The 62,500-nt window shown below is 42.1% G+C and overlaps 1 protein-coding gene across 2 annotated transcripts; it reads right to left on the bottom strand.

Annotated features, from left to right (window-relative positions):
* Positions 1 to 9,365: 9,365 nt before the first annotated feature.
* Positions 9,366 to 15,060, bottom strand: LOC102077915 (SLAM family member 7). 2 transcript variants are annotated; one of them, XM_005466476.4, is made up of 6 exons: positions 14,894 to 15,060; positions 14,681 to 14,795; positions 12,157 to 12,459; positions 10,977 to 11,267; positions 10,806 to 10,900; positions 9,366 to 10,507 (listed from the first exon to the last, which is right to left on the bottom strand). In XM_005466476.4, exons 2-6 carry the CDS (start codon positions 14,715 to 14,717, stop codon positions 10,472 to 10,474), a joined length of 762 nt encoding a protein of 253 aa, XP_005466533.2. In that variant the 5' UTR covers positions 14,718 to 14,795; positions 14,894 to 15,060; the 3' UTR covers positions 9,366 to 10,471. The 2 variants fall into 2 exon arrangements, with proteins under 2 accessions (XP_005466533.2, XP_025760463.1); XM_025904678.1 differs by lacking the exon at positions 14,894 to 15,060 and having other exon boundaries at positions 9,367 to 10,507; positions 14,681 to 14,886.
* Between the last annotated feature and the right edge of the window lie 47,440 nt (positions 15,061 to 62,500).

Genomic DNA, 62,500 nt, shown 5'->3' with positions numbered 1-62,500 from the left:
TCCTAAACACTTTCTGGGAGATGCATTTGGCCCTTGACACTTTGTCAAATTCTCAGCCCATTCATTTCAATGGGGATACTTCACCGCCACATATCTCCGGAACGGAAGGTCGTAGAGACTTGAAACCAAATTCCGCCTGCCATAATTCGACCCTTCTGAGCGTCCCTGAGGTGGTTGCATCTCTCTACGACCTTCCGTTCCCGAGATACAGACCACCGGAAGTCAAAAAGTGGGCGTATCTCCCGACCGGAAGCTCCTACCGCAAATCTGACACCACCAGCAGAAAGCCAGACCCGTTAGACCGGGGGTAGAGCACGGTCCCATGTCTCTACCACCTTCCTATCAAAAGTTATGAAGCTTCAAAGTTTACGAGACAGGTGTCTCAACCCCCCGAAAACCCTTATACCTAACCCTAACCCTAACCCTAACCCTAACCCCTACCCTAACCCTCCCCCTAACCCTAACCCTAACCCTAACCCCTAACCCTAACCCTAACCCTAACCCTAACCCCTAACCCTAACCCTAACCCCCCTAACCCTAACCCTAACCCCTAACCCTAACCCTAACCCTAACCCTAACCCCTAACCCTAAACATCACCAAACACTAGGGGAAACAAGTGGAAGTCACTTCCTTTGACTTGACAAAACATGTCAGAAAAGTTAGCAAAAATGCTAATGCTAAGCTAGCCCAATGCTAAGCTAGCACCACAGGAAACAGTAGGGAGTCAAGTGGGAAACACTAGGGGAAACAAGTGCCAAACCCTGACCATAACACTAGGGGAAACAAGTGTCAAACCCTGACCATAACACTAGGGGAAACAAGTGCCAAACCCTAACCATAACACTAGGGGAAACAAGTGGGAAAACCTAAGAAAACATCACCAAACACTAGGGGAAACAAGTGGAAGTCACTTCCTTTGACTTGACAAAACATGTCAGAAAAGTTAGCAAAAATGCTAATGCTAAGCTAGCCCAATGCTAAGCTAGCAACAGCAAAGCATCATGGGAACCAGGAAGTAGGCTCCCTTCCCTAATTTGCATATATTTCCCATCATGCCTCTCAAAAACCTACAACACAACACCGTGATAGTGAAGGGCATGTCCAATGGTGACCTCTGCTGGCAGCCAGCAGCCAGTCATACCCTGACTGACCACCAGGGTTGGCTTTTCCCATGTGGGACAAAGCAAGAAAGGCAGCCCCCTGCACTCACTGCCTTTCTGGTTACACCTACCGTATCTGCCCTCACCCGTCGCTAGGACAGATACGGATCGGATATTCGGGATCCCGGTTCGATGCATACTTACCTTCAAAAATTTCATCCTCAGAAACCTATACCAAACCACTCCAAATGCTCTGAAACGTGCTCCTAAACACTTTCTGGGAGATGCATTTGGCCCTTGACACTTTGTCAAATTCTCAGCCCATTCATTTCAATGGGGATACTTCACCGCCACATATCTCCGGAACGGAAGGTCGTAGAGACTTGAAACCAAATTCCGCCTGCCATAATTCGACCCTTCTGAGCGTCCCTGAGGTGGTTGCATCTCTCTACGACCTTCCGTTCCCGAGATACAGACCACCGGAAGTCAAAAAGTGGGCGTATCTCCCGACCGGAAGCTCCTACCGCAAATCTGACACCACCAGCAGAAAGCCAGACCCGTTAGACCGGGGGGTAGAGCACGGTCCCATGTCTCTACCACCTTCCTATCAAAAGTTATGAAGCTTCAAAGTTTACGAGACAGGTGTCTCAACCCCCCGAAAACCCTTATACCTAACCTTAACCCTTATGGTTTTATTTAACCCCACCCCCATACTTTGCCCTAACCTTAACCACTATGACTTTAGCCCCACCCCAATCACTTGCCCTAACCCTAACCAATTTTTGGGGGGGTTACTTTCTTTTAATACATAAATAAATAAATAATTATCTGATTACAATAAATACCAATAATGTACAACAAACAACACATGGGGAATTGGGACATATTGGGGATCAAAACTTTATTAAAACCATTAAAACCATTAAAACCACAACATTTTGCTTTATGCCCCTTTTAATCACTTCATAATTTACAGTTAAAACACAACAACAGTCATTAAAATCACAAACTTTATTAAAACCCTTAAAAACACAATATTGCCTAAAAATATACAAACCCAAAAATCATAACAACATAATTCGGTGACAAAACATACTCATCCAAGTTTAAAATTATAAATATATTTCTCTGGAAACCTACACAATTCATAAAAACCTAATTGGATTACAAACATACAAATACAATTTATAAATCTTATATACATCACTCCAGAAAAAATATAATTCTTAAAAATTCACATAATTTACAAAATACATTTCAAAAAACATATTTCATACATCTCATTACAAAGGTTAAAAAACACACATTCATTGTAGTCTAAAACCATCACACATATTGGAAAACACATTGCCTAACCTAAAACTCAAAAAGTCACGTACACGAAACCAAGCCTATAAAAGGCTGCACAGCAGAGAGGAGCTCATTTGGGAGCTGACCGTGGAAGAGGCAACATCTCTCTCTCTCTGTGCATTCCCAGCTCACAATTCATTGTGCCCCAGCCTGAGGAAGACCTATCTTGGGTCGAAACGTCGCGGCAGTGGGCACAGTAATTCATTGATTTTCACATATTAAAAATTTAAAAACTTTATTAATTTCATTTATTTTTTATTTTTATTTTTATTTAAAAACACAAATTTCATTTACGTTTTTTCTTTTCTCTCGCCTTTGTGATTGTAAATTCATATACACATATTTTTCATATCTAACTGAAATAAATAGCACAGCAAAACAATTATTAAATAAAGATAACAAAGGCGACATCAAGAGACACACAAAACAAAAAATTAAAATATTCAAAACATGGGGTCCCGGATGGACTCGGAGGGCTGGACGGTGGTGCGTCACGGGAGAGGGCGGCTGCCTTCCCGTAGACGTGTCCAGCAGGGGACAAGCGGCAGAGGCGGAGGGATGGACAGAGCACCGTCTGGACCCTTCAGGGACCGGACTCAATTCCACACCCCTAACCCTGACCGGAACACTTTTCCTCTCCCTAACCCCCCTAACCCTAACCCCCTAACCCTAACCCTAACCCTAACCCTACCCCCTACCCAATGCTAAGCTAGCACCACAGGAAACAGTAGGGAGTCAAGTGGGAAACACTAGGGGAAACAAGTGCCAAACCCTGACCATAACACTAGGGGAAACAAGTGTCAAACCCTGACCATAACACTAGGGGAAACAAGTGCCAAACCCTAACCATAACACTAGGGGAAACAAGTGGGAAAACCTAAGAAAACATCACCAAACACTAGGGGAAACAAGTGGAAGTCACTTCCTTTGACTTGACAAAACATGTCAGAAAAGTTAGCAAAAATGCTAATGCTAAGCTAGCCCAATGCTAAGCTAGCAACAGCAAAGCATCATGGGAACCAGGAAGTAGGCTCCCTTCCCTAATTTGCATATATTTCCCATCATGCCTCTCAAAAACCTACAACACAACACCGTGATAGTGAAGGGCATGTCCAATGGTGACCTCTGCTGGCAGCCAGCAGCCAGTCATACCCTGACTGACCACCAGGGTTGGCTTTTCCCATTTGGGACAAAGCAAGAAAGGCAGCCCCCTGCACTCACTGCCTTTCTGGTTACACCTACCGTATCTGCCCTCACCCGTCGCTAGGACAGATACGGATCGGATGTTCGGGATCCCGGTTCGATGCATACTTACCTTCAAAAATTTCATCCTCAGAAACCTATACCAAACCACTCCAAATGCTCTGAAACGTGCTCCTAAACACTTTCTGGGAGATGCATTTGGCCCTTGACACTTTGTCAAATTCTCAGCCCATTCATTTCAATGGGGATACTTCACCGCCACATATCTCCGGAACGGAAGGTCGTAGAGACTTGAAACCAAATTCCGCCTGCCATAATTCGACCCTTCTGAGCGTCCCTGAGGTGGTTGCATCTCTCTACGACCTTCCGTTCCCGAGATACAGACCACCGGAAGTCAAAAAGTGGGCGTATCTCCCGACCGGAAGCTCCTACCGCAAATCTGACACCACCAGCAGAAAGCCAGACCCGTTAGACCGGGGGGTAGAGCACGGTCCCATGTCTCTACCACCTTCCTATCAAAAGTTATGAAGCTTCAAAGTTTACGAGACAGGTGTCTCAACCCCCCGAAAACCCTTATCCCTAACCCTAACCCTAACCCTAACCCTAACCCCCTAACCCCCTAACCCCTAACCCTAACCCCTAACCCTAACCCTACCCCCTAACCCTAACCCTAACCCCTAACCCTAACCCTTGCCCTAACCTTAACCCTTATGGTTTTATTTAACCCCACCCCCATACTTTGCCCTAACCTTAACCACTATGACTTTAGCCCCACCCCAATCACTTGCCCTAACCCTAACCAATTTTTGGGGGGGTTACTTTCTTTTAATACATAAATAAATAAATAATTATCTGATTACAATAAATACCAATAATGTACAACAAACAACACATGGGGAATTGGGACATATTGGGGATCAAAACTTTATTAAAACCATTAAAACCATTAAAACCACAACATTTTGCTTTATGCCCCTTTTAATCACTTCATAATTTACAGTTAAAACACAACAACAGTCATTAAAATCACAAACTTTATTAAAACCCTTAAAAACACAATATTGCCTAAAAATATACAAACCCAAAAATCATAACAACATAATTCGGTGACAAAACATACTCATCCAAGTTTAAAATTATAAATATATTTCTCTGGAAACCTACACAATTCATAAAAACCTAATTGGATTACAAACATACAAATACAATTTATAAATCTTATATACATCACTCCAGAAAAAAATATAATTCTTAAAAATTCACATAATTTACAAAATACATTTCAAAAAACATATTTCATACATCTCATTACAAAGGTTAAAAAACACACATTCATTGTAGTCTAAAACCATCACACATATTGGAAAACACATTGCCTAACCTAAAACTCAAAAGTCACGTACACGAAACCAAGCCTATAAAAGGCTGCACAGCAGAGAGGAGCTCATTTGGGAGCTGACCGTGGAAGAGGCAACATCTCTCTCTCTCTGTGCATTCCCAGCTCACAATTCATTGTGCCCCAGCCTGAGGAAGACCTATCTTGGGTCGAAACGTCGCGGCAGTGGGCACAGTAATTCATTGATTTTCACATATTAAAAATTTAAAAACTTTATTAATTTCATTTATTTTTTGTTTTTATTTAAAAACACAAATTTCATTTACGTTTTTTCTTTTCTCTCGCCTTTGTGATTGTAAATTCATATACACATATTTTTCATATCTAACTGAAATAAATAGCACAGCAAAACAATTATTAAATAAAGATAACAAAGGCGACATCAAGAGACACACAAAACAAAAATTAAAATATTCAAAACATGGGGTCCCGGATGGACTCGGAGGGCTGGACGGTGGTGCGTCACGGGAGAGGGCGGCTGCCTTCCCGTAGACGTGTCCAGCAGGGGACAAGCGGCAGAGGCGGAGGGATGGACAGAGCACCGTCTGGACCCTTCAGGGACCGGACTCAATTCCACACCCCTAACCCTGACCGGAACACTTTTCCTCTCCCTAACCCCCCTAACCCTAACCCCCTAACCCTAACCCTAACCCTAACCCTACCCCCTACCCAATGCTAAGCTAGCACCACAGGAAACAGTAGGGAGTCAAGTGGGAAACACTAGGGGAAACAAGTGCCAAACCCTGACCATAACACTAGGGGAAACAAGTGTCAAACCCTGACCATAACACTAGGGGAAACAAGTGCCAAACCCTAACCATAACACTAGGGGAAACAAGTGGGAAAACCTAAGAAAACATCACCAAACACTAGGGGAAACAAGTGGAAGTCACTTCCTTTGACTTGACAAAACATGTCAGAAAAGTTAGCAAAAATGCTAATGCTAAGCTAGCCCAATGCTAAGCTAGCAACAGCAAAGCATCATGGGAACCAGGAAGTAGGCTCCCTTCCCTAATTTGCATATATTTCCCATCATGCCTCTCAAAAACCTACAACACAACACCGTGATAGTGAAGGGCATGTCCAATGGTGACCTCTGCTGGCAGCCAGCAGCCAGTCATACCCTGACTGACCACCAGGGTTGGCTTTTCCCATTTGGGACAAAGCAAGAAAGGCAGCCCCCTGCACTCACTGCCTTTCTGGTTACACCTACCGTATCTGCCCTCACCCGTCGCTAGGACAGATACGGATCGGATGTTCGGGATCCCGGTTCGATGCATACTTACCTTCAAAAATTTCATCCTCAGAAACCTATACCAAACCACTCCAAATGCTCTGAAACGTGCTCCTAAACACTTTCTGGGAGATGCATTTGGCCCTTGACACTTTGTCAAATTCTCAGCCCATTCATTTCAATGGGGATACTTCACCGCCACATATCTCCGGAACGGAAGGTCGTAGAGACTTGAAACCAAATTCCGCCTGCCATAATTCGACCCTTCTGAGCGTCCCTGAGGTGGTTGCATCTCTCTACGACCTTCCGTTCCCGAGATACAGACCACCGGAAGTCAAAAAGTGGGCGTATCTCCCGACCGGAAGCTCCTACCGCAAATCTGACACCACCAGCAGAAAGCCAGACCCGTTAGACCGGGGGGTAGAGCACGGTCCCATGTCTCTACCACCTTCCTATCAAAAGTTATGAAGCTTCAAAGTTTACGAGACAGGTGTCTCAACCCCCCGAAAACCCTTATCCCTAACCCTAACCCTAACCCTAACCCCCTAACCCTAACCCTAACCCTAACCCTAACCCTAACCCCTAACCCTAACCCTTGCCCTAACCTTAACCCTTATGGTTTTATTTAACCCCACCCCCATACTTTGCCCTAACCTTAACCACTATGACTTTAGCCCCACCCCAATCACTTGCCCTAACCCTAACCAATTTTTGGGGGGGTTACTTTCTTTTAATACATAAATAAATAAATAATTATCTGATTACAATAAATACCAATAATGTACAACAAACAACACATGGGGAATTGGGACATATTGGGGATCAAAACTTTATTAAAACCATTAAAACCATTAAAACCACAACATTTTGCTTTATGCCCCTTTTAATCACTTCATAATTTACAGTTAAAACACAACAACAGTCATTAAAATCACAAACTTTATTAAAACCCTTAAAAACACAATATTGCCTAAAAATATACAAACCCAAAAATCATAACAACATAATTCGGTGACAAAACATACTCATCCAAGTTTAAAATTATAAATATATTTCTCTGGAAACCTACACAATTCATAAAAACCTAATTGGATTACAAACATACAAATACAATTTATAAATCTTATATACATCACTCCAGAAAAAAATATAATTCTTAAAAATTCACATAATTTACAAAATACATTTCAAAAAACATATTTCATACATCTCATTACAAAGGTTAAAAAACACACATTCATTGTAGTCTAAAACCATCACACATATTGGAAAACACATTGCCTAACCTAAAACTCAAAAAGTCACGTACACGAAACCAAGCCTATAAAAGGCTGCACAGCAGAGAGGAGCTCATTTGGGAGCTGACCGTGGAAGAGGCAACATCTCTCTCTCTCTGTGCATTCCCAGCTCACAATTCATTGTGCCCCAGCCTGAGGAAGACCTATCTTGGGTCGAAACGTCGCGGCAGTGGGCACAGTAATTCATTGATTTTCACATATTAAAAATTTAAAAACTTTATTAATTTCATTTATTTTTTATTTTTATTTTTATTTAAAAACACAAATTTCATTTACGTTTTTTCTTTTCTCTCGCCTTTGTGATTGTAAATTCATATACACATATTTTTCATATCTAACTGAAATAAATAGCACAGCAAAACAATTATTAAATAAAGATAACAAAGGCGACATCAAGAGACACACAAAACAAAAAATTAAAATATTCAAAACATGGGGTCCCGGATGGACTCGGAGGGCTGGACGGTGGTGCGTCACGGGAGAGGGCGGCTGCCTTCCCGTAGACGTGTCCAGCAGGGGACAAGCGGCAGAGGCGGAGGGATGGACAGAGCACCGTCTGGACCCTTCAGGGACCGGACTCAATTCCACACCCCTAACCCTGACCGGAACACTTTTCCTCTCCCTAACCCCCCTAACCCTAACCCCCTAACCCTAACCCTAACCCTAACCCTACCCCCTACCCAATGCTAAGCTAGCACCACAGGAAACAGTAGGGAGTCAAGTGGGAAACACTAGGGGAAACAAGTGCCAAACCCTGACCATAACACTAGGGGAAACAAGTGTCAAACCCTGACCATAACACTAGGGGAAACAAGTGCCAAACCCTAACCATAACACTAGGGGAAACAAGTGGGAAAACCTAAGAAAACATCACCAAACACTAGGGGAAACAAGTGGAAGTCACTTCCTTTGACTTGACAAAACATGTCAGAAAAGTTAGCAAAAATGCTAATGCTAAGCTAGCCCAATGCTAAGCTAGCAACAGCAAAGCATCATGGGAACCAGGAAGTAGGCTCCCTTCCCTAATTTGCATATATTTCCCATCATGCCTCTCAAAAACCTACAACACAACACCGTGATAGTGAAGGGCATGTCCAATGGTGACCTCTGCTGGCAGCCAGCAGCCAGTCATACCCTGACTGACCACCAGGGTTGGCTTTTCCCATTTGGGACAAAGCAAGAAAGGCAGCCCCCTGCACTCACTGCCTTTCTGACTAACACTGCTTTAACAATTCTGTTTTGCAGTGTTAGTCAGTGAGTGACTGGCTGCTCCCGTATGGGATTAGAACGATGCCACCTTATCCCATAGTCCAGCCAATGATGTGATTCACATTCGTATATATGCAGCCAATCAACGTGGTTGACAGGCTATGACAGCGTCCTTATGTGCCGACACCGGTGTTTTAGCGAGCAAAGCGGCGTGGCTGATGTGCAGTGAAGCCACGTTAATGACAACGTGTCCAACCATTGGAGATGTGAGCAGGACAGACGGAACAATTGACGGAAAAAGTGTGGACTTTATACCAGTTTTTAAATTGTGTTGATCGGCCACGTAAAACCAGAGTTATGATAAAAATATCTGCAATGTTTGGTTTTCTTCCTGAATACTATCGTTGTTTATATTTACTGCAGGAAGAAACGGTAAAAACGGCGTTTTATAAGGAAAACGCTCGAAAGCCTGTGAGCAAAACCAAAACCAAAAAACCCCCCAAAACAGTTTCATCTGTAAGAATAAAAACAAGTATTTAGGCAACAAAGTTCCAACAAAAGGTCAGATTTCACATACTGAAAGAAAACTTGGTTTATTTGATGCTCCTCAGGTACCTTTGCTGTCAGTCTCAATTTAAACTTCAAATAAAAGTAAAATCATTACATTGTGAAAGTAAACATATTGATCAATAACTGAGCTTTCAGACAGTTTCAATAACAGAAATGAGATAAACATGATTCCTACAATTCATCCTAAACACATATCTGAGTTTTAAAGTGCAGAAATATTTGAACATGGGCAAATATTATAATAAAGAAGAACCAGAAACAAGAAGAACTTAATTTATACCAGAAGTCAGGAAATTAGTGTTTTATAGGAGGCAAAATATGAAAACACTGGGCTCAATAAAATTAAAAGAATATTACAAAATAAAACAGTTCAAAGGTGAAAACTATCCTAAAGGAGGAGCTCAGAGGGTTAAATCTAAACTGAATGCAGTGATTGTTCATGTGGGATGATAAAGATTTTCTCATTGCTGGACCAGCATGTGATAATAATAATAATACTGATGCTCTTTGATTTTCAGGCCACAGTAACACGTCTGGGATTACATCAGGTTTTGGTCTCGTACGTAAACGTTCAGATTCAAATCAATCAAAAGGCCCAAAACTGAGCGAGTTTGAGCAAATACAAAAAAACAGCAGCAGACATGAACACCTACGCTTGTATGTTTTTCCTCAGCAGCAATAATATGTATTTAAAAATGTATTAAAATTTGATCATAACTATGAGTTATAAAGAATGATTTTTATTAACTGTCATCTGCAGCCTGATTTTTGTCATTTCCTTTAAAAACAAACATTTCCACCATGAGTCGATGCTGCAGAGCTAACAGCAGTGTATAAAAAGGCACCATAATATCTTTATAATATCTTAGCACCACAATAGCTGCTGTTCAAACAATAATCTCTTCCAGAGATTATGCTTGAATGACATCAGTATTATGTTTTCTCCTGTAAAGGACCCACAATAATTTGTCAGGTAAAACAATATCAGCTCCAGACTTAATAACACGACTTTAACAGGCGTAGAAACTGACTGATGACCTGATTTGTTGTTCACCCAACATCATCACCAGAGTCTGAGCATCATGTACAAGGCTCCAGCTGATACTATATTCAGATTGTTGGTAATAGTTTTCGTATTTTTTCTTCCTGAAAGGGAAAAATACAAGAAGTAAGAAACAGAGTAGTTGGAGTAAAGTAATAGATGAGACTGTTACTGTTTCTTCTTTGGAAAACCAGAAGTGTCTGATCTGCCTGGAACTACTGATTCCAGAGGAAGAAATTACTGGATTATACTGTCAATGAGTTTGATCTGCTTGTAACACTTTACTGTTCACTTGTCTGCCAATAACGTTGACATAACCGTGACATAAAGAAACAAAGAACAGTACTTTTAAAGACTGAGATCTAAAGCTGCAATAAAAAAGGAAAAGACACAAATGCTCACCTTGTCTTTGTGAAGATACATTGACTTCATGACAAAAGCAGCAAGTATGATGATCACAACCAACAGGACACAGAAGATTATAATGAGGATGTTATCTGTCAAACAGGAAATCAAATGTGAGCAAACACAGTGAACAACATGTTTAAAAATCACAGTTAGAAATAATCTCACAGTTTCTTGGATCAGTCGAGCTGTTGGTGTCGTTGTTGGTGTCTCCACAGGTCGTTCTCACATGGACAGGAAGAGTTTTATTCTCTGCAGGGTTTGCAGCCACACATGTGTAAGAGCAGCTGAAGTCCTGTTTGTGCACAGTGAGAGGCAGAGAGAGCGCAGAGCTGCTCTGGTTCAGTCTCTGCTCGTCTTTAAACCACAGCAGTTTGGTCTCTCTGTCCACCAAACACAGTAAGGAGCAGCTCTCAGAGCTCACACTCACTTTCTTCACTGCAGGAGTCGGTACAGAGTCTGGGGACGAAATTGATGGAGAATAAAAATCAGTCAAGACAACAAATCACATTAGAAAGTATTCTTTTACTGTTTTTGTTAATTTTTGTAAAATCAGCTGCAGGCTGAGGTCAGGCTCTGGTACAAAGATGCTGCTGAGATGGAGGCCATTAGAAATGAGCAGCAGGAGGATGAAGGTGGAGGAAACAAAACAGCGATACACTGAAAGGTACTGAGAGGTCCTTCTGCACTTTCCTATTAGGACCCATCAGTTGGGCTCATTATTACATCATCATAATGATGTCATCATTGAACTTCAGACTAATTGTTTGAATTTGTCACACAGAGAGACGTCCCTGTGGACAACAAACCATGTACAACATTCAAACTGTGAAGCACACGTGTATCTGAACAGAGACCAAGGTGCTTTATTTTGTAGGGTAAAGACAGCAATACAGAGAAAACCTCAACAGTCAAACGAGCCCCTGTGAGAAAGCCTTTGGCAACAGTGGGAAGAAAAAACTTCATTTTAACAGGAAGAAACCTGAAGCAGAACCAGGCTCAGGGAGGGGCGGCTGCTAGCTGCCAGTGTACTAAAGAAGACAGTTCAAAGACGGCTGTTTGTTAAAGTCTCGTTCTCATTAACAACAACAACAACAAAACTAAAAACAAACATCAGGTCCAGTGTGAACTCTGCCATCACTTTGTACAGATCAGTAATGTTGGTGAAAACACTGAAGTCAGAGCTGATTCTTCCTTTCACACCAGACATTTGTGGGATTATAAGAACAAAAAGCTGCTTTTATTCTGAAGTGATGATACGACCAAACTAATGAGGAACATACAGACTGAGGTCACATATGAAGCTGTTACACAAAAATATACATACCAGAATAAATATCAGACTTACCGTACACTGTCAGCTTATATGATGATGTGAAAACTTTTCCTGTTTTAGAGTCGACAGTATAAATCCCTGAGTCGTTCCTCTGCAGCTCTGTGAGTGTAAAGAGTCCAGAGTTTCTGTCCCACTGAAGTCTGTTCTTGTAAATGTCCTCTGATAAGTCAAATATCCCGCCTTTCACATCAGCAATAATCGTTCTTCCATATGACAGATATCCTTCCTCCTGCACAGGTGCAGGTAGAGTGATGTTTCCTCCCACAGTGCCCGTCAGGTTCTTCTTCACTTCCTCAGAAGCAGAAAATCTCATCACTGTAAAATATGAAGAGATCCAACAGTCAGTGAGAACTTTAATGAAAGTGATCAGAGATCTTACAAAGAGCCACAGAAAGGAAGTGAGGATTAAATCCAGGCAGCATGAAGCACGAGGAGGGTGAGGCTGATACATGTGAGCTGCATCAGTGACAGCAGGAACTCAGCCTCACACATTTTACACAAATCACAACAAGTTCTTACTTTTTGATCTGGTTGTGACAAACTAAACATTTACAGCTGCAAAAAGGTCGTTGGTGTCAAATAATGTTCAAATCTCATGAAGCCATATTTTATTCACAATAGAAGATAGAAAACATTTCACATGTTTAAACTGAGAGAGCTCATTTTGAATCTGATGGCAGCAACACGTCTGTAAACGCTGGACGGGCTCATGTTTCCTGTCTGTGAGCTGAGGACAGCAGCTGTTCGGTTCTAGCTGCTTATTTAGTTTACATTTCAACATACAGAGTAAATTTGATGTCTGAGGTACACATAAATGTATTTGGATTATAGGGCTGTAATATGAGTTTATTATAGTGAAACAAGAGTACCAATAAATGTGGACAAACCCTAATTTAGTAAAATGAAGAAGAAATAGATTTTAGAAAAAGAAAAACATAAAAAGATATCATGCACATGCAAAAGCAGCTAAAAGTATACAGGTCAAATCTGTCAGCACAACCAGCTCGAGGAAGTTTTTACACTAAAAAACTGATAACTGTGAGCTGCCAGTGTCTTAGCAAAACGTGGTAAATGCCAGGATGATCCATCCATTTGGGAGGAGAAGTAAGTTCAGTATATTTTAATCACATTTTAAATTTATTTTTCTATTTGAGCATCGTTTGCTTCTCTGAGACTTTATTCTGAATCTTCTTTTTCCTGATGTTTTATTAAGACGTCGAATAAAAATAGTCCAAACTGTGAACTAAACTAAAGGTTCATTTTATTTTAGGTCACAGCTTTGATTCGGACTCCAGTCGTTTCATCTGAAGCTTTAAAATGAACGATGCTGCGCATGTTTTTGAATCGGTTCTTCTTTTACTTTTTATGGCTTTATGAGGAGAGACTCCGTCTTATATCATCAAGCTTCATTTGTAATAGATTCCTGTCTTAAAAAGTGAAATAGAAATACATTTGACTTAAAAACAAAAACACTCTTTGATTGTGTAACAACTAATCAGCTTATTAATCGAGTTTTAGACCAAACACGTTTTTTTTCTTCTAAATATGATGAATTTGTGTTTGTAACGTTCTCACATTCATATATTTTCTATTCTTACTGAGACCTCTGCAGCGCTTCACCATCACCAGTTAATCTCACTCGTGTGTGTTTATGGACTGGAGTGAACTCATGTAAGCACAGGACGAACCAAAGAACTATTACATGTTTTAATATTAGTTTCTATGTTTTATGTTGGTTTTTTCCAGTTATCTGCAAATTATTTGCTGCACCAAACTGCATGAAAGCTGCTGTAAAAATAAAGTTTCACTGATTATAAAGTGGTGTTCCTCAGGGTTCTGTTCTTGGTCCTCTGTTGTTCATTAACAGCCAAATATCCTTCAATAATCCTGCAGCAGACAGATATTTAAAATACCAACAAGTGCACACAGTCCCACATGAGTGTATAAATATGACCTGGATATAAGTGAGACCAATAATCAGTCCAAGTATCAGTGGACTAGCTTACTGTGAGAGAGTAAAGACTACAGGAAGACAATGTGAGAACTTTTTCTGTTAAAGATGTTAAATGTGTCATGAAATTAATGAAAATGGAAGAACTAAATACATAAATCTGTATGTGACAAACAGCACGTTGCATTTTTTAAATCTGTATTTTGTTGGTTAATAACAAATAAATCTGCAGGTTAAACACTTGCAGCTCGTCGGTGCTCTGACCAACGACGCAGAGATGTCGCTCTGTGAAGCTGCTTTCAATAGAAATCACTTAGTGTCGGTCAGTGTTCACGAGGCCGCTCGTTTCTACTGTGTTTCTACTTTGACCTGTTTCACGGACGCAGCCCGTGTACGTGTTAATCTGTAGATCATCTTTATTTATAAGAGAATTTGGCGCTATATAAATAAAACTGAATTGAAAATGATAAAACACTTTAAACGCAAAGTGCTGCACACTGGAAGTAAATAATAAAACTACAGTTAGTCTCTGTGAGCATCACATCTTATCTCTGTCACAGTGAAATGCAGCTGCTGTAAACTCACCAACGAGAAGGACAATAACTCTCATACTTGACTCCATCGCAGAGTTAAACGGAGACGGTCATGACCAAATATCCCTGCTGCTGTGTCTCCTCACAAGCTGTCCGTCAAAGAAACACTTTTTGAAAAACAAGAGGAAAAAATATCATAAATACTTAGAATTCAGACTGGAACTAAGCCTGACCCATAAAAGCACGGGCTTAGTCCAAAACGCACCGAGAGTCTGCAAACAAGCTTCAGCTGGCAGACTCCTCCTCCTCCTGCTGACTGCTATACACGCTAAAATGGGAAAACTCCGCGAGGTGAAGAAAACACGAGAGTCATTATGGGGAATTTTGTAAAAGAGTCCCAGAGGATCTCAGTGACGCTGTGATGGTGGATGTTACTGTGCTGGGAAACTACAAATGTCAGACTGCATAACACTATGCAGTGGCGGTCCTAGCCTGTTTGGCACCCCGGGCGAACACTCCCTCTGGCGCCCCCCCCCACAATTGCATCAAACTGACATTGAGGTATGTCAACTAAAGTTGCTGCTCCTTCATTGTTTGATCGTATGTCACTTTGTGAGCGGTCTTCAAATGATTGAATAAATTTGTAGTGTTGCTCTGTGGTGCAGCTACGACACCGTAGCAAAGTTTACACACTATATCTACTTAATCCATGTCTGACTCCGTGAACCCATAATGTTTCCACACCACTGAAGTCGTTTTATCTCTCTTTTCAACCAGCGGCATTCTCTCTTCAGCAGCCATTATCCTCTCCTCTCCAAATAACTTCTGCTTAGCTTCCCTCGGGTCCTCTTAATTGTTATGACATGTGTTCGAATCGCAGAGAGGTGCGCTCGATTTGCCACACGGAGCAGCGCGAGAGTAAAGCACGAGGGAGGTGCTAATAATCGGCTCAGTCATTTTTAATGATCGTTGAAAGCCCAGATCGTAATCGAGATTAAAATTCGATTAATTGAGCAGCCCTAGTTGGACTCATGGTTTTTTGTTAGTCCAGTTTAGGATAATGTCTCTGACGTATGTGTCATATCAAATATATGTCATATCAAAACAACCCCACACCTGCAGTTGTTTCAGATTTTCACAGGTGTTTCCTGACAGCTGGTCAACCTCACTCAGGTGGGCATCCATATCAGCCAACCAAACGAAAAGCTCCTCCCTTTGTGCTTCAAATCCCTCCCACTCTGAGACGAGGAGCTGAGAGAGAGAAAACAAGGGTCAATTATAAAGAAGAGAGAAAAGTGAAACCCTCCTCAGAAGGTCTGACTCGCATACCTGCAGTCGACCTGTGATGGACTCCTGTTTGGCGTTCACGTCATCCCAGCGTTGCCAGCAGCTGAGTCTGCAGGGTGTCCTGGAAGAGCCGAGTTAATGTAGACTCCTCCTGGTCAGGCTGTCCAGCTGGATGAGCCGAGGTCTCCCCTCTCGCCACCGTCTCTGAACACAAAAACAGAAATTGCATGTGAACCAGGAGGTGCAGATTTTTTTGCTATTCTTTCCTAAATCCAGGTTTGATCACGTGGAGGTATTTGGAAAACTTTTTTGGCCAGCGGACGACTGTTGTCTCGCAGAAAGTCAAATCAAATGTATGCGATACACAATTAATTCACGAGAATAAATTATAAAAAACAAGTCCAGTTCTTCCCTGATTTCAAGTGAATTCTGCATCAAAACAGGAAAACAGAATTAAAACGAGAGTCTGCAGCAAATGTGAGCACAAAGCCTCACTTTGTACAAGCCTGCTATTAAAGTTCTCCTCTATGCAGATGACTTTCCTGTTTTCAAGGCACAACTTGGATCTGCTGTACAAATCTTATAGATACACGCTAAATGAAACAGTAGTGTGCACGACTCCAGATTCTGATCCCTCATCCTAATATGATACCTCTTGTTAGTATAATGACCTCTTCTTGGCTTAATGTACGATGGTGGATAAATGAAACGTACAAAGAAAATTTAACTATATTACAAATGGACATATATCTTGGTAACATCAAATGGCCGGAGCATAACTTGTCAACTAGTCCGAAAATAAGTTACACAGGAACAGTCACAGACACATCTTCTCATGTGTCACATTTCTATTAATTCAAAACACTTATGCATTGCTGTGTTTTATACAGCTCTTACAGAATTCAAAGTACAGGCTGATGTGAGTATTTAATGTACGGCTCAGATCTACTGAATTTCAGAGTTTCTAGAGCAGACACAGAGCTCACATCACAACAGGCTTCAGGCGCCATTTTAGTGACATTAACAATATTATAAATTTTAATCAGTCTAGCTGACATTACGTTATGTACGCAGCACGCAATAGAACCACATATTTTAGAAGCCAATTAGTTGGGAGCACCTTCACTTAATTATAACAGTGGTTTTGTTAGGAAAACAGTTTCTGTATACCGATACTAAATTGTGTTAACATCAACGGCTAACGTATCTAACATAGCTAACTGTTATTGTTAGCACAGCATTAACAGCAAGCTACAATGACGAGTAACAAAAACAAAACAGTAAAAAGGTTTTAATGAAAACATTTTACCTTTTCCAACAGTCCCAGAATCCAGAGCTTCAAAGACCAGCAGGTACTCAAGACTTTATCCGTGTCGCTGTCACCGTCCGTGAGAAAGTGTTTTTTCCCTTAAAAAGTTCAAGGCCCGCCGGTCGCGCAATCTGTCTGCGCATGCGCAACCCAACGATTGACTGCTCTCTCTCAGTGATAAACAACTACTGAGATCATTTACCTAAGCAGTGTGCTTTGTCAAAACTAAGTGTGTCGGTAATGAACACATAAGTATGTTCATTACACTGAGATTCTGTTGTGCAATTGTTATTTATTATGTGTGCCTATGGAAAGAGGCACACATATTACTATTCGTCGGATTTATTATTCTTATTATTATTATGTGTGCCTATGTCAAGAGGCACACATATTACTATTCCTCGGATTTATTATTATTATTCTTCAGTTTCCGCCTGAAATTTTGCAGCGAATCTCGCCCCGCAGTTTTCAGACAAGCTTCATATATGTTACCTCATTTTGTGCGGCTGGATCTGGAATGGTGTGCTATGACTTTTGGTGTTTATGACTATTATAGTTTTTGAAATATTAATATTTTAGTGAAAATTTTCCCGCGCTCCTCTGCCAAACAGTTTTGACAATAGGGTTACATATGTTAGATCATTTTGTGCGGCTGGAGCTGGACTACTATGGTACGACTTTTGGTGTTCATGACTTTTATAGTTTTTTAAATATTAATATTTTAGTGCAAATTTAGAAAGATTCTACTTTTGGCGCCATAGAAACAGACTTCATTTGTGGTGTCTTGGCTCTCTCTAGTGGTATACCCGGAGTAGTACAGGCGAAAAGATCTATCCTTGGCCCAAAACTCCATATCCCACAATTCATAGCACGCCTCTACAGAGGCCTCTACCGAGTCAAACAATGGCGGCCACCACTTCGTTTTCTATGTCTTTTATTCGTGTTTCTAGGTCACAAACTAAACTTTTAAGACATTTTCAGGCGAGAATATAGGTGTGTAAACTTCAAATATCTGCTCGTTTTATCAAGACATCCCATATTAGCAAGAGTTGTCTTATGTGTTGCTGATAGCCAGCCGGCTAGCATAGCGCCGCTAGCATAGCTAGCTAGCGCTGCTAGCGACCCTCAAAGCACCCAGGCTGGGCTTATAGTGACGCGGCTAAAATTTGTTGCAACACCCGATCGCTCGCCAAGTCTGTGTTTTAGCTGGACTCATTTTTCGCTTATATGGGCCGATGATGGTGGTCGATGTGGAAAAAATAACTGAGTTGTTTGGTGGTGGAGCTAGCCGGAGCTACAACAGAGGGCAGCTATCCACCGGTGTGTGACAGAAAGGACATGCCGCGAACCACACATAGGAGGTGGGGCAGGCCACCGCCGATCGACCGGTGGTTGCTAACCTGGAGGTCAATCGTGGATCAGGGAAAGCGAAGGTGGTTGCTAACCTGGAGGTCAATCGTGGATCAGGGAAAGCGAAGGCAGGAGCTGAGGGGTGAACTGAATTTCAGGTAAGAAGTTATGAACTGCACTCTATTTGGGTCAGATATAAACCGAGTTTAGGTGTAGTTTGTTTTCATTGTGCTGACTTTTTACAATCGTACTGCATGCTAGCTAGCACGACAGCTGTGTGCGCGGTAAGTTACTGATGTTGAACTTTATTATATTCATAAGGGTTGGTTCGTCAGAGTTGCCGTACAAACGGAATCGTCCCACATTCAGAGAAAACATTACGATTTATTCTGTCGTTACGAAGCCTCCCCTGTCATTCTCTCGCCAGTTGCAACTTCACTCATGAAACTGATCAACGATCGGCTTTTCGCTCTTGTTTATCGCGCTAAAGAACAGCAGCACGTTTAAGCTTGATCAGCTGTTGTTAGAATTCATTTGATTTTAATTTCTAGCAGCTCCTTCAGTGGGAGACTGCGGCACCCACGGTGTGGGATGGAGAGATTTCGCAGGTCTTTCCTCCCCACTGCTGTCAGACTCCACAACAAAGACTTTAACTGATCAAACACACACATGTGCAATAACACTAAGTGCAATAATCTTCCTGGCATCGTTGTATTTTTTACTCAGTTGTATATAGCATTTGTATTCTATTTTTATCTTATTGTATATTTTATTCTATTTTATTCTACTGTATATAGTATTTTATTTTATTCTATTCTGTACAGTTGTGTACTGTATTTATTCTTATTTTATTTTATTCTAATTTTTGCTTCATAACTTTTGCACTGTCCACTTCCTGCTGTGACAAAACAAATTTCCCACATGTGGGACTAATAAAGGTTATCTTATCTTATCTTAGTATCAGCTGATGTTTGCTGGGGCACAGCTGTAGAAGCGGCTGGTCCAAACCAGGAGATGTCCTTACTGAATCATCAGAGCTGAACTGGTGATGGAGAAACAGGTTTACCCTTTAGGTGACATGAATGAGTTGAAGGGAAGTTATGAACTGTTTCTGACAGACAAATATACACCAAGCTCCTGTTTTTGTGTAGCTGACAGCTGGTAACTGTGCAGGGGCGGATCTAGCAAAGCTTTTGCCAGGGGGCCAGGTAGGGCATTAACAGGGAAAGGGGGACACAAAGATATACTTTTCTTTCTTACTCTCATATAAAATATTTAGCTTTTTATTAAATAGTTATCTGCATCTTACAACCACAGTTTGTATAATAATACACAAGATTGGCTGTAGACCATTGTTAATCATTCAGAACACTGTGTAAAAATAACAAAAAACAAAAAGTGAATGCACAGCCGGCTGTGTGGGTAAACCAACCATGTGTGAAAAGTGGTCCATAATGTAATGCTTCAAAGCGTGTTCATGCAAAAATTGTCGGGTCTGCCATGGTACAATGGGACTTCTGCTCATGAACCTGTGTGCACAGCGTCTGCAAATCGGCGCTGTACGAAGTAACTTCATCTTTACACAAAACTGTAAGCTGTCATCTGTGAAGCGTGAGCGGTGTTTGTTTTTACCATAGTTCATGGTGGAGAATGGCTGCTCTTCTGAGTTTTGCTCTCTGTAGCTGTATGAATGGCAAACTACAGTGATTAGCAGCGGCATAGGCACACATAAAATTTCTTCTGAAATTTTCGCTTTCTAGTTATTATTATTATTATTCTCCATCTTCCGCCTAAATTTCGGCACGTATCACGCCCCGCAGTTTTGAGAAAAGCTTCATATATGTTACCTCATTTTGTGCGGCTGGATCTGGAATGGTGTGCTATGACTTTTGGTGTTTATGACTATTATAGTTTTTTAAATATTAATATTTTAGTGAAAATTTTCCCGCGCTCCTCTGCCAAACAGTTTTGACAATAGGGGTACATATGTTACATCATTTTGTGCGGCTGGAGCTGGGCTAGTATGGTGTGACTTTTGGTGTTTATAACTTTTATAGTTTTTGAAATATTTAGATTTTAGTGCAAATTTAGGCCAATTTCTAGGCTCCTGAGAAAGATTCTGCTTTTGGCACCATAGAAACAGACTTCATTTGTGGTGTGTTGGCTCTCTCTAGTGGTATACCGGGAGTAGTACGGCCTAAAGGGTGCCATGCTTGGTGAAAACTACATATCCCACAATTCATAGCATGCCTCTACCGAGTCAAACAATGGCGGACACCACTTCGTTTTATATGTCTTTTATTCGTGTTTCTAGGTCACAAAATACACTTTTAAGATATTTTCAGGCGAGAATGTAGGTGTGTAAACTTCAAATATCTGCTCGTTTTATCAAGACATCCCATATTAGCGACAATTCTCTTAAGTGTTGCTGATAGCTGGCTAGCTAGCTAGCGCCGCTAGCTTAGCTAGCTAGCGCCCCTTCGTGAAAAACCACCCAGGCTTGGCTGATAGTGAGGTGGCTAAAATTTGTTTAATCGCCCGATCGCTCGGCAAGGGTCTGTGTCTTAGCTGGACTTATTTTTCGTTTATATGGGCCGATGATGCTGGTCGATGTGGAAAAAATAACTGAGTTGTTTGGTGGTGGAGCTACAACAGAGGGCAGCTATCCACCGGTGTGTGACAGAAAGGACATGCCGCGAACGAGACATACAAGGCGGTGAGGCTACCGCCGATCGTCCGGTGTTTGCTAACGCGGAGGTCAATCGTGGATCAGGGAAAGCAAAGGCAGGAGCGTGAGGTGAACTGAATTTCAGGTAAGAAGTTATGACCTGCACTCTATTTGGGTCAGATATAAACCGAGTTTAGGTGTAGTTTATTTAGCAACAGTTCTCTTACGTGTTGCTGATAGCCGGCTGGCTAGCTAGCTAGCGCCGCTAGCTTAGCTAGCTAGCGCGGTTAGCGACCCTTCGTGAAAAACCACCCAGGCTTGGCTGATAGTGAGGTGGCTAAAATTTGTTTAATCGCCCGATCGCTCGGCAAGGGTCTGTGTCTTAGCTGGACTTATTTTTCGTTTATATGGGCCGATGATGCTGGTCGATGTGGAAAAAATAACTGAGTTGTTTGGTGGTGGAGCTACAACAGAGGGCAGCTATCCACCGGTGTGTGACAGAAAGGACATGCCGCGAACGAGACATACAAGGCGGTGAGGCTACCGCCGATCGTCCGGTGTTTGCTAACGCGGAGGTCAATCGTGGATCAGGGAAAGCGAAGGCAGGAGCGTGAGGTGAACTGAATTTCAGGTAAGAAGTTATGACCTGCACTCTATTTGGGTCAGATATAAACCGAGTTTAGGTGTAGTTTATTTAGCAACAGTTCTCTTACGTGTTGCTGATAGCCGGCTGGCTAGCTAGCTAGCGCCGCTAGCTAGCGCGGCTAGCGACCCTTCGTGAAAAACCACCCAGGCTTGGCTGATAGTGAGGTGGCTAAAATTTGTTTAATCGCTCGATCGCTCGGCAAGGGTCTGTGTCTTAGCTGGACTTATTTTTCGTTTATATGGGCCGATGATGCTGGTCGATGTGGAAAAATAACTGAGTTGTTTGGTGGTGGAGCTACAACAGAGGGCAGCTATCCACCGGTGTGTGACAGAAAGGACATGCCGCGAACGAGACATACAAGGCGGTGAGGCTACCGCCGATCGACCGGTGTTTGCTAACGCGGAGGTCAATCGTGGATCAGGGAAAGCGAAGGCAGGAGCGTGAGGTGAACTGAATTTCAGGTAAGAAGTTATGACCTGCACTGTATTTGGGTCAGATATAAACCGAGTTTAGGTGTAGTTTATTTTCGTTGTGCTGACTTTTTCAATCACTTACAATAACTCGTACTGCGTGCTAGCTAGCACTACGGAGTTTGTATACAGCTGTGTGCGCGCTAAGTTACTGATGTTGAACTTTATGACAGCCTCCCCTGTCATTCTCTCGCCTGTTGAAACTTCAGTCATGAAACTGATCAATGATCGGCTTTTCTCTCTTGTTTGTTTATCGCGCTAAACAACAGCAGCACGTTTAAGCTTGATCAGCTGTTGTTAGAATTCTTTTGATTTTAATTTCTAGTATCAGCTGATGTTTGCTGGAGCATGAAGATGAAATCAGGAGATGTCCTTACTGAATCATCAGAGCTGAACTGGTGATGGAGAAACAGGTTTACCCTTAGGTGACATGAATGAGTTGAAGGGAAGTTATGAACTGTTTCTGACAGACAAATATACACCAAGCTCCTTTTTTTGTGTAGCTGACAGCTGGTAACTGTGCAGGGGCGGATCTAGCAAAGCTTTTGCCAGGGGGCCAGGTAGGGCATTAACAGAGAAAGGTGGACACAAAGATATACTTTTCTTTCTTACTCTCATATAAAATATTTAGCTTTTATTAAATAGTTATCTGAATCTTACAACCAAAGTTTGTATAATAATACACAAGATTGGCTGTAGACCATTGTTCATCATTCAGAACACTGTGTAAAAATAACAAAAAACAAAAAGTGAATGCAAAAAAGCATAAATATTTATTTTACGTGTTTGATGTGTGTGGCGGGGCGTGGTCTGCAGTGCCGCTGCAGGGGAGGTGGACCCACCTGAGCGGCACCTGCAATCACGCCTCTCGGGCGTAGTCTGTGCTCTCTCAGCTGTTTTTTGGGTGTGTGTCGGGCTGTGAGTTGAAAAGCTACAGCCGGCTGTTTGGGTACACCAACCATGTGTGAAAAGTGGTCCATAACGTAATGCTTCAAAGCGTGTTCATGCAAACATTGTCGGATCTGCCGTGGTACAATGGGACTTCTGCTCATGAACCTGTGTGCACAGCGTCTGCAAATCGGCGCTGTACGAAGTAACTTCATCTTTACACAAAACTGTAAGCTGTCATCTGTGAAGCGTGAGCGGTGTTTGTTTTTACCATAGTTCATGGTGGAGAATGGCTGCTCTTCTGAGTTTTGCTCTCTGTAGCCGTATGAATGGCAAACTACAGTGATTAGCAGCGGCATAGGCACACATAAAATTTCTTCTGAAATTTTCGCTTTCTAGTTAGTATTTTATAATTTGACTTTACATACTGCTGGGTGGTTTGTAAAGTTTACAATAACTAGTATTATCATTATGCTATATTTTCTAATATATATAATAATCTCAAAAGTAATGCCTTGAAGCAGAAAATAGTAATACTTTATTAAAATTTAAAACTGAAGTACAGTATTTGAATGTGTGTATTGTGTCTACTGTTTGTTAACTCACCATATTCATAAACATCTTAATAATAAATTCCATATTCTATTACCACATTATTTGTGATCAGTGGGTTTGCGGGGTTAGGGGTGTGGGGGGTAGGGTCTTTAGGCTTTGGCCCCCACCCCTGCCACCAGTATATTTTTAAGCAAGTATTTCTAACTTTTATTTGAATATTCAGTTTCCTACCATCTGCTCTTAAAAGGTAATTGCCAGGTAACCCGCCCTCCCCCTTCGCACACACATGCACACAAACAAAACACAAAACTAATTCACAGCCTCATTATAGTGAATAAATATTTATGCCATTTTACACCATCAAACTTAGATAGCTAAGGATGAAGAACCTTTTGTTCTTTAAAGAACCATTTGTAATAGCTGAAGAACCATCTACAAAATAAAAGGTTCTTTGACGTATGATGGTTTTTTAAAGAACCATGAAGACATCTGAAGAACCATTTAAGAACCATCATTTTTCTGAGTGTGGATCTAAAACTGTTTAAATCTTCAGAGCCCTCTACAGCCTCCTGGTAACATGGAGACTTTAAAAACATCAGCAGAACGTTTCAGTAGTGTAGTCTAATTTGTTCTTTTCATTTAATAACAGAGTCCATATTATATCAACAGCTACATTCACCCTGGGGAGAAACTAGTGAGGGAGACCATCAGGACCAAGCTGGGTTTCCTGGGTCCAGAGGTTTGGAGAAACTTCCTTTTCTTTCATCACAGCTGTCCTGTACCAGAAGTTCTGTTGACCCACTGAGAGAGGCTTCATTTAAGAAACACCAGGAAGACTGAAGCTCATCGCATTGATCAAGCAGGATTCATGATCTTCACCAGCAGCTCCCTCACAGGGAAATCTTCAGCACCCCTCTGTAGGCCCGATCCAGGAGATGGATAAACCCAGCATTTCATGAACACTGTGATGGAGACCTTTGGTTTGTGTAATGTTATAAATACTCGGATACTCCCCAGAGGCTCCAGACTTTTACATAAAGATATTATATTCAGTCCTGTAGAAAGTTATATATTTAAAAATATATGATCCTCTCTGGTTACTCTGGTATGAATAACTCTGAATCACTTCATAGTAAATAACACACTATGTGCAAAAAACTGTGAAAGAATTCCAGATGACAAGTTTGTAGTTCAACATACAAGTGACGACCTTTGACCTTCATCAGGTTTTATTTAATTGTGAGAAAATCTCATATGCTCTTCATGCAGCTGAGTACATCAAGTGTTTAAAACGGAAGCTGTGCAGGTCTGAGATCAGCAGCTTTGTGAAACACCAAACTGAGGTCCTGTTAATGCTGATATATAGTGACACAGTTACATGAGTGATTAATCCTTTTGTTTTTTGTCTTTAACTTTATCAATAAAGCTGCAGCTTTCACTACAGCACGTGTGGTACTTTAACCTTTGTACTGTTTTCATCAGTTCATTTTGCAGTTAACATGTGAACATGTTGGATGATCTGTCTGCTGTCACCAGGCTTTTAATAGTTTTGCAATTTTCATTAGTTTTTATTTTTATTTCGTTTTGACTTCAGATTTTCAATTTTATATTAGTTTTAATTAGTTTTTACCAATTGTTTGCTAGTTTAGTTTAGTTTTTATTTTTTTGAAAATCCTTAGTTTCAGTTTAGTTTTGATTAGTTTCAGTTATAGTTTTAGTTGTGTTTGCAATAATTAAGTGTAACAAAATCCCAGTTTCATCATATCAGTCATTCTCTTCTGCTTATCTTTGGGTATGTTGCTATTCCAGCTACCATACCCTGCACCCTGCACAGGTCGCCTGTCTGCCGCAGGGCTAACACGCAGAGACAGACAACTCACATTCCCACCTATGGGTTCTTTAAATAAATAAATAAATAAAGGCAGATGAACAACCGTTGATACCAGGCAACTATAAAATGTATATCTTGGCCCCAATGAGACTATTAACTCTTGCAGCACCGGGTGTTAAGGCAATTGACTCACACAGTTATGTAGATATCCCAGTCCTGTTGTCTCGGGATGCATCACGCTGCCTTGCCTGGGGTTAGCTTCTGTTTCTGGGGATGAGGGTTAAGTGTGCTCCCTTACCTTCTCCAGGTAAGCTAGGTTAGCCTTCTTGTGTGAGCTTTTCAAGTGCACTTTAAGGTTTGTGGGATTTTTTTCCTTTTAGAAATGTCCGTCATAATTTGTCTCTTTCCACTACAAGACACTTGCTTTATCCAAAACACAGTCATATTCAAAGTAATCCCAAATTGGACTCTGGCGCTTTCTCCAGACTTTTCCTGACATGATTCTGCGCGTGGACGGAGCAGCAACGCAGACGACTCGACTAACGTACTGCCACCTGCTGGCATAATGAGACACAGCAAGAAAAAAACCTGGAAACTAAACTTCTTTTTCACCCTTGACTATTGTATGACACGCACACATCAACGAAAACTAAACACATTTTTGCTATAAATTCAGTTAATTTTAGTTAGTTTTGTGAACACTCATTACAGTTTTAGTTAGTTTTCCTTTTTTTGTTTTTATTTTTATTTCCGTTAACGAAAATGTTTTTTCACTTCTAGTTTTCGTTATTTCGTTAGTTTTCGTTAAAGATAATAACCTTGGTTGTCACTGGGTGGTGCTGAGGTCTGAATCTGAGGGCAGCTCCTGTAATCACAAAGAGAACAGAACCATCAAACTCAAATATAAATTTTATCCCTCAAAATTGAAATAAAGCTGATTCTTCTGTCCTCACACACTCAGGATCTGAAGTTCTTCTCTTACATTTTTTCAGTATTACAGTACACTACAGTACTTTAATCCATAGTTCCTGATTAATGAGGAGTTACTGAAGTACAAGCTTTTAAAAAAGATGTTACTGTCTTTACAGATGTGGCAAGAGACTGAAAACATGCTGTTGTTTGCACATATTTAATATTCAGCTCTGCACAGGAGCTGCAGCAGGGTGCAGCCTGTTGCTTTTACAGTATAATACTTGTAATAAAAGTACAGTAACAGTAATTAGTGACTGAGCAGCCCGGGGCGTTTCTCTTGATTTCTTTAGTAAATTCATTCACCTGCACAGATTAGCTAAACGAACCCTGACAGCCGAGTGCTCATTTTAGCTAGCTAGGTCTCAGGAGCTAAGGACGGTAGTTACGGATTAGCTTACGAACACGTTTAACTTACCGAAAAAGTGCAGCGGGGCCTCGGGTCCTTCAGTCGGGTAGTCCAGTTTACTGAAGAACACCTCAGGCTGTCAGGTTAAAACAGGCGGTTGTGTCTTCGTAGCGTAAACGCTGGCCCTCCTCTCAGAGCCTACGCTCTATCTGCTATTCCCGAACACAGATACGCAAGTTTCTCCGTGACTGCAGCTGCCAGTCAAAGCTGCTATGATGACGTTTCAACCGAATTTAACATCACCGCGGTAGGAATTAGAATCAAACTTATGGGGAAGGAGACCCCTTGGACATCAATCAGCATGATGAGAACTATTGATAACAAAAGAAAGAATCTTTGGAAAAAAAAATTATCTGAGGAGAATAAATTTATTTTAGTCTGACCCCAGTCCCATCCGCTAACATGGAGGAGGCGGGGTTTATGACCTATACTGCAGCCAGATACCAGGGGGCGATAGAGACGTTTTGGCTTCATTTTTGGGGAGCTGTCGCGTCGTCCATGTTTTCTACAGTCAATGCTTGATACGCGCATCGCGGAAACGCCCCCTCCATTACTCGACACAAGCTTCGAAGCCTCGATACAGAACGTCACATCACTAGGAACAGGTGGTAATCAAAGCTAAGAGACAAGGGGAAGCAAAACCAGCTGCACCGCACACAGGACACAGACTGTCAAAGTAAAACAGGAAACACACGACAGAGGCGCCGATTGATACTGAACAAAGGCAACACAGAGACAGGAGTAACAAACTGCGACATGAGACACGACCGTCTGGGGAACAAGAAAATAAACATGAAGACAGAACTAAACCTCAGAGCTAAAAATCACAGACTGAAGAACCGAAGAGCGAGGATACAAAACAGCAACCAAACACCAGCAGTCATGAGGAGGAGGAGCTACAGCTTCCATTCAGTCCAATGAGCTTCCAAATGTCTGAGACTGTATATAAAAGATGACATGCAGTTTTGGTAAGTTTTTGTTGGCTTCATGTTTCAGCTCTGGGCAACAGCTTGGTTCAGTAATCAGACGTCAACCTTTCAGCCAAAGCAGGCGGGACACATTTGATTTATGCAAACTTTATGCAAATCAGAGAGCAGCAGCCTGCTGTGAAAGCCCCACAGCTCTGTGAGATCATGCTGCTCTGAAACCAAGCTTAATGTTGTCACTGTTAATTTGGGTTGAACCCAGGACTGTATAGGTGTTGGCTGAATAGCAGTGGTGTTCACCTTGGGGTGTCGGTCAGAACACACAGGACGCACCAATAAAGGTTATACCGTCGTTACTGTGATTCCTTAGCTTAACAGCACAGTACAGCAACACAGTAATGCAACCACAGGCTTACAGAGTGGTGAGGGGTGTGGTCTGTGAACAGAACATATACAGAACACTGAATGTAATAAACATCTGAGTCATGAATTATGATTCATCAGCTTTCTTCGAATCTAACCAGAACTACACTAACCATATGAACATCTACATGCACAGGTTTCATACACTACTCCAAACCCTTACAGTACATGACACTGACTGCCCATACACCCAACAACAATATATCACAAAACACCAAATGGGTTTAGCTTACAGCTAGCAAGTATGTAGCATAACAAGTAGCATTAGTAGCATGAACTAGCCACATAGCGAACACATTGCACTTCTACATCCACTAAATGTCTAAATGGCATAAAAGACTAAAACTGTCCTTTCCAGGCAGGGCCCCACAACTACTCACAATTCTTTAGTGACGCACACGACTCACACCGTGTGTAGAAATCCCCTGCTGAGTCAGTCTGCCAGGTGGCTTTTGCTCTGTGTTAGCTCAAATAAACTCTGATCACTGGGCTGATGCTTCAGAAACTCACGTCAGTCTTTGGAAGCTCAATGAGCAAATTCTGTCACAGATCAGGAACTGAGACATTTGTAAGATCAGTTTGTGGGTCAGAGGCAGGACAGAGGACACGAGGAAGAACAAAACAGAGAAATGAGGAAAGGTCAGAGGGAAGAGAAAAAAGAAAGAAGAAATTTTCCTCTTTTTTTTTTTACCCTGTGGAAGCAAACGGGTCTTTTCCACAGAACAGCAGCTGTAAACAAAGATAGCAGCTGAACCGTGGCAAACTGAACAGCTAACCGAGCTAAGTGAATGAGTTAATAGTCTTAAGGTGATGATTATTGTCTTGAATTTCTCCCAGCTCAGAGGGAGGAGAATGAAAACAGTTATTGTTGCGGGATTCCAGACGGTGTCAATGCATCAGCGCGGTTAGCAATGTGATACATTAGGGTTATGTCCGGCTTGAGCGCGCCTGGCTGCCGCTACTCACCGGTACACTTTCGTTTATTCGGATTATTTGGATTCAGATTTGAATGTGATTTGAATGAACAGGGCCATTCACACTCAGGACCATATCGATCTCTGCCAGGGATTGATTTGCACCGCTTGTCCTCAACATCTGCTATTTCAGCTGAATGTGCTCTGACGTTTTCTTCTCAGTGAGCTGCACTAGCTTAACTGTTTGAGCTATTCTAGCCTACCTGTTCGTCGCTCCGGCCTGCTCGGCCCCTTTTTCTCCACATAATCGAAGATGTGGGCCAAGATGTTCCTGAACTGGTCGGCAGTATTTTGTATTCTCCTGACGCTCGTCTACCATCCTACAGCTTGACTGCTCCGCTATTCAGCCGCTGAGCTCCTCCGCCTTCGCGGGCAGCTGCCGCTCCCGTCGCCGGCGGAGCTCCACTACTACCCGGACATCACTTTCCAGCCTCGCCGGAGATACATCCATCGCGGGTCCCGCAGGATTTTCCATAACTCTAATGGAACTAAATCGCTTTGGTCTGCTACTCGCCGCCATCGCAGGAACCCTGATCGGGCTGTCAACCATCGATCTCTAGCCCACCTGCCCAGGGCGCCCATCGCGATTAGCAAAAAAGAAAATACTCCACTCAACTTCGGTCTTCTAAATACTCGTTCACTGACAAATAAGGGACCTCTCATCCAAGACCTCCTATCTGACCGTAAGTTTGACTTTTTTTGCTTAACTGAAACCTGGCAACAGCCTGATGACTTTTCTCAGCTAAATGAATCTACTCCTCCGGGGTTTGTTTACTTTTCTAAATCCCGCTGCTCAGGTCGTGGGGGTGGTCTGGCGATCTTTCTTCGCCAGCACTTGAAAGTCCTACCAGTTAATGTTGGTACCTTTAGTTCTCTAGAGGTCCTTGCATGTGAACTGACTGGACCCATTCCCACCATCATAGCTACTGTATACCGCCCCCCCAAACCTAACCCTGTCTTCCTCAGTGACTTTGCTAATCTACTAACCCATCTTTCATCTCTCTCCCCAAATGTGATCTTGGTGGGAGATTTCAATATTCACATGGACAATAATGACCTTCTGCTCACCAGAGACTTTTCTTCCTGTTTGGAAGGCTCTGAATTTAAATAATTTATCGACTTTCCCACTCATTCTAAAGGACACACCCTGGACTTGGTCTGCTGTTCTGGTCTTACTCCCTCGAATCTTTCTGCTACTGAAATCCCCATAACTGACCACTTCCTCCTTTCACTTAACCTCACTCTCTGCTGCTCTTCTACCAAGCCAACCCGTCTTATCTCATTCCGCAACATCAAGAACATTGATATGGACATTCTCACTACCAGTTTGGACAATGTTCAGACTCCGGACTTCTATTCTACTCCTGATGATTTGTTGTTATATTATAATAATTGTCTACGCACTGTCCTTGATTCTCTGGCTCCTGTAAAAACCCACAGTGTTTCCTTCGCTCGCTCTGCTCCCTGGTTTACCTCTGACCTCCGAGCTTTGAAGGCCAAAGCTCGGCAGCTAGAGTGTAAATATAAGAAATCTGGTTTAACTGTTGATTCTGAAATCTATAAATACCACGTACTTCAGTATAAAGACTCCATCAGCAAGGCCAAACAAAGCTTCTACTCTGGTATTATCAGTTCTTATGAGGGTAATGCAAGGACTCTGTTTTCAGTTTTTAACAAACTAATTCAACCCCCCAACGCTTTACCACCACACTTCTATTCCTCTGAAACCTGCAACTCCTTGATGCTGTTCTGGACTATGAAAATCAATAACATCCACCAGCAACTCAGATCAAATGTTGTGTCTACCCTCTCTCCAGAACCTTTTCTCCTTTTGGAACCGTTTTCCACTTTTCATCTTCCTGATTTATCTGATATTTCTGAGTTCATATGTAAATCAAAGCCTGCCACATGTCATCTTGACCCCATGCCCACGGGGCTTGTAAAATCCTGCCTCTCTTCTTTACTCCCACTCATCTCTGCCATCATTCACTCTTCTCTCACCACTGGCATCGTTCCCTCCTTATTCAAGACTGCTCTAGTCACTCCTATACTGAAAAAACCTTCTTTAGATCCCAACAACTTTAACAACCTCCGTCCGATTTCCAATCTACCCTTCATTTCTAAAATACTCGAAAAAGTGGTTGCAGCTCAACTTCATTCACACCTGGGTAATAATAATATTTACGAGAGATTTCAATCTGGTTTTCGCTCATGTCACAGTACAGAAACTGCTTTACTTAAAGTCACTAATGATCTTCTAATCGGAGCTGACTCTGGTCTTCTCACCATTCTCGTCCTTTTAGATCTGAGCTCAGCCTTCGACACCATTTCTCACTCTGTACTTCTAAGCAGACTTTCCTCTCTCGGCATCTCTGACACACCCCTCGCCTGGTTTCAATCATGTCTCCTCGACCGTTCCCAGTTTATTCAACTAAGATCATTCCGCTCTCGTCTATTCCCCGTCACCTCTGGTGTGCCCCAAGGCTCAGTCTTAGGCCCTCTTCTCTTCATAATATACATCCTCCCTCTAGGTACCATTTTCCGCAAATTTGATCTCCAGTTTCACTGTTTTGCTGATGACACCCAGTTATACCTCTCTTGCAGACCTGACTCCTCTCTACCACCTTCCTCCCTTTCAAAATGTGTATCCGAGCTAAAATCCTGGTTTACCTCTAATTTTTTAAAGCTCAATGAGGATAAAACTGAGATCCTCCTTATTGGCACCAAATCCAACCTTTTGAAGGCGAACCATTTCTCACTCACCATCGATAACTCCACAGTTTTCCCTTCTCCTCAGGTTAAGAGCCTTGGTGTCATCCTAGACAGTTCACTTTCCTACAAATCTCACATCAATAATCTCACCCGTTCTGCCTACTTCCATCTACGCAATATTAACAGATTACTTCCTTCTCTTTCCACCCAGTCTACGTCCATTCTTGTCCACAGTCTTGTTACATCCCGTATTGACTATTGCAACTCTCTTCTGCATGTTCTCCCCCAAAAATCCCTCCATAAGCTTCAACTGGTTCAGAACTCTGCTGCTCGCATTATCACCAGAACCCCCTCCTACCAGCACATCACCCCTGTTCTTCAGGAACTTCACTGGCTCCCTGTGAAATCCCGGATAATATTCAAACTTCTTCTGCTCACCTTCAAGGCCATTCATAACCTTGCTCCTCCTTACCTTTCTGACCTGTTAACCACTACCTGTTCTGCCCGTCCACTTCGATCTTCCTCTTCTATCCAGCTTGCTGTACCTTCCTTCCGCCTCACCACTATGGGAAGCAGAGCTTTCAGCTGCTCTGCTCCCAGGCTGTGGAACTGCCTACCCCCAGAAATAAGAAACATTGGTTCTCTCCCCCAGTTTAAATCCCAACTCAAAACTCATCTGTTCAAATCTGCATATTCACTGTGAATCCATTGTTTGTTAATTTTATCTTGTGCTTTGTTTTATTGTTCTTATTTTTATTGTTTTACTATGTGTCTTCCTATTGTAAAGTGTCCTTAGGTGACTTGAAAGGCGCTTCTAAATAAAATTTGTTATTATTATTATTATTATTATTAGCTCGTTAACGGCAATTTGCCATGTTAATGCAGTTATGATGTTAATGTCATTTTAATGAGATTAACTTTGACAGAACTAATACTTACACATGTCGTTACTGGCATACTGCTGAGGGGGAAGCATAAAACACAGGTGTGACAGATGGTGACCAAGGTGAAGCCACGCCCCCTACACAGACAAAGACAGACAGGTGCTTTCATCCTGACACACCTTCATGCTTTCAAATTCATGTGAACTGTGTCAAAGAGGAAGAAGGATCCACTGTTAGTGTGTTCAGATCCAACCCTGCACTTGGTTCCTGTCCTCGGTTATCTCAGTGCTCTTGTTTGCTCACTTTGTGCTGTTTCATGTTTCACAAAGAAGAAAAACGACCTGAAGTCAAGATAATAACATCACTTTAGCTCTGACTGCATCAGACTGACCAGCGACAGCTGCTGTTGTTCGTCGATAAGATGATGAAGTCAAACAAGGACTCACACAGAGAGTGACGACTCTACCTGATGACCTGCATGTGGATGAGTCTGTGTTATTGTGACTGTTGGAAAGGCTGTCAGCTGTGTGGGGAGCCCCCTTGTGGCGAGAGAGCACAGCTACACTATTGAGCACATGTATAAGCACATGAATAAGCTTCTTTTTATTTATTTATTTTATTCTTTTTTGAATGATCAGTTATTTAAATGGAGCAAGAAAATTTCTATTAAGCTCCCTTTCAATGCTCATATGTGAAGCGTTTATTTATTTATTTATTTTATTTTTACCATGTTGATTTTATTGTTTTAGGCTATTGTATTCCTATTATTATTCAAGTTCACAATTTCCTTATTCAGGGGTTGCAGTTCTCATCTTATATAGGACTCTCTTAAGTGACCAGGTTCCCATTTCAACTTTTCTTCATTTACTTAGTCTAAGCTTTTTCTTATTTGTCACTTTTAATTATGTGTGCCTATGCCAAGAGGCACACATATTACTATTCGTCGGATTTATTATTCTTATTATTATTATTATGTGTGCCTATGACAAGAGGCACACATATTACTATTCCTCGGATTTATTATTATGTGTGCCTATGACAAGAGGCACACATATTACTATTCGTCGGATTTATTATTATTATTATTATTCTTCAGTTTCCGCCTGAAATTTTGCAGCGAAACTCGCCCCGCAGTTTTGAGACAAGCTTCATATATGTTACCTCATTTTGTGCGGCTGGATCAGGAATGGTGTGCTATGACTTTTGGTGTTTATAACTATTATAGTTTTTTAAATATTAATATTTTAGTGAAAATTTTCCCGCGCTTCTCTGCCAAACAGTTTTGAAAATAGGGTTACATATGTTAGATCATTTTGTGCGGCTGGAGCTGGACTAGTATGGTATACACTTTTGGTGTTTATGACTTTTATAGTTTTTGAAATATTTAGATTTTAGTGCAAATTTAGGCCAATTTCCATAGAAACAGACTTTATTTGTGGTGGGTTGGCTCTCTCTAGTGGTATACCGGGAGTAGTACGGCTGAAAATCTGTATCCTTGTTACAAAACTCCATATCCCATAATTCATAGCACCCCTCTGCCGAGTTAAACAATGGCGGACACCACTTCGTTTTATATGTCTTTTATTCGTGTTTCTAGGTCACAAAATACACTTTTAAGATATTTTCAGGCGAGAATGTAGGTGTGTAAACTTCAAATATCTGCTCGTTTTATCAAGACATCCCATATTAGCGACAATTCTCTTAAGTGTTGCTGATAGCCGGCTAGCTAGCTAGCGCCGCTAGCTTAGCTAGCTAGCGCCCCTTCGTGAAAAACCACCCAGGCTTGGCTGATAGTGAGGTGGCTAAAATTTGTTTAATCGCCCGATCGCTCGGCAAGGGTCTGTGTCTTAGCTGGACTTATTTTTCGTTTATATGGGCCGATGATGCTGGTCGATGTGGAAAAAATAACTGAGTTGTTTGGTGGTGGAGCTACAACAGAGGGCAGCTATCCACCGGTGTGTGACAGAAAGGACATGCCGCAAACGAGACATACAAGGCGGTGAGGCTACCGCCGATCGTCCGGTGTTTGCTAACGCGGAGGTCAATCGTGGATCAGGGAAAGCGAAGGCAGGAGCGTGAGGTGAACTGAATTTCAGGTAGGAAGTTATGACCTGCACTCTATTTGGGTCAGATATAAACCGAGTTTAGGTGTAGTTTATTTAGCAACAGTTCTCTTACGTGTTGCTGATAGCCGGCTGGCTAGCTAGCTAGCGCCGCTAGCTTAGCTAGCTAGCTAGCGCGGCTAGCGACCCTTCGTAAAAACCACCCAGGCTTGGCTGATAGTGAGGTGGCTAAAATTTGTTTAATCGCCCGATCGCTCGGCAAGGGTCTGTGTCTTAGCTGGACTTATTTTTCGTTTATATGGGCCGATGATGCTGGTCGATGTGGAAAAAATAACTGAGTTGTTTGGTGGTGGAGCTACAACAGAGGGCAGCTATCCACCGGTGTGTGACAGAAAGGACATGCCGCGAACGAGACATACAAGGCGTTGAGGCTACCGCCGATCGTCCAGTGTTTGCTAACGCGGAGGTCAATCGTGGATCAGGGAAAGCGAAGGCAGGAGCGTGAGGTGAACTGAATTTCAGGTAAGAAGTTATGACCTGCACTCTATTTGGGTCAGATATAAACCGAGTTTAGGTGTAGTTTATTTAGCAACAGTTCTCTTACGTGTTGCTGATAGCCGGCTGGCTAGCTAGCTAGCACCGCTAGCTTAGCTAGCTAGCGCGGCTAGCGACCCTTCGTGAAAAACCACCCAGGCTTGGCTGATAGTGAGGTGGCTAAAATTTGTTTAATCGCCCGATCGCTCGGCAAGGGTCTGTGTCTTAGCTGGACTTATTTTTCGTTTATATGGGCCGATGATGCTGGTCGATGTGGAAAAAATAACTGAGTTGTTTGGTGGTGGAGCTACAACAGAGGGCAGCTATCCACCGGTGTGTGACAGAAAGGACATGCCGCGAACGAGACATACAAGGCGGTGAGGGTACCGCCGATCGACCTCTCCATTATGGGTTTTCATTTTGTGAATAACTTGAAAATCTTAGCTCAAACAGCTGCAAAACCTATTTCCGCAGCATGGAAATGATGAATTCTACAAGGCCAAGCCTGAAATATGTGTGTCCGAGTCTGCTATCAAAAGTTATAGCTGTCTTCCAGAGTTCCAACATTCCCGAGTTCCAACATTCCCCAACATTCCGCAGTTCCAACATTCCCCAACATTCCGCAGTTCCAACATTCCCGAGTTCCAACATTCCCCAACATTCCAGAGTTCCAACATTCCCCAACATTCCGCAGTTCCAACATTCCCCAACATTCCAGAGTTCCAACATTCCCGAGTTCCAACATTCCCCAACATTCCGCAGTTCCAACATTCCCCAACATTCCGCAGTTCCAACATTCCCGAGTTCCAACATTCCCCAACATTCCAGAGTTCCAACATTCCCCAACATTCCGGAGTTCCAACATTCCCCAACATTCCGGAGTTCCAACATTCCCGAGTTCCAACATTCCCCAACATTCCGGCATTCCAACATTCCGGAGTGCCAACATTCCCCAACATTCCGTAGTTCCAACATTCCCGAGTTCCAACATTCCCCAACATTCCAGAGTTCCAACATTCCCGAGTTCCAACATTCCCCAACATTACAGAGTTCCAACATTCCCGAGTTCCAACATTCCGGAGTTCCAACATTCCCCAACATTCCCGAGTTCCAACATTCCCCAACATTCCGGAGTTCCAACATTCCCCAACATTCCAGAGTTCCAACATTCCCCAACATTCCCGAGTTCCAACATTCCCCAACATTCCGCAGTTCCAACATTCCCCAACATTCCGCAGTTCCAACATTCCCCAACATTCCAGAGTTCCAACATTCCCCAACATTCCGTAGTTCCAACATTCCCGAGTTCCAACATTCCCCAACATTCCGTAGTTCCAACATTCCGTAGTTCAAACATTCCCGAGTTCCAACATTCCCCAACATTTCCGAGATCCAACATTCCGCAACATTCCGGAGTTCCAACATTCCCCAACATTCCGGAGTTCCAACATTCCCCAACATTCCGCAGTTCCAACATTGCCGAGTTCCAACATTCCCCAACATTCCGGAGTTCCAACATTCCCCAAAATTCCCGAGTTCCAACATTCCCCAACATTCCGCAGTTCCAACATTCCCCAACATTCCGAAGTTGCAACATTCCGGAGTTCCAACATTCCCCAACATTCCGGAGTTCCAACATTCCCCAACATTCCCGAGTTCCAACATTCCCCAACATTCCGCAGTTCCAACATTCCCCAACATTCCGCAGTTCCAACATTCCCCAACATTCCGGAGTTCCAACATTCCCCGACATTCCGGAGTTCCAACATTCCCCAACATTCCCGAGTTCCAACATTCCCCAACATTCCCGAGTTCCAACATTCCCCAACATTCTCGAGTTCCAACATTCCCCAACATTCCGAAGTTGCAACATTCCGGAGTTCCAACATTCCCCAACAATCCGGAGTTCCAACATTCCCCAACATTCCGCAGTTCCAACATACCCCAACATTCCGGAGTTCCAACATTCCCCAACATTCCAGAGTTCCAACATTCCCGAGTTCCAACATTCCCCAACATTCCGCAGTTCCAACATTCCCCAACATTCCGCAGTTCCAACATTCCCGAGTTCCAACATTCCCCAACATTCCAGAGTTCCAACATTCCCCAACATTCCGGAGTTCCAACATTCCCCAACATTCCGGAGTTCCAACATTCCCGAGTTCCAACATTCCCCAACATTCCGGCATTCCAACATTCCGGAGTGCCAACATTCCGCAACATTCCGTAGTTCCAACATTCCGAGTTCCAACATTCCCCAACATTCCGGAGTTCCAACATTCCCCAACATTCCAGAGTTCCAACATTCCCGAGTTCCAACATTCCCCAACATTACAGAGTTCCAACATTCCCGAGTTCCAACATTCCGGAGTTCCAACATTCCCCAACATTCACGAGTTCCAACATTCCCGAGTTCCAACATTCCCCAACATTCCCGAGTTCCAACATTCCCCGACATTCCCGAGTTCCAACATTCCCCAACATTCCAGAGTTCCAACATTCCCGAGTTCCAACATTCCCCAACATTCCGGAGTTCCAACATTCCCCAACATTCCGGAGTTCCAACATTCCCCAACATTCACGAGTTCCAACATTCCCGAGTTCCAACATTCCCCAACATTCCCGAGTTCCAACATTCCCCGACATTCCCGAGTTCCAACATTCCCCAACATTCCAGAGTTCCAACATTCCCGAGTTCCAACATTCCCCAACATTCCGCAGTTCCAACATTCCCCAACATTCCAGAGTTCCAACATTCCCCAACATTCCGTAGTTCCAACATTCCCGAGTTCCAACATTCCCCAACATTTCGGAGTTCCAACATTCCCGAGTTCCAACATTCCCCAACATTCCGGCATTCCAACATTCCGGAGTGCCAACATTCCCCAACATTCCGTAGTTCCAACATTCCCGAGTTCCAACATTCCCCAACATTCCGGAGTTCCAACATTCCCCAACATTCCAGAGTTCCAACATTCCCGAGTTCCAACATTCCCCAACATTACAGAGTTCCAACATTCCCGAGTTCCAACATTCCGGAGTTCCAACATTCCCCAACATTCACGAGTTCCAACATTCCCGAGTTCCAACATTCCCCAACATTCCCGAGTTCCAACATTCCCCGACATTCCCGAGTTCCAACATTCCCCAACATTCCAGAGTTCCAACATTCCCGAGTTCCAACATTCCCCAACATTCCGGAGTTCCAACATTCCCCAACATTCCGGAGTTCCAACATTCCCCAACATTCACGAGTTCCAACATTCCCGAGTTCCAACATTCCCCAACATTCCCGAGTTCCAACATTCCCCGACATTCCCGAGTTCCAACATTCCCCAACATTCCAGAGTTCCAACATTCCCGAGTTCCAACATTCCCCAACATTCCGCAGTTCCAACATTCCCCAACATTCCAGAGTTCCAACATTCCCCAACATTCCGTAGTTCCAACATTCCCGAGTTCCAACATTCCCCAACATTTCGGAGTTCCAACATTCCCGAGTTCCAACATTCCCCAACATTCCGGCATTCCAACATTCCGGAGTGCCAACATTCCCCAACATTCCGTAGTTCCAACATTCCCGAGTTCCAACATTCCCCAACATTCCAGAGTTCCAACTTTCCCCAACATTCCGCAGTTCCAACATTCCCCAACATTCCGCAGTTCCAACATTCCCGAGTTCCAACATTCCCCAACATTCCAGAGTTCCAACATTCCCCAACATTCCAGAGTTCCAACATTCCCCAACATTCCGGAGTTCCAACATTCCCCAACATTTCGGAGTTCCAACATTCCCAAGTTCCAACATTCCCCAATATTCCGGAGTGCCAACATTCCCCAACATTCCGTAGTTCCAACATTCCCGAGTTCCAACATTCCCCAACATTCCAGAGTTCCAACTTTCCCCAACATTCCGGAGTTCCAACATTCCCCAACATTCCGTAGTTCCAACATTCCCGAGTTCCAACATTCCCCAACATTCCAGAGTTCCAACTTTCCCCAACATTCCGGAGTTCCAACATTCCCCAACATTCCGCAGTTCCAACATTCCCGAGTTCCAACATTCCCCAACATTCCAGAGTTCCAACATTCCCCAACATTCCAGAGTTCCAACATTCCCCAACATTCCGGAGTTCCAACATTCCCCAACATTTCGGAGTTCCAACATTCCCGAGTTCCAACATTCCCCAATATTCCGGAGTGCCAACATTCCCCAACATTCCGTAGTTCCAACATTCCCGAGTTCCAACATTCCCCAACATTCCGGAGTTCCAACATTCCCCAACATTCCGCAGTTCCAACATTCCCGAGTTCCAACATTCCCCAACATTCCGGAGTTCCAACATTCCCCAACATTCCCGAGTTCCAACATTCCCAAGTTCCAACATTCCCCAACATTCCGGAGTTCCAACATTCCCCAACATTCCGCAGTTCCAACATTCCCCAACATTCCGAAGTTGCAACATTCCGGAGTTCCAACATTCCCCAACATTCCCGAGTTCCAACATTCCCCAACATTCCGCAGTTCCAACATTCCCCAACATTCTCGAGTTCCAACATTCCCCAACATTCCGAAGTTGCAACATTCCGGAGTTCCAACATTCCCCAACAATCCGGAGTTCCAACATTCCCCAACATTCCGCAGTTCCAACATTCCCCAACATTCCGGAGTTCCAACATTCCCCAACATTCCAGAGTTCCAACATTCCCGAGTTCCAACATTCCCCAACATTCCGCAGTTCCAACATTCCCCAACATTCCGCAGTTCCAACATTCCCGAGTTCCAACATCCCCCAACATTCCAGAGTTCCAACATTCCCCAACATTCCGGAGTTCCAACATTCCCCAACATTCCGGAGTTCCAACATTCCCGAGTTCCAACATTCCCCAACATTCCAGAGTTCCAACATTCCCCAACATTCCGGAGTTCCAACATTCCCCAACATTCCGGAGTTCCAACATTCCGAGTTCCAACATTCCCCAACATTCCGGCATTCCAACATTCCGGAGTGCCAACATTCCCCAACATTCCGTAGTTCCAACATTCCCGAGTTCCAACATTCCCCAACATTCCGGAGTTCCAACATTCCCCAACATTCCAGAGTTCCAACATTCCCGAGTTCCAACATTCCCCAACATTACAGAGTTCCAACATTCCCGAGTTCCAACATTCCGGAGTTCCAACATTCCCCAACATTCACGAGTTCCAACATTCCCGAGTTCCAACATTCCCCAACATTCCCGAGTTCCAACATTCCCCAACATTCCGCAGTTCCAACATTCCCCAACATTCCGCAGTTCCAACATTCCCCAACATTCCAGAGTTCCAACATTCCCCAACATTCCGTAGTTCCAACATTCCCGAGTTCCAACATTCCCCAACATTCCGTAGTTCCAACATTCCGTAGTTCAAACATTCCCGAGTTCCAACATTCCCCAACATTTCCGAGATCCAACATTCCCCAACATTCCGGAGTTCCAACATTCCCCAACATTCCGGAGTTCCAACATTCCCCAACATTCCGCAGTTCCAACATTGCCGAGTTCCAACATTCCCCAACATTCCGGAGTTCCAACATTCCCCAACATTCCCGAGTTCCAACATTCCCCAACATTCCGCAGTTCCAACATTCCCCAACATTCCGAAGTTGCAACATTCCGGAGTTCCAACATTCCCCAACATTCCCGAGTTCCAACATTCCCCAACATTCCAGAGTTCCAACATTCCCCAACATTCCGGAGTTCCAACATGCCATGCCATGTCCATGAACTGACAGATTTCCTTGCTGAGCTCAAAAACTCTATTGATAACTTTTATCCCAACTCAGCCAACAGAAATTGACAGTGATTTAAACTTTTAGCTCAGATAAAATTTACGGTTTGCGTTACGGTGATCATTACATGCTCGATTTTTAGGACTTTACCACACAGCGTTTCCTGGTGTATGATGCAGTGATATGCTGTTAACTCACCGGCACAGTTCTCCTCCTCCATCTTTACTCGCATCCTGCTGACTAGTCCGCTTTGTTCACCGCACAACACCGGCGCTCCATCCAACAAGTTTGTCCCAGGGCAGTTTCATATCGGTTACACTTTGACATACGTTTTAAAAAATGTCTTTTCCTGTCGTTGTCCCGTGCATCGATTTAATGTTCAATATTTCCTCTCCACGGATGAAGATGGCCAGCTGTGCAATGTCCATCATGTCTGTACTTTCATCCACAGCAAGAGAGTATGCAATAAAGTTTTTGCTTCTTTCACACAACTGTGTTCTTAAATCAGTGGCCATCTCACAAACCCGATCAGCAATCGGGACATTGCACAGCTGGCCATCTTCATCCGTGGAGAGGAAATATTGAACATTAAATCGATGCACGGGACAACGACAGGAAAAGACATTTTTTAAAACGTATGTCAAAGTGTAACCGATATGAAACTGCCCTGGGACAAACTTGTTGGATGGAGCGCCGGTGTTGTGCGGTGAACAAAGCGGACTAGTCAGCAGGATGCGAGTAAAGATGGAGGAGGAGAACTGTACCGGTGAGTTAACAGCATATCACTGCATCATACACCAGGAAACGCTGTGTGGTAAAGTCCTAAAAATCGAGCATGTAATGATCACCGTAACGCAAACCGTAAATTTTATCTGAGCTAAAAGTTTAAATCACTGTCAATTTCTGTTGGCTGAGTTGGGATAAAAGTTATCAATAGAGTTTTTGAGCTCAGCAAGGAAATCTGTCAGTTCATGGACATGGCATGTGTGATGCGGTGAAGGCATTTCAAGTGAAGCTGTCACAAATGCACCAGTGCAACTTGCCTCACTTTCCCTGTTGCCAAGTAATGTTGAACCAAGTCAGCGGACTTTGCTGAACTGCACCTGTGCAGATTCAGATGGAGCTGCAGTGTAATGGGACACTCAAGGGAAAGTACGAGACTGAATGGCCCGCACAGTTTATTAGTTCCACTCCTGAAGCAATGCCCCAGCTCTGTCTACATGCGGCTCGAACCTTGTATATGCTTTCATTTATTTTTTCTGGGGTTTTTGGCAGCATGTTCATATTTCTAACTTGCATAATTTTGACAGGATATATTTTTATGAAGAGCAAAATATTTAAAGTTTATTTTTTTAAGTTTATTTAATCTGGAATAATATTCCTGTCTGTTTTTATTCATATTTATGTTTAAGAAACATTGTTTTAGTGTGTTCAATAAATATTTATCTTGTTTGGCCCGCGACCTAAAGTGTGCCTTGAGTTTTGGCCCCCTGTGCAATTGAGTTTGACACCCCTGCTCTAAATGTTGTAATTTAGAGATATTTAATTCCAAATGATTTGACTGCATCATTGTGTCTTTGAGTTATGACCCAAACTCACTATCAACTTTGTGAATAAATTCACGTCCCCCTGTGACCTCATAATTACACCACAGTCCAGATGGCATGAATGAGTCATGAGGTCACACCAATAGTGACAACATCAGAAGAGACATCACTAAAGTTGCCAGGTGAGTCCATAAATAGAACCCCTGACATGGAGCAGGTACCGCCGTTTTGGACAATGCCACGACGCAGGTATAGACGCAAACATGCGAGGTCTTCTCGACCCATTCGCAGACGCAGGAGACCCCACAAGGCCTCTGGTGTCCGCAGACGTGGGAGAAGATACCGTCGCAGACATTAGACAGTCTCAATAAACATGTAGCATGAGCATTAAAACTGTGGTCCAGTCAAGTTTTTTTTTAGATAAGATATCATTCTAAACAATAATGGGAGAGGTCAGTCTGTAACCGTGTTCTTGTTAACAGTAATGTGTACAAACCTTATACATCCCAACACTTGTTGTTTTTTTGTGTGCGTTTGTTATTAATGTTGTGAAAAAAGTTAAGGTTAGTAGGCCATCAAGCACTGATTACTCGTAGAAGAACACCAATGGGAGACAAAGCAGGCCGCAAACTAATTAGAAGGTGGTATTATTCAGTCAGTACACCGAAGAGAAGGCACCAACCACAAGGTGATCTTCAATGCATGTCTGTGTGAAAGTCAGATAGAAAACACTTACGTAAGAAAAACAGAGAAAAAAGTGAGGTGAGTAGAGAGGTGAGACGAGTCTGGTATTGTTAGCCTGCAACTTTAAATGTAAAAAAAGACCTACATAAATAATCACAGTGTTTCCTCGCTATAATGCAGTTCACCTTTTGCGGCCTCGCTGTTTCACGTATTTTGTTTGCCTTACTTGACATTAAGCTGTATGCCTTATATGACATCAAGCTGTATCCCATATATGACATCATACTGTATGCCGTATAAGACATCAAGCAGTTTTCATACATGACATCAAGCTGTATGCCTTATATGACATCAAGCTGTATGCCTTATATGACATCAAGCTGTATGCCTTATATGACATCAAGCTGTATCCCATATATGACATCATACTGTATGCCGTATAAGACATCAAGCAGTTTGCATACATGACATCAAGCTGTATGCCTTATATGACATAAAGCTGTATCCCATATATGACATCATACTGTATGCCTTATATGACATCAAGCTGTATCCCATATATGACATCATACTGTATGCCTTATATGACATCAAGCTGTATGTCATACATGACATCAAGCTGTATGCCTTATATGACATCATACTGTATGCTGTATAAGACATCAAGCAGTTTGCATATATGACATCATACTGTATGCCTTATATGACATCATGCTGTATCCCATATATGACATCATACTGTATGCCTTATATGACATCAAGCTGTATCCCATATATGACATCATACTGTATGCCTTATATGACATCAAGCTGTATCCCATATATGACATCATATTGTATGCTGTATAAGACATCAAGCAGTTTGAATACATGACATCAAGCTCTGTGCATATATGACATCAAGCTGTTTCGATCCAGGACATCAAGCTGAGTGTATACATGAAATAGCAATAGCAATAACACTAAGTGCAATACTGTTTTCTGGCATCGTTGTATTATACTAAATTGTAGATAGCATTTGTTTTCTATTTTATTCTATTTTATTCGATTGTATATCGTATTTTATTTTATTCTATTCTATTGTGTACAGCACATGTGTCAAAGTCAAGGCCCGCGGGCCACATCCGGCCCGGCATACATTTATATCCGGGCCGCGAGATCATTTTATATAGATGTACTATTATTGTTATGCATGGCCCGGCGATATGAGGCGCTAATAATATACAAACTACAGATCCCATAATGCAGCGCTGCAGCCTCCTTGCTGAACGCTAGGCTAACTGGGAAGATTCCCGTGTCAATCAAGTCAAACTTCTGTTATTGCGAAGCTAGCCGTGCACAATGGTGGAGAGAAAAGTTGATTCTGAAAGCAGAGCCTTTCAGCGCCAGTGGGTGACTGAATATATGTTTACAGACATTGCTGGTAAACCCGTGTGTCTTATTAGTGGAGCTAAATCCAGAGACAAAGAGGATTTGAAAAGGGTGCAGAGAGAGCTTAGGGGACTGATAAGGAATGGGAAGGACAGCTACAGGCAGAAGATGGAGAACCAGCTTCAGCAAAACAATGTTGGTGAAGTCTGGAGAGGCCTCAGAACCATCTCAGGCCACAAACATCAGAACTCTCTGCCTGGGAAGGATGTGAGGTGGGCAAATGAACTGAATCATTTCTTCAACAGATTTGATTCAGCCATGAGGCAGTCTCCAACATCGGCTGCAGACTCACCCACCCCCACTGCTGCTGTTCCACCTCTGACACCTCAGACACTTCACACCTCCTCTATTCACCCTGCTCACTCCTCCCCACCCCAACAACAGCATCCAATACACACTCAACACAAGGCTCCAGCCTGTCTCTCTCAACCACCCAGGTTCGGAGGGAACTGAGGAGGATTAAAGCCAAGAAGGCAGCGGGTCCAGATGGCATCAGCTCGAGGGTCGTCAGGTCCTGCGCGGACCAACTGTGTGGTGTGATGGAGCACCTCTTCAACCTGAGCCTGAGGCTGGGAAGAGTCCCACAGCTCTGGAAAACTTCCTGTGTTGTTCCAGTGCCAAAGACTTCACGCCCCAAGGACCTCAACAGCTACAGGCCGGTGGCTCTGACATCCCACCTGATGAAGACCCTGGAGCGGCTGGTCCTGGCTCAGCTTCGGCGCCTTGTGAGCTCATCACTGGACCCACTTCAGTTTGCCTACCAGCCTGGCATTGGAGCGGATGATGCCATCATTCACCTCCTACATCGTTCCCTCGCTCACCTGGAGACCGCTGGGAGCACTGTGAGAATCATGTTCTTTGATTTCTCCAGTGCCTTCAACACTATTCTTCCCTCGGTTCTGAAGGACAAGCTGGAGAACTCTGGAGTGGACCATCACCTCACTACCTGGATTTTGGACTACCTCACCGACCGACCACAGTATGTGAGGACTCAGGGCTGTGTGTCGGACAGGGTCGTCTGCAGTACGGGGGCCCCACAGGGAACGGTTCTGGCTCCGTTCCTCTTCACCATCTACACTGCAGACTTCTCCCACAACTCCACCCAGTGCTTCCTGCAGAAGTTCTCTGATGACTCTGCAATAGTCGGCCTCATCACTGATGGGGACGACAAGGAGTACAGAGGACTGACTCAAGACTTTGTGGACTGGTGCCAGCTGAACTACCTCCAGATCAACGCCAGTAAAACCAAGGAACTGGTGGTAGACTTCCGCAGGCACAAGCATCCTCCACTGCAACCACTGAACATCCAAGGTATGGACATCGAGGCTGTGGACGGCTACAGGTACCTTGGTGTTCATCTGAACAACAAACTGGACTGGACTCATAACTCAGACGCCCTCTACAGGAAAGGGCAGAGCAGGCTGTACCTGCTTCGGAGACTCAGGTCGTTTGGAGTGGAGGGCCCACTCCTGAAGACCTTCTATGACTCTGTGGTGGCCTCAGCCATCTTTTATGGTGTGGTCTGCTGGGGGGCAGCATCTCTGCTGGGGACAGGAAGAGACTGAACAGGCTGATCTGAAGGGCCAGCTCTGTTCTAGGATGCCCTCTGGACCCAGTGGAGGTGGTGAGTGACAGGAGAATGGCGGCTAAGCTGTCATCCCTGATGGACAACATCTCCCACCCCATGCATGAGACTGTGACAGCACTGAGCAGCTCCTTCAGTGGGAGACTGCGGCACCCACGGTGTGGGACGGAGAGATTTCGCAGGTCTTTCCTCCCCACTGCTGTCAGACTCTACAATAAAGACTTTTGGGATACAGCTTGATGTCATATAAGACATACAGTATGATGTCATATATGGGATACAGCTTGATGTCATATAAGGCATACAGTATGATGTCATATATGCAAACTGCTTGATGTCTTATACAGCATACAGTATGATGTCATATAAGGCATACAGCTTGATGTCATGTATGACATACAGCTTGATGTCATGTATGACATACAGCTTGATGTCATATAAGGCATACAGTATGATGTCATATATGGGATACAGCTTGATGTCATATAAGGCATACAGCTTGATGTCATATATGGGATACAGCTTGATGTCATATAAGGCATACAGCTTGATGTCATATATGGGATACAGCTTGATGTCATATAAGGCATACAGCTTGATGTCATGTATGCAAACTGCTTGATGTCTTATACAGCATACAGTATGATGTCATATATGGGATACAGCTTGATGTCATATATGGGATACAGCTTGATGTCATATAATGCATACAGCTTGATGTCATATAAGGCATACAGAATGATGTCATGTATGACATACAGCTTGATGTCATATAAGGCATACAGCTTGATGTCATGTATGACATACAGCTTGATGTCATGTATGACATACAGCTTCATGTCACATAAGGTATACAGTATGATGTCATATATGGGATACAGCTTGATGTCATATATGGCATACAGCTTGATGTCATATAAGGCATACAGCTTGATGTCATATATGACATACAGCTTGATGTCATGTATGACATACAGCTTGATGTCATGCATGACATAAAGCTTGATGTCATGTATGACATACAGCTTGATGTCATATATGGGATACAGCTTGATGTCATATAAGGCATACAGAATGATGTCATATATGGGATACAGCTTGATGTCATATAAGGCATACAGCTTGATGTCATGTATGCAAACTGCTTGATGTCTTATACGGCATACAGTATGATGTCATATATGGGATACAGCTTGATGTCTTATAAGGTATACAGTATGATGTCATATATGGGATACAGCTTGATGTCATATAAGGCATACAGTATGATGTCATATATGGGATACAGCTTGATGTCATATAAGGTATACAGCTTGATGTCATATATGGGATACAGCTTGATGTCATATAAGGCATACAGTATGATGTCATATATGCAAACTGCTTGATGTCTTATACAGCATACAGTATGATGTCATATAAGGCATACAGCTTGATGTCATGTATGACATACAGCTTGATGTCATGTATGACATACAGCTTGATGTCATATAAGGCATACAGTATGATGTCATATATGGGATACAGCTTGATGTCATATAAGGCATACAGTATGATGTCATATATGGGATACAGCTTGATGTCATATAAGGCATACAGCTTGATGTCATGTATGCAAACTGCTTGATGTCTTATACAGCATACAGTATGATGTCATATAAGGCATACAGCTTGATGTCATGTATGACATACAGCTTGATGTCATATAAGGCATACAGCTTGATGTCATATAAGGCATACAGCTTGATGTCATGTATGACATACAGCTTGATGTCATGTATGACATACAGCTTGATGTCATATAAGGCATACAGCTTGATGTCATGTATGACATACAGCTTGATGTCATATAAGGCATACAGCTTGATGTCATGCATGATATAAAGCTTGATGTCATGTATGACATACAGCTTGATGTCATATAAGGCATACAGCTTGATGTCATGTATGACATACAGCTTGATGTCATGTATGACATACAGCTTGATGTCATATAAGGCATACAGCTTGATGTCATGTATGCAAACTGCTTGATGTCTTATACGGCATACAGTATGATGTCATATATGGGATACAGCTTGATGTCATATAAGGCATACAGCTTGATGTCATATAAGGCATACAGCTTGATGTCATGTATGACATACAGCTTGATGTCATATAAGGCATACAGCTTAATGTCAAGTAAGGCAAACAAAATACGTGAAACAGCGAGGCCGCAAAAGGTGAACTGCATTATAGCGAGGAAACACTGTGATTATTTATTTAGGTCTTTTTTTACATTTAAAGTTGCAGGCTAACAATACCAGACTCGTCTCACCTCTCTACTCACCTCACTTTTTCTCTGTTTTTCTTACGTAAGTGTTTTCTATCTGACTTTCACACAGACATGCATTGAAGATCACCTTGTGGTTGGTGCCTTCTCTTCGGTGTACTGACTGAATAATACCACCTTCTAATTAGTTTGCGGCCTGCTTTGTCTCCTATTGGTGTTCTTCTACGAGTAATCAGTGCTTGATGGCTTACTAACCTTAACTTTTTCACAACATTAATAACAAACGCACACAAAAAAAACAACAAGTGTTGGGATGTATAAGGTTTGTACACATTACTGTTAACAAGAACACTGTTACAGACTGACCTCTCCCATTATTGTTTAGAATGATATCTTATCTAAAAAAAAACTTGACTGGACCACAGTTTTAATGCTCATGCTACATGTTTATTGAGACTGTCTAATGTCTGCGACGGTATCTTCTCCCACGTCTGCGGACACCAGAGGCCTTGTGGGGTCTCCTGCGTCTGCGAATGGGTCGAGAAGACCTCGCATGTTTGCGTCTATACCTGCGTCGTGGCATTGTCCAAAACGGCGGTACCTGCTCCATGTCACGGGTTCTATTTATGGACTCACCTGGCAACTTTAGTGATGTCTCTTCTGATGTTGTCACTATTGGTGTGACCTCATGACTCATTCATGCCATCTGGACTGTGGTGTAATTATGAGGTCACAGGGGGACGTGAATTTATTCACAAAGTTGATAGTGAGTTTGGGTCATAACTCAAAGACACAATGATGCAGTCAAATCATTTGGAATTAAATATCTCTAAATTACAACATTTAGAGCAGGGGTGTCAAACTCAATTGCACAGGGGGCCAAAACTCAAGGCACACTTTAGGTCGCGGGCCAAACAAGATAAATATTTATTGAACACACTAAAACAATGTTTCTTAAACATAAATATGAATAAAAACAGACAGGAATATTATTCCAGATTAAATAAACTTAAAAAAATAAACTTTAAATATTTTGCTCTTCATAAAAATATATCCTGTCAAAATTATGCAAGTTAGAAATATGAACATGCTGCCAAAAACCCCAGAAAAAATAAATGAAAGCATATACAAGGTTCGAGCCGCATGTAGACAGAGCTGGGGCATTGCTTCAGGAGTGGAACTAATAAACTGTGCGGGCCATTCAGTCTCGTACTTTCCCTTGAGTGTCCCATTACACTGCAGCTCCATCTGAATCTGCACAGGTGCAGTTCAGCAAAGTCCGCTGACTTGGTTCAACATTACTTGGCAACAGGGAAAGTGAGGCAAGTTGCACTGGTGCATTTGTGACAGCTTCACTTGAAATGCCTTCACCGCATCACACATGCCATGTCCATGAACTGACAGATTTCCTTGCTGAGCTCAAAAACTCTATTGATAACTTTTATCCCATCTCAGCCAACAGAAATTGACAGTGATTTAAACTTTTAGCTCAGATAAAATTTACGGTTTGCGTTACGGTGATCATTACATGCTCGATTTTTAGGACTTTACCACACAGCGTTTCCTGGTGTATGATGCAGTGATATGCTGTTAACTCACCGGTACAGTTCTCCTCCTCCATCTTTACTCGCATCCTGCTGACTAGTCCGCTTTGTTCACCGCACAACACCGGCGCTCCATCCAACAAGTTTGTCCCAGGGCAGTTTCATATCGGTTACACTTTGACATACGTTTTAAAAAATGTCTTTTCCTGTCGTTGTCCCGTGCATCGATTTAATGTTCAATATTTCCTCTCCACGGATGAAGATGGCCAGCTGTGCAATGTCCATCATGTCTGTACTTTCATCCACAGCAAGAGAGTATGCAATAAAGTTTTTGCTTCTTTCACACAACTGTGTTCTTAAATCAGTGGCCATCTCACAAACCCGATCAGCAATCGTATTTCTCCTCAGGCTCACATTTGCCAAAATCTGCGTTTTGTCTGGACACAAGACGTCGCACACCTTCATCATGCAGCTCTTCAGAGTCGTAAATGGCCGGGCTGATTTGGCTATCTCCTCTGCTACAATAAAACTTGCTTTCACAACAGCTTCACTTTGTCATTATGCTCTGGTGAAAAAAGTCTGCTGAAATGTCAGATTCTTCTTTAGACTTCTACTTTCTGTAGTTTCTGCTCTGCATTTAGGTTTTTCAGCTTATCCTGACGTTTTGTCTCGTAGTGCCGTCTTAAATTAAATTCCTTAATTACAGCCACATTAGCTCCACTAATAAGACACACGGGTTTACCAGCAATGTCTGTAAACATATATTCAGTCACCCACTGGCGCTGAAAGGCTCTGCTTTCAGAATCAACTTTTCTCTCCACCATTGTGCACGGCTAGCTTCGCAATAACAGAAGTTTGACTTGATTGACACGGGAATCTTCCCAGTTAGCCTAGCGTTCAGCAAGGAGGCTGCAGCGCTGCATTATGGGATCTGTAGTTTGTATATTATTAGCGCCTCATATCGCCGGGCCATGCATAACAATAATAGTACATCTATATAAAATGATCTCGCGGCCCGGATATAAATGTATGCCGGGCCGGATGTGGCCCGCGGGCCTTGACTTTGACACATGTGCTGTACACAATAGAATAGAATAAAATAAAATACGATATACAATCGAATAAAATAGAATAAAATAGAAAACAAATGCTATCTACAATTTAGTATAATACAACGATGCCAGAAAACAGTATTGCACTTAGTGTTATTGCTATTGCTATTTCATGTATACACTCAGCTTGATGTCCTGGATCGAAACAGCTTGATGTCATATATGCACAGAGCTTGATGTCATGTATTCAAACTGCTTGATGTCTTATACAGCATACAGTATGATGTCATATATGGGATACAGCTTGATGTCATATAAGGCATACAGTATGATGTCATATATGCAAACTGCTTGATGTCTTATACAGCATACAGTATGATGTCATATAAGGCATACAGCTTGATGTCATGTATGACATACAGCTTGATGTCATGTATGACATACAGCTTGATGTCATATAAGGCATACAGTATGATGTCATATATGGGATACAGCTTGATGTCATATAAGGCATACAGTATGATGTCATATATGGGATACAGCTTTATGTCATATAAGGCATACAGCTTGATGTCATGTATGCAAACTGCTTGATGTCTTATACAGCATACAGTATGATGTCATATAAGGCATACAGCTTGATGTCATGTATGACATACAGCTTGATGTCATATAAGGCATACAGCTTGATGTCATGCATGACATACAGCTTGATGTCATGTATGACATACAGCTTGATGTCATATAAGGCATACAGCTTGATGTCATATAAGGCATACAGCTTGATGTCATGTATGACATACAGCTTGATGTCATATAAGGCATACAGCTTGATGTTGTGGAGAAGGAAGTAGTATGTTTTGTTATTTTGATTTATTATTTTGTTATTATTGGTATTACTGTCATTACTGTTGCATCATAAACATATAGCAAGCATATGTATACAAGAGGTATTGATACAAGAGGTATTGATATTGCATTCAAATGTTCAAATATATTGGTATCATATTAGTCTTTATTACAGGTCCAGTAAGAACCACTTTAAACTGTTGAGTTGAATCTATAAACCGAAATGAGACAGGAAGTTATAGGCTTTTGAAGTTGCAGGTTTTGCAGAAGTGAAACCGAAAGCAGAGTGAGCGCAAGCCAAAGAGTAGGGTGTTTATTATGCATTTATCTTTGATTTAAGCTTTTAGTAGAGGCTTCTGATTAAAACATTTATTCAGTAGATTACATATATATTTCCAGTTAGGTTATTATATGTAAGGATGAGCCTCTGTTCTGGTGAAAGGTCAGAAGTGTAACGGGTGAGATGTGAGAGCATTTAAGGGCGAGACACACATACAGACACAAATAGTGAGAGGTCACGACACGTACGCAGTACACAGCATGCACGCGCCCCTGCACGTGCACGCACACACACATACACACCATAGTAGATCTATTTGGTAGGGCAGAAGTGAAGATGTATTTTTGCTGCAAGTGCAAATTGTGCCGGCGTATTGTCAGATGCTTACAGGAAGTGCACCTGATGGTCCAGGAGATAAGCAGATAAGCCTGGGCAGGATGGAGACAGGAAGCGCTTGGCGTCGACCCGAAGAAGATGTTCTGTTTTAAACTATGTTAAGAGTCATTGTGGTTTTGGAGTGACGTATGCTTTGTTTAAATCTGCCTAGCAACAGAAAAGGGGGCTGTACTATCTTAACCCTATAAAACCGTTGTCTGAATATGGTAAAGACAGTTCAATACTGATTGGGTTGTTGAACTCACACATGTGTTCATTAAAATGCCGTCTAATTGCACACTGGACCGGATCTGTGGTTATTTATGGATTCCTCTCTCAACATTGAACCCTAACATTTGGGGGCTCGTTCCGGTGAGAGAGAGGGAATGTTGGGGTAGACGGAGAGATCCGGGGTCTGTGGTAATTGGACGGGCAGACGGTAATCAGTGGTGAAAGTGAGCAGGCATTCCCCGGGGCATTTAAAGGTAAGACACTGCCTGTTGAAATATATTTCCAAAAGGTGTCACATTGGGCATATCAAATTAAAAGCCTGGTCACTGTAATTACTGGTGAATGTCTGTTTTTTTAATTTTGGTGAAGTTTTCATGAAGTTTACCGGTTGAAGTCATGATAATGAAGTATAAGTGACAGTACTGAGTAATGAGAATAAAGGAATGCAAAGAGAAAGCAGTTGGAGCTGCTAATTTAGTGTGGTAGGGAATTTGGTCATTTTGTGGGTTCAAGTCCCATTGGTTATGCAACCCTTAAGAAGTTTCTCGGAGGTGACGCTCCCTGCTGGATAGAGAAATCTATCCTTCACCTAGCGATGACTAGGGATAGTTTCGGGCAACATTCGAGGAGGACTCCGGAATCTCCAAACTGTTGAGGGTTGTCCTTAATCTTAATCCTGTTTTGGGTGTAGATTGTTGTTTCAAATTATTCTAAATTACTTTAGGACGAGGAGTCTGGGACCCTTAAGAAGCGCATAGCCCGGACGTTGTGATCCCTCCTCGATGTGGACGCGCATTGTTGACCTATCAGTGAATAGGGTTAGCTCGGTTTGGCTTGACCGTGGGGTACAGGGCATCCTGAGATAAGCCAGTGGTTGGACCACTTTACCGTTTGGAACGGTATCTGCGCTTTTTTGGCTACGATAAATTTGGTTAGGGCATTAGTAATCGGGCCACCGTCAGGGACGGAATACTGGCTAAAATTGGTCGCAAAAAAGTCAGGGACTTTATCGGTCGGACCGTTATGGATAAATTTGTCTAAACTTCGTAGGATTTAAGAGGCCTAGAATCTGTGCAGTTGTAATTAAAGACGTCTGTAATATAAAAATGAGATCTATGAGTAAGATCAGTCTCTGTGTCAGCAATGCACAGCCGGATGTGCACTGATGGTGTGTGTAAATGCAAATGAGGAGCGGTGACGCGCAGAGAGGGTGGTTTCGGTTTCGAGAGTATTGAGCTTTATGACTATTGTTTGCCAATTTTTGCTAAATGCCTGTAATTAAGAGGCTGGTTTTGCTTATTACGAGAGTATAAATACAGTTCGAATATACTAGTGTGGATGTATAGTAAGTGACTGAATTTTGATAGATGTATATATCTTGAGCCATAAAGGCTGGTGTGTTTTATTTTTCAGTTATGTGTGTGTGGTGAGAAGCTGTGAGGATGATGAGAGGTTTCAGTTTTTTCTTTTCTTTTTGACTTGCTCTTTCTGATTATGGAAGGCATGTTTAAAATACTCGTATGAAAGTGTATTTTGAGTGATTTTAACCGTGTGAATGCTGTCAGTATTTGATTTGAGTGACTCTGCGTGAGCTCTCTGAGTGAGAGAAAAGGCAGTGTGTGTGAGACGACTCATGGCATCTGAAAGAGGTTAGTACCTTTAAAAGTGGGTATGAAAGAAAGGAGTGTGAAATATATTTCTTTTGTGATGAAAAGTAGGATGTTCTAAAGTTTGAAAGAGCTTTTAATTCAAGAAATGCATGAGTGATGGTATGAGAGGAAGGTGTGTGTGACTGATGATGTCAGGGGAGCACCCAGAGAAATAGACAGAGTTAAATTCTAAGAAGATGAAGCGAATGCATGTTTTAAGAAAAGTAATAAAGTAATAAATTATATTAATTACAGGGTTTAGAAAAGAGACAGACCGGGAGAAATAATACATGAACTAACAATTACATTAATGAATTGAAAACGCATGTACACAAACTGTTACATGTGAAATTATTGTTGGAAAGTTTAATAAAGAAAGCAGTTTACACTCCTTTAATTTCCAGAACCAGTGTGTCCCTAGACCTGATAACACCCTTGCCCAGTTGGCCCCTGTAGTAGGCGGGCATGGAAGGCTGGACAGCCCATGACGGGTAAGATCCCACCTCGAAACCCTGGGACAACCTAAGGCAAGGCGCAGTCACGATTGCTTGAACCTAAGTCCCGGAGTGACCTTGGAGTCACTGGAGGAGACGGGATTTAACGGGTAAGGCCACTGGGCACAGGCGAAGGGGAAATGTCATTAACAATGACCAGTGATGAGCCAGAGAGAGAAAACACACCCTGTCAAAAGGAGTTTGAAACACTGCAAAAGAAACATTTACAAGATCACAAGATCACAAGAAACATTTATAAATCACACATACAAACAGAAAATGCACTAACCTTACAGAGATAAGCTCATGAAGAGTAATGCATAGATAGTGATTAAAACCTGGCTAAGAACACAAACATATGTAATTAAATCAGCTTGCTAATTTCATGAGTGTTAAAATGGTGTGAATGTTGAAGAAAATACACTTAAAACACACTTGGATAAAATAGAGTTGTGGAATAACTCAAAAGAAGCTGCATGACAAGGGAGTGAGTTATGAAAAAAAAAAAAAAAAAAAAAAAAAAACAAAAACAAAGAGAAGTGATTAAAGTAGTTTAAAAAGGTGACTTAGGAGTGCTCTTGCACTGATTGATCAAAGTAAGTGATTAGGATAGAAAGAAAATGAAATAATTCAATAATGTGATAAGAGATCAATATTGAGTCGGTGTGTAACTTTGCCAAAACAATGTGGGACTCTGTAGTTTTCTCTGGTCCCTCCCCAATCAGACCAGGAGTGACATGTTTAGCCGCATGTTCTCCTTAAATTGCTGGCTGTCTGAGTGGTGTCCCAGAAACGATGTGGGCTTCATAGATAATTGGCAAACCTTCTGGAGGAAACCTGGTCTTGTTAGGAGAGACGGCATCCATCCCACTTTGGATGGAGCAGCTCTCATTTCTAGAAATATGGACCAATTTATTAAACCCCCAAATATGACTATCCAGAGTTGGGACCAGGAAGCAGAGTTGCAGTCTTACACGCCTCTCTGCAGCTTCTCTCCTCCTGCTACCCCCCCAAAACCCATCTCCATTGAGACTGTGTCAGCTCCCAAAAAGACAAAAACAAACCAAAAACCAGCAATAAACAACTTAAACATAAAAATCACAAAGAAAGAACAATACAGTATCCACATCTGAACAAAGAGTAAAACAGTGAAATGTGGATTATTAAATATTAGGTCTCTCTCCTCCAGTCTCTGTTAGTACATGACTTAATAATTGATCAACAAATCGATTTACTCTGCCTTACAGAAACCTGGTTGCAGCCGGATGAGTATGTTAGTTTAAATGAATCAACACCCCGAGTCATTCTAACTACCAGAAATCTCGAAGCACAGGCCGAGGGGCGGTGTGGCAGCAATTTTTCACACCAGCCTATTAATTAACGAAAGACCAAGACAGACTTTTAATTCATTTGAAAGCCTGATGCTTAGCCTCGTCCACCCCAGCTGTAAAACTCAGAAACCAGTCTTACTTGTTATCATCTATCGTCCACCTGGGCCTTACACAGAGTTTCTCTCTGATTTCTCAGACTTTTTATCTGATTTAGTGCTCAGCTCAGATAAAATAATTATTGTGGGTGATTTTAACATCCATGTAGATGCTAAAATGACAGCCTCAACATGGCATTTAATCTGTTATTAGACTCAATTGGCTTCTCTCAAAATGTAAAGAACCCACCCACCACTTTAATCACACTCTAGATCTTGTTTTAACATATGGCATAGAACTGAACATTTAACAGTGTTCCTGAAACCCTCTGCTGTCTGATCATTTCCTGATAACATTTACATTTACAGTAATTGATTACACAGCAGTGGAGAGTAGACTTTATCACAGTAGATGTCTTTCTGAAAGTGCTGTAACTAAGTTTAAGAATATAATCCACCCACTGTTATCATCTTCAATGCCTGTACCAACATAGAGCAGAGCAGCTATCTGAACGCTACTCCAACAGAGGTCGATTATCTTGTTAATAATTTTACCTCCTCACTACGTACGACTCTGGATACTGTAGCTCCTGTGAAAACTAAGGCCTCAAATCCAAAGTCCCTGACTCCGTGGTATAATTCTCAACACGTAGCCTAAAGCAGATAACTCGTAAGCTGGAGAGGAAATGGCGTGTCACAATTTAGAGGATCATCATTTAGCCTGGAGAAATAGTTTGCTGCTTTATAAGAAAGCCTCCGCAAGCCAGAACATCTTACTATTCGTCACTGATTGAAGAAAATAAGAACAACCCCAGGTTTCTCTTCAGCACTGTAGCCAGGCTGACAAAAGTCAGAGCTCTACTGAGCCAATCATCCCTTTAACGTTAACTAGTAATGACTTCATGAACTTCTTCACAAATAAATTTTATCATTAGAGAAAAATTACCAATAATCATCCCACAGATGTAATATCATCTACAGCTACTCTTAGTACCATCAATGTTAAGTTAGACTCTTTTTCTCCAATTGATCTTTCTGAGTTAACTTCAATAATTACTTCCTCCAAACCATCAACGTGTCTTTTAGACCCATTCCTACAAACTGCTCAAGAAGTCCTGCATTAATTAATGCTTCAATCTTAATATGATCAACCTATCTCTAATAATCGGCTATGTACCACAGGCCTTCAAGGTGGCTGTAGTTAAACCTTTACTCAAAAAGCCATCTCTAGACCCAGCTGTCTTAGCTAATTATAGGCCAATCTCCAACCTTCCTTTCATATCAAAATCCTTGAAAGAGTAGTTGTCAAACAGCTAACTGATCATCTGCAGAGGAATGGCTTATTTGAAGAGTTTCAGTCAGGTTTCAGAGCTCATCACAGCACAGAAACAGCTTTAGTGAAGGTTACAAATGATCTTCTTATGGCCTCTGACAGTGGACTCATCTCTGTGCTTGTCCTGCTAGACCTCAGTGCTGCATTCGATACTGTTGACCATAATATCCTATTAGAGCGATTAGAACATGCTGTAGGTATTACAGGTACTGCACTGCAGTGGTTTGTATCATATCTATCTAATAGACTCCAATTTGTACATGTAAATGGAGAGTCCTCTTCAGACACTAAGGTCAATTATGGTGTTCCACAGGGTTCAGTGCTAGGACCAATTCTATTTACATTATACATGCTTCCCCTAGGCACATCATTAGAAGACATAGCATAAATTTTCACTGCTATGCAGATGACACGCAGCTCTATCTATCCATGAAGCCAGGTAACACACACCAATTAGTTAAACTGCAGGAATGTCTTAAAGACTAAAGACCTGGATGGCCGCTAACTTTCTGCTTCTTAATTCAGATCAAACTGAGGTTATTGTACTCGGCCCTGAAAATCTTAGAAATATGGTATCTAAGCAGATTCTTACTCTGGATGGCATTACCTTGGCCTCCAGTAACACTGTGAGAAACCTTGGAGTCATTTTTGACCAGGACATGTCCTTCAACGCACATATTAAACAAATATGTAAGACTGCTTTCTTCCATTTGCGCAACATCTCTAAAATTAGAAATATCCTGTCTCAGAGTGATGCTGAAAAACTAGTTCATGCATTTATTACTTCCAGGCTGGACTACTGTAATTCTTTATTATCAGGATGTCCTAAAAACTCACTGAAAAGTCTTCAGCTGATCCAAAATGCTGCAGCAAGAGTCCTGACAGGGACTAGAAAGAGAGAGCAGATTTCTCCTGTTTTGGCTTCCCTTCATTGGCTTCCTGTTAAATCCAGAATTGATTCAAAATCCTGCTCCTCACATACAAGGTCTTAAATAATCAGGCCCCATCTTATCTTAATGACCTTGTAGTACCATATCACCCTATTAGAGTACTTCGCTCTCACACTGCAGGCCTACTTGTTGTCCTAGAGTATTTAAAAGTAGAATGGGAGGCAGAGCCTTCAGTTTTCAGGCCCCTCTTCTGTGGAACCAACTTCCAGTTTGGATTCGGGAGACAGACACTATCTCTACTTTCAAGATTAGGCTTAAAACTTTCCTTTTTGCTAAAGCATATAGTTAGGGCTGGACCAGGTGACCCTGAATCCTCCTTAGTTATGCTGCAATAGACGTAGGCTGCGGGGATTCCCATGATGCATTGAGTTTTTCCCTTCCAGTCACCTTTCTCACTCACTATGTGCTAATAGACCTCTCTGCATCGAATCATATCTGTTATTAATCTCTGTCTCTCTTCCACAGCATGTCTTTCATCCTGTTTTCCTTCTTTCACCCCAACCGGTCGCAGCAGATGGCCGCCCCTCCCTGAGCCTGGTTCTGCCGGAGGTTTCTTCCTGTTAAAAGGGAGTTTTTCCTTCCCACTGTCGCCAAGTGCTTGCTCATAGGGGGTCATATGATTGTTGGGTTTTTCTCTGTATTTATTATTGTGCTATCTACTGTACAATATAAAGCGCCTTGAGGCGACTTTTGTTGTGATTTGGCGCTATATAAATAAAATTGAATTGAATTGAATTGAAGGTTTAAACATGTATTTCTCTTGTCAAGTTGGCTGTTGAGCTGTGAGTCTATGCAAATTAGCTGGAGCAGAGACACTTCTGTGTGTGTGTTGGAAGCTTTCAGTTCAAGAGAGAGCGGTGGCTGTTGAAGATTATTTGGCGAAATATATAATGGTAAAGTATCAGGATATTTGATTACGGTGGTCAGGTCTGTCCAGAGGGGCAGATTTGGACAGGAAATTTATAATGTAGGGATGACACGTTGTCAAAATCGGTTTATATTTTATGCTGAAGGAAAACATGGAGAGTAAGGAAGGGTGACATTGTGCAAACGGTCTTTGATCTTTTGACAAGGTTTTCAGTGCGTTGAATGGGTGAAATTTAGATTGTTTAAGTTTTTTGGGCTGTTGTTTTTCATTTTAATAGAGGGAGTTTTGATAAACATGGACATGTCTAAAGGGCCCATAGTTTTTGTAACAGTGCACTTAGGAAAACCTGTCAGGTGATTTTGTTTTGTACTTTGATGAGCTAATAATCAGCTCTCTTTTTTCATTTTTGTTCTAAGCAGGCCTGGAAGAGAGTGAACTGACGGCGCTGACAAAATTACAAGTACGAAGATCAGGTGGGCTTTACAGATTATAATTGATTACAATCAGAGACTGATTGCGGCGAGTCTCTGTCTAAAATGGATTGTATCGATTCAATCCAGTCAAAAGTATAGAGAACTATTTTCCTAAAAAGGAAAACGAAATAAAACAATGATTGAGCTCATTTTGCTGATGTGGAGCATCTGATGACGTGCGCAGAAGGCTGCAGATCAGCAAAAATATCATGTGTGAATGCATGTGAGTGAATGTGAGTGACTGGGACTAAGTGGGAATGATAAATGTGGACAATTTACCGTGTGAGGAAAGAAGGGGATGCTTGTTTTGCTTTTGCCATGAGCAGGACAAGTGGGAGACTTAATCTGGGGATGCTGATGTTCCTTTGAGAGAATTTCTGTTTAATTGATTTGGTTAGACCATGTTATTACATTGTAAAATGCTAAAGGGAAATATTGTTTGATATAACTCATGTTACCATTAACTGAAGAAACACAGGACTGATGACAGTTCTGATTAAGGTTATTTTTGTTATGACACAGATTGGATCATACAGGGGAGTTGAGTATGAAATGTAAAGCACAGGTTTTGTTTCCAGGAAGTTCCAAGAATCCAGACTTTGCATGGAGCAACGATTTGGAGAAGATTTGACATAATAATTAAATTGATTTTGTTCCTTAAACACAGGTTTCAGGGCTGGAGCAAAATACCGGAGAGGAGGATGGCTGAAGTGTTCTGAGAAATGATATGATATGACTAACCTTTTTTCCCTTGTTAATTTGTTAAGCTTGGGTGAAGCATGTTGAGTTTTTTGCCACATGAGATGTGTCAAAAAAGAGAGGGTTCAAGATGTAATTTGAAATGGGTTTTAGTATGATTTTATAACGATTGGGGTTGTTTGATAATTAGATATGGTAGAATGAGGCAGAGATTGTTAATTCTAAAGAAAGGAGTAAAATGAACGGAATTTGTTTAGAAGATAAATTGCTGGTGTTAATAAGAAGTGGTATATAAATTAAAGGAAACTGGGAATAAGGATATGCTTGGGGAAAATAGTGAACATTTTATGAGTAGAAAAATGTGTGATTCTTGTTGATGTTTAGGATAGTTGTTATAATGTAGCCTTTAGAAACAGATAGTAAATAGATTTATTTCTAGGGTAGAGGAGAGCTTTTTTATGAGGATGTTAAAGTCTCGCTGACTCAAATGAATATATTGGAGATTATATATGTAGAAATGGTTTTTTCATACACATTGCATTTTTGTGCCTTTAACGGAGTTGTGGCTCAGAGAGTCGTCTCTTGAGGGTCACAGACTTTTGGTTAACGTTATGATTAGCCATCTACTGTGAGAAGGACCTGAGTTATTGAAGGATTGCACACGCTTACGCGTTAGAGTTCATCAACACACAGGACAGTATTGATTCCAGGCAAAGGCCTGAAATCCATTTAGCATTTAACTGAATAGGAGTTGGGTTGTGACTAAACTGGTGACATGTAAAATATTGAGATAACACATGCAGCTCTAAATTATCTTATATATAAAAGCAGCTACAGAATAAGAATGCTGTTGAAGTGACCAAGTTTTGTTTAGAACAGAAGCAAAAGGGGAGAAAGCTTATTATTTGGTTAAGAATATAATGACTGATAAAATATAATTAGAATGTACCATTACATTAAGAGCAGCAAAATGAAATAAATGCTGTACCAAACAGGTTAAAACAGGAAATGTAGTTTTTAAAATACAGTTAGAGTTCAGCTTTTAATAGGGGACTTAGATGAGAGCACTGCAGCAGCAGCGACAGTTTTGTGCATAGGATGCTGATAATCAGATAAGGAACCAACAGGAAGCCTGCAGAGACGTGCAAGCAGTGCTTTAAGAGTTTACAAAGGCTGAGTAATGTTACGATACGAATACGCAATAGGTTCATGTTTGTGTAATATTAGGTTGAATCAAGTTTGAATAAAGAGAGCACTTGGGACAGAGTAGTTAGAGCATAGTAGGAGAAGGTTTTTATCCATCACAGTTAAGGTGAATCTAGTTTAGACTAGGATCTACTCCGTGAATTATTAGTTTCGGTCATGCTTTTATTTGTTGGTGACCTCTGGATGTTATCCAGAGGTCAAGAGAGGAAGTGTGGAGAAGGAAGTAGTATGTTTTGTTATTTTGATTTA

This window comes from Oreochromis niloticus, unplaced genomic scaffold, assembly GCF_001858045.2.
Source record: "Oreochromis niloticus isolate F11D_XX unplaced genomic scaffold, O_niloticus_UMD_NMBU tig00003259_pilon, whole genome shotgun sequence".
Classification (NCBI taxonomy): Eukaryota; Metazoa; Chordata; class Actinopteri; order Cichliformes; family Cichlidae; genus Oreochromis; species Oreochromis niloticus.
This window is presented reverse-complemented; position numbering and strand designations above follow the sequence as displayed.

Bases quoted from the DNA above. Each gene is read 5' to 3' on its own strand.
- LOC102077915 (XM_005466476.4), bottom strand. From the start codon at position 14,717: ATGGAGTCAAGTATGAGAGTTATTGTCCTTCTCGTTG. The intron at 11,268-12,156 runs GTAAGTCTGATA...TTTCGTCCCCAG, and splicing joins ATATAAGCTGACAGTGTACG to ACTCTGTACCGACTCCTGCA. The intron at 10,508-10,805 runs GTGAGCATTTGT...TTTCCCTTTCAG, and splicing joins TGTATCTTCACAAAGACAAG to GAAGAAAAAATACGAAAACT.